Genomic DNA, 72,089 nt, shown 5'->3' on the forward strand with positions numbered 1-72,089 from the left:
AAAACTTATGAGCTGGTGACTAAAAGTACTTTGTATATCCCGGAGGAACTTATTATGCATTTGTGCTATGCACATTTCATAAAAATGGTATCAAAAATTATTGACGACCATTTTCAAGATCCCTGTATAAGAAGTTTTTTTAAAGAAGCTATAGCGCAAGCCGTCTTTATGGAGAATATCAAAGACCTTGAAATTTGGTTTGTTAAATTATCTTTTTTACTAATAGAACCTTTCGAAACCACCAATACCGCCAATGCAAAAAAATATTTTGATGAAACTGATAAATTAATCAATCTGGACGAATTTTTATACATACACCTTGAAATATTTGGCACACCTACTCAATTATTATTTTCAGCAGATAAAAAGCTTTTAAAAAATAATTCTTTTTATAAACATTTTAAACTTCTTCTACCAACATTAACGTGTTCACCGGCGAACGTCACAATTTTAAATTTATCTCCTAATAAATATCAGAATAAACTAATTTTAGATCTTATTTTAAATAAATATATACCATTTTTGCCATTATGGACAAATATTTAAAAAAAAGCAGAAAGAAATAAAGCTTTTACAAATACTTATGCTGAAAATTATTTTGGAAATTTAAAAAACAATATTTTAAATGGAGAAAAAAATATGAAGGCATCAAGATTTTTGAGAAAAAATAGAGAAAACATTTTATTTGTACATAAGGAGATCTGTTTAAATATTCCAAAAAATAAATTAACAAAAATCGTTCGAATAGATCCGACTAATGAAAATTTGACTCAAGAAAAATGGAAGAAAAAAAGAAGAATTGTTAATAAAAAGTTCACTGTAAGACATATACTTAATTTGCCAGCAATATCTTCAAGCACTGCAGTTTCTTCTATAGATACAATTCATCCTACTTATTCGGAATCCACATTGGCATCGTCTAAAACTCCCCTTACCAAAATATCTGTTTCTGTTCGACCTTCCACTTCTGCAATATATGTAACTAGTCCGATAGGTAGTGCTCAGGTAATAATAGATTTAATTCCTTCCGCAAATGTTGTTTGCTCTCCATCACCATCTCAGCCTATAAGTAACAAGAGTAAGTAAAATAAGTGTAACAAGTACTGAGTCGTTTCCAACCGTTTCCATATCATCTAATAATAAGCTATCTTCAATTTTTACATCATATCAAATTTTGCATTCTACCTCACAGATCCCTGTTAAATCACCCCCGCCATTTGATTTAGATCCCGCAAAATTAGTTTTTGATGAAAATATTAGAAACAACAGCAATGAAGTTAAAATGGCTACCTCTCGCGTGCCTTCTCATCAAGAGGCAAATGAATTTTACCTAGAGAGTGATGAGAACTGTGCCTATTGTAATTTAGGTAAATTGGATACTACTGCCGATTGGGTAGCCTGTGACATATGCAAAAGATGGATTCATCAAAGCTGCGATGATACTTCCAGTATTTATAATAGATACGATCTTTTTGAATTTACGTGCAAGTATTGCAAAAAAAGAGAGTTTTTTTTAAATAATTTGGAAAATGACGTAGACCAAAAAACGAGAGGACAAAGAAAAAATCCGGTTTGGTTTCAAGAAAGAAAAAAAAGAATTACCTCTTCAAATTTTGGTAAAATATGCACTGTTGCCGTTACCATTTTTAGGCCGCATTTATACTCACTTTCGTTACAGGCGTTTCGCAACAAGCATGCCACACGCCTTTCGCAGGCGATTTTATGATTTCTTTCAAAATTATGGCTTAAATTATATTTTCAATTTAGGGTGAAACAATTTTAGGATTCGATAAAACCATTTTTTTTATTATCCAAATATTACAATTTTTCTTCGCACCTCTAGCGAATATCTGAAGGGGGTGGAGGGGTTGTTTTTGGTATTAAAATTAAGGGAAAATCTTCCGCTATCACATATCTTTAATTTGTGGTGAAACAATTTTAGGGTTCGATAAAAACATTTTTTTTATTATCAGACTCCAAGTATTACAATTTTTCTTCGTACCTCTAGCGAATATCTGAAGGGGGTGTGTGGGGGTTGTTTTTAGTATTAAAATTAAGGGAAAATCTTCCGCTATCACATATCTTTAATTTGTGGTGAAACAATTTTAGGGTTCGATAAAAACATTTTTTTAATTATCAGACTCCAAGTATTATAATTTTTCTTCGCACCTCTAGCGAATATCTGAAGGGGGTGTGGGGGTTGTATTTGGTATTAAAATTAAGGGAAAATCTTCCGCTATCACATATCTTTAATTTGTGGTGAAACAATTTTAGGGTTCGATAAAAACATTTTTTTTATTATCAGACTCCAAGTATTACAATTTTTCTTCGTACCTCTAGCGAATATCTGAAGGGGGTGTGTGGGGGTTGTTTTTAGTATTAAAATTAAGGGAAAATCTTCCGCTATCACATATCTTTAATTTGTGGTGAAACAATTTTAGGGTTCGATAAAAACATTTTTTTAATTATCAGACTCCAAGTATTATAATTTTTCTTCGCACCTCTAGCGAATATCTGAAGGGGGTGTGGGGGTTGTATTTGGTATTAAAATTAAGGGAAAATCTTCCGCTATCACATATCTTTAATTTGTGGTGAAACAATTTTAGGGTTCGATAAAAACATTTTTTTAATTATTAGAGTCCAAGTATTACAATTTTTCTTCGCACCTCTAGCGAATATCTGAAGGGGGTGTGGGGGTTGTATTTGGTATTAAAATTAAGGGAAAATCTTCCGCTATCACATATCTTTAATTTAGGGTGAAACAATTTTAGGGTTCGATAAAATCATTTTTTTTTATTATTAGAGTCCAAAAATTTCAAATTTTTCAGCTAACTTCTATCGAATATCTGAAGGGGGTGAAAGGGTTGTTTTTGGTATTAAAATTAGGGCAAAATTTTCTGCTATTACATATCTTCAATTTAGGGTGAAACAATTTTAGGATTCAATAAAAAACAACGAAATTCTTAACAATTAAAAATTTAGTAATTTAGAGAAATAAAATTATAAAAAACCCTTGCATAGTCATATATTGTATAGTTGTTATATAGTTATATATTGTATATGCAATTTTATTACTGATATAATATGTATTCCAATTTCTGTGACGTTCTGGTTCCTGTGGTAACTTCAAATGTATATATGTTATTACCACGGTATAAAAAAAAACTGCATTATAAGGGACTTTCAAGAAATATTTTTATCTTTTACTACACCATTTCAGATGTGAAATGGTGTAGTAAAAGATAAACAGAATCTATTTGGATTGTTTGCCATTTTGGTAAATAAATTAAACAAATTTCCTTAAAGCTTTTAATCCCAAAGGCGAAACTTAAAGTAAAAACCCATAAAAACAAATTTGTTTGCTTTAATACTGCTGTACCCGACGCCACGGGACGTTCGGGTGACATCGGCTTTTTTCAGCTAACTTTTTGGTAGCTAACTTCACACCGCTGTAATTACCCACGTCCGAAGCTGTTTTCTAAACGTCAAGTGTCAAGGATATTGAAATAAGTGCGGGAAAAAATAAAAACAAAAAATTTTTTCCTTTTTAAAAATGACACAAAATGTATTATGGCTAATAACTTTTCTTTTTTGATATTTATGTATGAACTAATTACATATAATATTACTGGCGTCTGGGGTATTATTTAAAAACAAACAAAATAATGAGAGTGACAGCTGACAAATTACGAAGTTACTTCAACCAAACACGTCTAACCGGACACGATTGGTTATGTTCTAAGGGACTGTGCAAGGTGAACCAAGGGCTTAACCGCGGTTAAAATTAAAACCGATAGATCGCTTGGAATCGGTTTGTGATCTGTGGATCTATTCTTCTCCGCAGTAGGTGGTGTGGCTAAAAATAAGTGTGAGGCGTGGGCCCCAAAAAAACCCTTCTATAGATCCGGTTCCTGTGTATCGTGTATGGAGATATGGAAGATGGCAACCTAGAAGTGGCTTGCATAGCGCTGGTTGATGAAGACCATAAATAATATATTAATAACTAGAATTAATAATATATTAATAACTAGTTGATGAAGACTAACTATCTTCCTGGCTGAGACCCGGAATCTCAAAGGCAGGAATGGTGAAGGGGGCACATGCAGGAAGGGAGCTATGTATTTGAGAAGTGTAAGTTAAAATATGAATATTTCTGATATAATGTCTGCTCAAAAAAGAAGGGGGAAGCCAGGTGTCACTTACACCCTAATTTTTTTTCGCCCAGTGTGATTCTTAATAATTTTTTAATTTATATTATTTTTTATTTAATTTTTGAGGGTATATTTAGTTTTCTTCTTTCCCTATTCTATGTTAAGTTAATCTACTATGCGTAAGTTGTTGTCTGTTAGACTACAAATAGTTAATTTTGGTGATGTAGCAGCAGAATTAAGTATTGTGCAGTTTGCTCTTATGCTTCACCCTTGCTCCATTATTATTACTTATTTTATTATAAAATTTGAGCAGCAGTATAATTAGTATAAATAGACATGTAGTAGTATTAGCAACTGGATTCCAAAGTATAACCCCTATACCATAAATAATTTTTTGCTATCATTTGCTAAAAGATACTGTATATTTGTATAAAAAATATGTATAGTTTTTTCTAATAATGCAACAAAATTCAGGGCCATGTTCTTTGGAAGAAATCAAGCAAGAAATTTCTTATAAACATATGTGCTAAACAGTAGATTTTACAGGGTGGTAAAGTTGGAAGAAAAGAACTTACAAGAACTTACTTTTTTCAATAAAATTGATACCCTTTTAGATATTTTGCTGAAAATTGGTATGCAGTCTTAAAGCATCCATAGCAGTTTTTCTATACACAATATACATTTTTGATATGCCACTGGTTTTTCTTGTAATAAAAAAATATTTTTGAATTCTTTATTTCTTTCAGAGCATATCTGGTGTCTAGGTAATTTTAAAAAAATTGAAAATTGTAAAAAAATAATAACTATTATTGTGGAAGGCCATAACACTTCAACCTGAATATTTTCAGCAAGTATTACTTTTATAACTCTATGTTCAGCATTTTTTTAAAAGTTTTTCTGGTAAAACATTTGAATATAGGCCTCAAATACATGTATCAAATTTATCAAAAAAAGTAAGTTTCTTTCTTTCAACTTTACCACCATGTAGTGTAAAATTTAAGTTGTTTTGGACATATTATGCTGATTGATGGTCAAAGTGAGAATCCTCTCCCCAACAAACAGAGGAGGACAATGATCCCTAAAGCGTGCGCCAGACAGATATCTCACCTTTTGCTTCTGCAGTACAAAAAGGGATTGTAGGAGTTAAAGGTTTGTGTAACCCCAAAATTGAATTCCATAGCATTGTTGAGACTCCATCAAGGCAAAATAAACATTTTTTGCTATACTTTTGTCGAGTTCACAGTGGATCAATCTAATAGCATAGTAGGCAGAGGCTAATCTCTTTCTCAACATGCAAATATGTGTTTCAAATTTTAATTTTGAATCAGAATCATGAAAAGGCGCAAGAACTTAGGGCAGTTTGTTAACTTATAACTAACCCATACATACTTTGATAGGTACACATTATGATAACATATATATATTCTATTTTTCCTGTGAGCTTAGACTGGATATAAAGTTTGATATTCAAATATATAATTCTCTTTCTCTTTAATAAATTTTTTCCTATTATTTAAAGACTTTATTTGATATGGCAATAAGTTAGAAAATTTTTGACCCAGATATATTATACATCTTTGATTTAATGATCTTTTACTTTGTGGTACTATGATATGCTTCTCCAAATTTATTCTTGTTTGATGGCGATGGTTAATTAGGTTTTGAATGTTATATTTCTTTTTAGTATAAAGACATATTAGCCAATATATAAAGAGTTTTTAAGTTGCAAAGTTCTTTTGAATAAAGTTCAACTGTGGGATATAACCTTGGTTTTTGAAACATAATTTTTACAACTGAATTTTGAATTATTTTTAATAACTCCAAATAGGTGGCACTTGCTTCCCCCCAAACTGAGATTCCATATCGCAATATTGGTTCAATCAGAGATTTATAAAACATCAATAGAAGTTTCTTGGTTAGTATTGTTCTTAAAAGATAAAATTTCCTAATAATGCCCTGGTTTTCGCAGTAAAATATTGAGCATGCAAATCCCAGATTAGGTGTTAGTCCAATATGATACCCAGGTATTTTAAATTTTTTTACGGTATTTATAGGTTCATTCATGGTATTAATCATAATATTTGCATAATTCAGACGATTTACATTCGTTTATGAAAAGGCAATATATTTTGTTTTTTTAATGTTTTTTTAATAGTTATGTGAATCTAAAAAGTGTTTTATTCTTAAAAGTCCATTATATAATTTATTTTTTACTGCATCCCAGGTATCAGCAGTAAATATTGCTGTGGTGTCATCTGAGAAAGAAACAATCACCCCCTATGTCAAGACTAAATAACATGATAACATTTACATATTTTGAACAGAATTGGTCCCAGTAGGTTCCCTGTGGTACACCCATATTGATTATCTTTGGATTACTGTAACACTCAGTATTTTTTGTATATTGAATTCTATTTTCTAGATAATTTTTAAATAAAGAAAGGACTTTACCTCTAATGCCATAGTTTTCTAAGATTTCTATTAATTTAGGATGAGAAAGAGTATCGAATGCTTCAGATAGGTCTAAAAATAAAGGTAGCAATTTTTTGCCTTTATCTATCTTTTTTGTTAAGATGGTAACTACCTCTTGTAAAGCATCTTCACTACTCAATCCTGCAGTAAACCCAAACTGCTTGTTTGACAGAAAATTATTTTTATCCATGTAGTTTATCAGCCGTTCTTTTAGGCTCTTCTCAAATATTTTGCCAAAATTGCTCATACCACTGATAGGTCTGTAATTTCCTATAAGGGATTTGGGCCCTGATTTATGCACTGGACGAACCACTGACATTTTAAATTGGCAAGGTCTTTATGCAACCAGTATTAAAGACTTGTGTTTATAATATGTGTTATATGTATAATGATTTAACAATATATTTGTGTAAAGCTTTTATAGTTTTTGCGCTGATGCCATCTTTATCTGGTGAGCAATTATTTTTTAAAGATGCTATGTACTTGATTACCTCATTTTCAGTTATTGGTTTTAAAAACATAGAGAATGGTATTTGATTTTTTATTTTTTGGTTTACTTGGGTGTTAGGTTGCCCTCTGCCATTTTTTTTCCCATATTAATAAAATATTCGTTAAAAAGGTTAGCCACTTCAATATCATTGTCAATTAAATCATTGTTCTGAGTCGTATTTTAAAATCTTTCATTTGTTTTATTTTTTAAAATATCATGCCAGCAACTTTGGATCAGATTTGGCATCATTACTGTATACCCATATTTTAAAACATTTCAAGAGTAGCATTTCATCAAAAAATGTGTCCACAATAAAACCAAGTAATCAATCTGGACTTCTAGATACTGACTGTGATAGGGATTTTTTTTATAGATAAATACACGGAAGATGAAGCTCACTCACATTCTATAAATAACACTGAAAATAAGCATGCGAAAAGTTTCAGTAGTTTTATTTTAAATATACAGTCTCTAAGAAATAAAATGGACGAGCTTCATCTTTTACTTGATTCATGTGATTTTCCTGATATTGTATTACTAACTGAGCACTGGTTAAAGCCTAACGCATGTTTCTTAATATCTGATTATATTCCTATATCAATTTTTTGTCGGCAACACTCCATACATGGAGGAAGAGCTATTTTAGTTAAACAAACAATTAAAGCTTTTTTCTGTAAAATTAATAAGTATGATAGCTTTCTGTTGGAGAAGGTTTTTGAATTCTCCCTTTGTTTTTGTAAGCGATTTAATTTATATGTTCTTTGTGTTTATAGACCACCCACAGGAGATATTGGTATGTTCCTGGACAAACTTGATTCTCTATTATCCCAATTGTCTCTACACTCCATAGTTATATTGGCTGGTGACTTTAATATTAACTTCACTGATGTAAGCTTGCCATCATATCATACATCCCTTTTAAGTATATTGGAATCTTATGACTTGAAGATGCATGTTCTTTCACCCACAAATATAACATCCTCATCTGCAACTACTATTGATTATTTGTGTACAAATTTAAATGATGTGTCATGTAGAGTACTCTCATCTGGTATTTCTGACCATGAAGCCATTCTCGCTAGGATTCCATGCAACACTGTATTTCCTTCCTCTCATTATATAGGAAGAATTTTCAGCAGAGCAAATTTTAATGCTTTTTCTTCTACTACAGCTTTGGTTAATTGGAATGCAGTTGAAATGGCTCCTGACCCGTTTACTTTGTTATTTCATGTGCTATGTGACAAGATCAATCAGTGTTTTCCTAAAAAGAGGCTTAAAATGAAAAATAGAAAACCATGGGTCACAGCAGGCCTCAGAACTTCAGCTAAAAACCTCCGTTTTTTGGCTAAGCTGTGCAAGTTTACAACTAATGCAAACATTATTCTTTATCATCAGAAATATCGTAATCTATACAGAAAGACGATAAAAGCAGCTAAGATGAAATATTATAGTGACCGCTTGAATATGTCCTCAAATAGGCAGAGAGAATGTTGGTCAATTATAAATGACTTCAGGCATTCTCACAAGAAAGTTTCAGAACCAGAAGTAAGACCAAATAGTTTAAATGATTATTACTGTAATATTCCTCATTTATTGCTCAAGGATGTGAATACTAATATTGATCCTTTGCATTATATTCAACAAGTGTCAGTTCAAAATTCTTTTTTCTTTTATCCTTACTGATGTTAGAGGTGCAATTAAAAGCTTAAAAAACCATATATCCAATATCATCAAAATTACTACTCCTTTTGCCTGACTCAGCATTGAATGCCTTAGCTTCTGCCATAAACAATTCCTTTCATAATGGCATTTTTCCAGCATGTTTGAAGGAGGCAGTGGTTATCCCTCTTTATAAGGGTGGAGATGTGAGTGAGCCTTGTAATTTCCGTCCAATTTCTATATTATCTACCCTCTCCAAGATAGTTGAAAAACTTGCAAAAATCAGAATTTTATCTTTTTTGCAACAAAATTGCATTTTATCTGCAAATCAGTTTGGATTTCAAACGGGAAAAGGGACTCATGACGCTGTTTTCGGCTTTTTGGAGAGTGTCTATGTGTCCTTAAATTCTGGAGAGTCCGCGGCGGCAGTGTTTTGCGATTTATCCAAGGCATTTGATTGTGTAGATCATGGAATACTGCTGTCTAAGCTCAACTCAGCTTACAGTATCTGGATGTTTATCCGATTCCAGATCCCTTAAAACTGGAGTACCTCAGGGTTCAGTGTTAGGACCACTATTATTTTTGCTCTATGTAAATGATTTGGGTTCATTAAAACTGCAGGGCAAAGTGGTTCAGTTTGCTGATGATACCACCATTTTATGGAATCATAGAGATTCTGATAATGTTAGAGCCCAGGTTTTTAAGGATCTTAAGATTTTATCGGAGTGGTGTGCTGCAAACAGGCTTGTATTTAATGTGGGCAAAACCTTTATTATGGGATTTAAGTGTGACGTTCAGGGCCTTATGTTTAGTGAAAACTCCCCCTTGCAAAACAAAGAAAGCTGTAAGTTCCTTGGTATTACCATTGGGATCATATCCTAAATCTTGCATCAAAATTATCCTCTGGATGCTTTGCAGTAAGAATGGCGGGGCATGAGCTGAGAGGGGTAGTTGCACGTTCAGTGTACTTTTCTCTTATTGAGTCCCACCTTCGTTATGGCTTGCCTTTTTGGGGTTTAAGCAACAAGGGATTATTAAACATAATTTTTGTGATTCAAAAAAAGGCAGTTAGATACCTATGTTCCGCTGGGTTAAGAGATTCTTGTAAACCTCTCTTTATATCTCAAAAAATCCTAACTCGTTTTTCTCTTTTTATCTTAGAAACAGCTACTCTTATTCATAAATGTCCTAATATATAATTGTGCTACAATTTCTTTTTCAGACTGAAAAAAAATTTCCTTGCAATCCTGGGTTTTTGTTCCTTTTTGAATGTTGTTTGAAGGTAATTGAATTCCATTGTAATCTTGTCTACTTTATCCAATCTTTATACTTATGGGTCCATCCAATCTTTATAATTATGGTCATCCTTGTCTGTTACTATTTTCAATTGATTGAGTTTTATGCTTAATATTTTGTGTAGTCAGTCTACAGTGTATGTTTTTGTAGATTTTGATTTTCCTCCTTTTTTTGTATATATTTCTCTTTTTTACTGTTCCATTTTTTTTTCTTAATTTTAAGTTTTTTTAGCAACAAATATTTTTTCATAACAGTAGAGCTTATTTTGATTTTGATTTAATCTACATAGATTTTTCAGAAAGAACGTCGGTGACACATTAATTTTTGTGAAAATTACTTTAAATTGTTAATAACTAGGCAACGTCGCATTTTAGGGCAAATCAGTTTAAGAGTTAAAGAGAGAGTCAAATGACTCCTATATCGGAAAAAATATATAGGTGGGTCCATTAAAAAAAAGTTCAAATAATGTACCATGCTTTTTTGTGACAACCAATATCAACCAAACTAATTTTAAAAATTAGCCCCTTTAACTCAATTAACATTACCCTTATTAAAGGTTTTTTCCGTTTCAAGGTTTATCGCCAATCGAGCACCGCAATATTGAATGAACACCCTGTATATCTGAGTTCACCAGTTTATTTAGGTCAGAACTCCGCAATTTGATTGTTCCCTAAGCTTGAGTAAGCAATGTGAGGTTTTGCAAAATACTATGTACAATTTATTATTAAAATTAGGAGTATCTTAAAAAAAAAAAATCTCTAATATTTTTGTTCATCATTAATAGCACTACTTAAAACTGCTGAGGGTGGCACTAGTTCATTTACCAGAACAAGTACATTTTAATGAGTATTGGCACAATTCAATTTTCTTTAGAAGTTTATAATTTCATGATGTATTGTAAAACGCAAAATCCCGTGAAATACCTGCATTGAAATATTCAAATTCAAATTTATTAGTATGCAATACATCTTGTTTACCAATTGAAGGTTAAATCTAAAACTCATTTATACAATATACTAACAGCATTTACCAACACAATATGATTTACCTATTCTAGTTAATTTCTTCTTATATTTAAAATTACATGTTATAATTAATATTTGTACTTTTTTGTATTGAACACGTAAATATTATAAATTAGCAATCAAAACTTACCCTGTTACAGGTTAAAATTGGCATTTTATACTCTTTATTAAAAGCACTGATTACAGTTATATTTTCAAAATAGATATTTTACAAATATTAATGATTGGTACTAGTAATGCCCTCTCTGTAATAGCCTCCCAAGTAACCCATAGTTCTGTTCTCTAGCCATTTCAAATTACAGTATTCTTTTTTTTTAAGGACACATTTAGTTTTGTACATTTCAGCTTCATATTGTACTGGTTGTTAATGAAATTTTATTTATACTCTTATAAAACCCGGTTCTGGACTAAAGAAATATTTTAGAATTTAAATTATATCCCATATTGATTATTCCATACTTTATTTAATTATTTTATAACGAATAATTATTAATTGGGCATGTACAATTATTGTGTATGTTGTACTGTCCATAGTACAATAACTGATTTTGGCTTGACCATACCAGATATGCTGGTTGATTTTACTCCGACTGACCTATCTAATTTTTGTCTCTTTTTATCTAATGTAAATATTAGTTTTCTTGGAAGATAGCAGGAAGTTGCTGGTCTAGGCAAAATCGAAATTGAGTGTCATAGTGACACATATTTTCATTGCCAACTTCCTTGGGCCACAAATTTTGTTATTTATTTTTTATAAAAGGTTTTATGGTACTTATAAAAAAAAGTTAAGTTATTTTGTTATATATTTCGATTGGCAATACACTTTGTGCGTGATTGCTTAAATACGGGTTTGACCTCTGCGGTCGTTCCTTTTTCCAGACCGCGTCATGAAGTGAAGAGTGCTTTAGTTCTTTTTGAAATTCGTGTGAATTTTACCCATATGGGGATATAATTGACTAAATGTGGTGATAGTAAATCAACTTTTTGGGCGTAATGCTGTAATTTGTTGTTTTGTTGAATTTACTGGCCTTTATGGCGATTTAAAACCTAATAATTTTTCACGTTCCCTCGAACATCGGCAAAATAGCGGTTCTGATTGGCATTGGCAGGGGACAATTTAATTAGCAAGTAGGTATTCTTGGATTTATCGTTTATACTGATAGTATAGGTTTTTTCTTTTCTTTTGGCTACTAGAGCTACATAACATGGATTTTGGACGGATTTTTTTTGTACGGACCTGATTTCTTCATGCCACATGGTGCTTTCGTTTTGGGGTTATGTACTCTACTGGCTCTAATCTAGAGGGGATTTTAAACAACTGTGAGCTAACATCTTACCTAGACCACTACCAGAGCTTGGCGTATTGTGAAGTGGAAGAGGTGAGGCTTGAAAGCCTGCAGTTTTTCTTGACTGGGAATTGGATGTCTGGGAGAGTCTCGAATCTGAAGTAGTCTGCTGTGTGTGGAGCTAAGTGACACAACATAACATTTTTTTATTCACCTATTTTATTTTTATTATCACAACTTTTATCTTTTGAGTTGAGATACATACATATATGACTTTACAATCTGAGCAGGGTGAAGCCGAATTGTGGTGGTTAGGGGATGTAATTATTCTTCTCATTCAAAGGCTGGATATATTTATATTACTTTGATAATCCAAAGACCCACCAGGTTCGACTGTACTTTGTCTCAAAAGTTTATTTAAAATTTTATTGACATTATTTAATCTATGCTATTTTATTATTGAATATTACTGATAAGAGTACATATATATGTAACAAGTGACTCCTGTGAGGTAAGACGCAGCCGGCTTCGTAGTACTACGAGTATATACTTGGGTTATTATTTATTTTCAAACTACTCCTAAGATGTCAAATTTTCTCAGATTAGCTAGTAAATATTAGAGTAAACTAATATAAAGGGTAATTTTGATTGGGAAGCTTCAACAGTTAGGGTTGACATTTTTTTTTTTTTGCTTAGGTCAATGTCCGTGGCGGGATATACCGGGCCATGTAAATTATTAGTTTAATTCGAATTGAAGCTTCGTTCCCCAAAAGGTTTGGGTGTAACATAATTTATTTTATTTTGACAACCACACTTTGATTGTGTATTTTTTTTTGTGTGATGTTGTGGTTCCTTATTACCAACTTAAATAATTATTCCTCTTAACGATAAATAACATAACATAATTCTCTGTGATAATCAAGACTTAAATAAATTTTTATTTTCTGTTGTTAATTTGTTTTTCACTTGAGTTGAGTAGGTTGGAATATCATAGGTAATTTGGAAACAATAGTGTATACTGACTTGACTTTGATTTTGTTTTCCAAGTTTCGTTTTGAACTTTCCTAAATAAATTTTGATAAATATTGGGCGTCCTTTGGGATTATATAAAATCCAAAACTTGGTGGCGCCATACTGATTTTGACATTTATTTGGGTAACTCTTGGGTAGTTACTACCTAAGAAATTTTGGTTCATTTGGTTGAGAAAGAAGCTAGAACCCACATCGGCTTGAGCTAGCAGCATTGTGAAGGATTCCTTCTCTGGGCGTTTCAGGTAAGAGGGGTTAAGTTCCTCCGGGCATCAAACAACTTTTGGAGACCCTCTTAAGGCCATAAACCTTTCACTATTTTTAGTACTTCTTTTCTTTTGATTAACTTGGTATTCATTGGTTCACCATCATTCCATTTTATTGCACTTTAGAAAAAAAATATAACAACCCACAAGAAAACAGTCTAAAAATTCAAGCAAAAGCTACTTTCCTACTTTCCAATATGCACTGACCTATTTTGTGTTTGACAACCTTAAATAGTTTATTCCTAATGTAGTCAGGCATTGTAAACCGCGCACTAGTATAACTAATATGCCTCTGAACTGCAGAATTTCTGGAGAATGTCAATTTTAGATTTTAGTTCTTAGCATTACGAGTATTTTGATTATGCATTAGTCTTTGTCTGTAATACTGAGTATTAAGCATAAAGGGTATTACAAACTTATTTATGTATAACTGTTCTAATGTCAAGAGTTTACTCTCTTGAAAGAGTAAGTTCGTGGAAATCCTTTTATTCTTAAACATCATGATCTTTATAATGTATTTTTGAGCTATAAAGAGGTTAGAATTTGTTATTTTACTTGCACTGCCCCATATTATTATTATTCCATAATTTATAATTGATTCAACCAATGAATAATAAATAATTTTTAACATTTTAAGGGTCAAAACATTTCTAAGCTCATAAAATTTATAAATGAGTTTTCTAATCTTTTTTGTAACATAATCGACATGTGTTTTCCAGTGAAAATTTTCATCTAGAAAAATACCTAAATATTTTAAAGACATTACCCTCTCAATTTTGTCAGAACAGGCACACTGCATTACATCTAAACAGCTAGCGGCTGTGAATCCTAATAGTCTGCACACTAGGAAGAGTTCTTGCAGTTAACCCAAATGTGATGAACTTGGTCTTTGTGATGTTAAGTGACAATAGGCTGTGATCTAACCAACACTTAATTTTTGTAACAGCAGCTTCTGCATTCCTTACCACCAGCTTCCCACGACTCGCACTGTTATTGCAGTTCGCCAGCAAAACAAAACACTATGCCCTCACTGTTACTAAGAATAGACAAAATATCATTTATGTAGATATTGAATAAGAGTGGACCCAGCACCACCCCATGTGGAACGCCACAAACCACCACTAGAGACTAACTTACAGTATCTCCAATCTTAAAATGTTGAAGTATCTTTCTATTAATTTATATGCAATAGCTCTAATACCTAATTTATAGTCTCTACCTAATATCTATTATGCAGTAGTACGTGATGCGTCACAGTGTCGGATGCTTTCTTTAGATCCAGAAAAAACCCCAAAACTCTTTTTCCATCATCAAAGCCCCTTAGGATCAACTCTGTGACTGCACTCAATGCATTCTCTGTGCCGGAATTCTTTTTAAATACATATTGATTCCTTTAAAGTAAATTTTTATCATCAAGGAAAGACTGTAGCTTGACTTTTATGCATTTTTCAACTTATTTACTAATCGTATTTATTAAAGTAATTGGTCTTTAATTGGAAAGTAATTCCCTATTACTGCTTTTAAAAACTGGGACTACATTTGCTTCTTTTAGAATCTTTGGAAAAACTGCCGTACCAAGAATGCAATTTAATAACATGCAGTAAAGGTGGAATCAAGTAATTGTGATTCTGTTTTAAGATTTCTGAAGTAATGTGATCCTCACCGCTCTTTACATTATTTCTTAGTTAGTTGATTATGCTGATTAGGTCATTTGCGGTTACTGGTGTAAAATAGCAAGACTTTACATTTCACTTAGTGGCTATATGAACATTTATATCAGGAGGTTTTATTTTTTCTACCAACTCGGGACCTACATTTTTAAAAAAATTGTTAAACTCAGTGGATATTAAGTAAGGATCTTGGATGGTCTCATTTTCTCTGTTTACTATAGTCTTAAGCTAATCTTTGTTTGAAATATCATTAGTCACTTCTTTTATTATGTCCCATATTTTCTTGGGATTATTAATGGTATTGTGCAATTTAATTTTATAAAAATCATATTTTTTTTAGCTTGGACAAAAGCCTTGATAACTTTTATATTTATTTAAAATTTCAATTTTGTTAGGATTCTGAGTACATTGTTTTTTCATAAGATTCCTTTCCCTAATTGAATTTAAGAGACCATCCAAGGATTCAATTTACCTATTACTAGTTTTAACATGCTTAGTGAATTTTTTAATAGCACTACTTAAACAGACAACAAAATTTTCAGTACAAGTTTCAACATCATTCACATTTAGAACACCATCCCATTCTAATTTTGATATAAGATTAGAAAGAGTAGCATAATCAATTTTCTTTTGTGTTTGGTGTGTTTGTGGTGACTTAGTCTTATTCATTAGGTTAAGGAGGATGGATCCGTAAGGTAAAATTTTAGAATTATGAGATCTATTGTATTAAAGCATTTGTCTTAATTAAAGCATTGCACTTGTTTACACTTAATAAAGAGATGATCAATACAAGTTGCAACATTATTTGTTTCCCTTGTTATGTAGTTAACTAAACTAGTAAAACCTAGGATATTCATAACAGTTAAACAGTTATTAACCTATTCATCCAACAGGTTGATGTTTACATCACCTGTAAAAATACAAATTTTACCAAGATCAGATGAAATACTTCCTAAAAAGGTTTGTAAGCTGACTATGAAGCTGTCTATGTTTGTAGAGGGAGACCGATATAAGGCCAATAGATCAATCAAGGTATTGCACTTAACTACAGTGACTTTTAGGCACTTCAGTTCATTATCTTCCAGAATAACACATATACTGAAAAATATCTTCTTTGACATAAATTGCACAGCCATCAAAACTAGTATTTATCCTTTGTCATGGATTGTATGAGTCTCTGATAGTACTATAAGATCAAAACTTTTCTTGAGAGATTCCAGAACACCAAAAGTTCATAAAAATTTGTGTAAATACTACGAATATTAGTATGAATGATCTTCAGATCACAAGAGTTATCACAAAATAAGGGGATTTGGCTAAGGTTATCACATATATTATTTGAAGAATTGAATGTGTATGTGTAGATTTCCTGAATATTATACTGTATTATTTTTAATTTATTGGTTTACTACAAACCTTGTAGGTTTTCCTCTGAAAGTATTCTAACAGTAGTTTTCCCTTCATGTTTCTTAATAAATATTTTGCCATTATAAGTGTAGACTGCCTTGTACCCCTTTTCCCTTTTTAGGTCCCTCACCTTTTTAAATAGCTGTCCTTGAGAGGTTGTCGTATGTTCATTGAAGTATATTTTGTTATTATTCCTTTCCAGTCCACACCTTGCAACAGTTATACCTTTCAGCTCTTTGATTTTTTTTCATAATTTCCTGTTTTTTTCCATTCTTCTAAATTTAACCAAAATTACACCATCATTCTTTTGTTAACTCGAAAACTTTCAAATATGTCACAGTCATCAAGCATTGCAATTTTTTTTCTCAGATCAATATTTTCGGTTCTTAAGGCTTTTATTTCAGAGACAGTCTGTTTTTCTTCTTTCTTTTTCTGTTCTTCAAAAGAGTCAGACATGAACTGCATGGAAGTTTTTAGCTCGCCTAAGTTTTTTTCCATAACCTTTTTAAAGGGTGCTAATAGGTCAATAAGGGTAGTTTTATAACTTGCCTGAGTGCTTTTTCATCCATTTTAGGTGGATTAGAACTATTTGTAAGGTTTAAATACCTGCAACATTTTCTTTTAAACTTGCCTGGATATAGAAATCAAGCTATTAATTACAGTGCAGTTGGTAATCAGACTGATCCAAATTGCATGATTATCTTGTAAGGAAAAATATTGATTAGGCTGTATGGAAAAGGGCTCCTCTTTTCAATTGACCAGGTCAATCGTTTGATACTTGTATGCTTTCTGTATTATGGATCTTTGTCTTTCATGGTTATAAGGATGTTACTTAAAAATCACACATACAAATTTGGGTTTTATCTTTGATGCTACTGAAGTCTTGTTTAGAGTTTGCCTTGGCTCTCTGTGTAGCCTTTGCTATTTTGTTAGGTTTGATTATCAAATTGTGAAATGGTAGAGGCTTGGTATTTGCAGTTGATGGAAAGTTTTTTTTTATAAAGATTAAGGCTGTGTTGCTGCCATTTGACTTCATAAGACTATGATTAGTGTACCCTATTGACAAACACCTCTCAATGTAAAATCAGAGTGGATTAGAAGCAGTTTAGATGTACAATCTAAAAATATTTGTGCTTTCATTATAGTGATAATTTGTGATTTATTTTGTTTGTAAATGGTTTGAAATAAATAAGATCATTAATTTTTACAGCAGTCAACATTTTAATATATTGCCTCTTAATTTGGAGACTAAATCCTATCTAAAAATTAAATATGTATAAAATTAATTTTTTTAAGTTATTAACCAACCTTTAGCAATTGCTTTTTCTTGCATTTGCTAATTTTAATATTGGGTTTTTTTAATTATGATATAATTATTTCTTTATATCCCACTGGAAATTTAATAATACCTAAAGATTTTTCACTAGTAAGTATATAAAGAAAATTAATTAAACAATTTAGTTTTGTAAACAACGTATATAAATATCGATAGGTAAAATAAAAAATAGGCAGTGACCGTTTTTTTAAATTAGAGTACTTTAATTTGATGTCAGAATATTTTATTATAATTTAATGAACAACCGTGATTGAGTAACTAAATTTATTGTAAATACAGTGGCGGACAAAAGTATGACAATTTTTTAATATTTACACAATTATACACAACTTTATTAGCAGTATTTTTTTTACTAAAACTACATGTAATAAAGGATCATATTTTATTTAATAAATCAAAAAAATACCAGTTCTTAAAAAAAACAAAATTAAAATAGAAAATTAATTGGACAAAATATAATTTTTTTAAAAATATATTTTTTCAATATTTTGTGGCATATTCCTTGGCAGTCAATACTGTTTGATATCTTCTAGGTAGAGATCGATGAGGTTCTGGCAAATTTTTACAGAAATCTTCTTCCATTCAAGTTCCCTGTCTAAATGGTCCCAAAGGTTCTCAGTAGGGTTGAGATCTGAAGACTGTGCTGGCTATTCCAAAATATCCACACTATTTTCAGCAAAAATTTTTTTTACTAATTTAGAGGAGTGTTTTGAAATGTTGAGCGTAAGGGCATTTCTTGCTCCGCATAGGGTATTATTCAATTTTTAAGGATATCCCTGTAGACAAAACGATCAATTTTTTCGTCTATTTTCACTATAGGACCAGTACCAGATCAGGAAAAGCATCCCACACCATAATGTTCCCACCACCATGTTTCACTGTTGGAGTATCTATGATATTTAACATCGAATTTTAAAATCTTTGACACTGCACTCTCACTAATTCACAAATTTCTTGCAATAATTTTTTGTTTAAGCCCACTATATTTTAGCTTTAAAACTTTTTGTGTCAGATCTTCCAAAAAAATATAAGTTTTTCCCATCATTTAGAAACTTTTGCCTGCTACAATATGCATAATAAACATACAATAAACTAAATATACACACAGAAAAATTCAAACTAAAAAAAATTCCATTCTTTTGTCCATCCCAAAAAAAATAGGTTGGTGATAAAAAAAGGAATGCACACAACAAATATTTATCTGCAAAAAATATGCACCAACAAAAAGTATTCCATAAAAATTTGTACTTTTATTGGCTTGTACTTTAATAATAAACAAAAAAAAATTCATACTTTTGTCTCCCACTGTAGATTTAAATCAATATAAGTATACAATATAAATATTAATAGGTAACATTTTTTAATTTATAACATTAATTATTTAGAGGAAAATTCATAATTTAAGTATAATTTGGACTAAGCTAATGTGTTGGTACCTTAATGTCCCATAGCGGGTTTTGCACTTGCCTGGGTCATTTAATTGGCCTTGACTAGTGTTAGAATCTGAAAATTGGAATGAGATTTCATTGTGAGATCTGTTGTCCTGTCCATCATTGGATGCTCTTAATTTTTATATCTTTTTATTGTATGTAAAATTGTAAGTGAATTAACTGTCAAACCTAAATATTGATTTTCTTCTTAAGATCTCATTCTTCTTTAAGTTTTATTATGGCTGGTACATACTTAGAGATCTAACAATAAGTACTGTTCCTCGTAGATGCTAAGAATTGTCTACATTTTTGGAAGATTCTGAGGTTGATAAATTACCTATACATGACAAAATCTGGGGAAACCATTTTGACAGATTTTGATTAACAGGTCATTTTTCAAGGAGTGAAAGACTTCAAATAGTTTTGCTAGGTGCAGATTTAAAAAAAAGTTAAACCCTATCTTTGCCAAATTTCTTTTGTTATTAGTGTGTACTAATTTAGCTAAATTGCTGATTTGACAAATAGGCTATAGAGAGTTTGTAGAGTCTCCCGCTTTTTTTAAATTGTTTTTGTGGCAACATATGACAAAATAAACTTCAAGTTCATTTTTCAATATTTTCATTAAATTAACATTTTTTTAATTTTAATTTAATAGAAAATTGAGAATCTGAATGATGTATTAAAACTGCAAAGAACTATTGACATTGTTTTGTCATGGTGCTAGGCTAATGATATGTTTTTGAATGCAGAAAAATGAAAATTTATGAGATATTGTCATAAGTAAGCTGCCAGAAAAATATTCAATCAGTTCTATCTATTCTTGAAGAGGTTAGTGTAATGAAAGTTTTGGGAGTTTATCTGAACATCTCATTGACCTTCCATTCTCACTTTGATGAAATGATTAATAGGGCTAACCATATGTTGGATTCATTAAGAGGACTGCACTTAAACCATTATATTATATCAATTAATTTTAAAAATGCCTTGTTCTACCTCTCTCTTTAGCAAAGGAACCCATATATTATTAAAATCAACCACAAGTAACTAGGCATTTATACCCATTTAACATTATAAATGCACTTTCCTTTAATTTATCTAATTTTAAAATTGGTTCCTTGGTTAAAATGGAGGGAGCAGTCCAGTTTATTCTATGGTTATTGTCGAATGTTTAGAACAGGGCATTCTCAAAATTGAATGACAATTTGAAATATATTTTATTCATATCTTCTATAATTAAATTACATTTGGATCACACCCCTTAATTTTAAAAGAAGTAACCTTTGAATTATTTGTTATCTTTCAACACGGTTTATCAAAGTATTAATCAATCGTCAAATTATAAAAAAAGTATTATAATTATTTTTTAATTAAAAACAAGTTTTAAACAAAGAGGAGACGAAATATTATAAAAGATAAGTACATTTTCCATATATTTAATTTAACTAAATTTTATTTACCTTGATAATGATAGTAGATATAGCTACCAGAAGGTTGGTTCAAATTAGGCCTTTTTATAAAATAAGTAGGTTTTCTCATCATTTTCAATTTTAATATTCATAATAAAGTTAGGTAGGATATTAAAAAGAAGAAACAAGCTCAGAGATCAATAGATTAAACCTTAGCTCCTGGGTATTAAAAAAAAATCTATTTTACCTGAAGTAAATTATTGTATTTAAGACTTATTGAACTTACATTAAATTAAATATAACGAAAGGTATTGTTAAAGATTTAGGTTCATATTAATAGTCTATTTTATTCTTATTTTCAATATTTGAGCGTATGCGTATTTTCTAAATTGATTTGTACTATAAGTGATGTAATACCCAACAAAATAAGTAACACATTATGAATTCGTCATAACAATACAGATTTTTTGTTAGGTCTGTGCTACAGTTTGGAAGTGTGATTTGGTGTCTTTACAATCAAATACATATTGAGAGAATTAATAAGATTCAAAATAAGTTAAATAAATCTTACTAATTTGTTGACAATGTCTTATTGTGGCTTACATTCTTTAACTGATAGAAGTGAATTAAGATGTGTATTTTGCATACAAGATTTTGAATAACTATATTAAAGCTGATTTTCAGTGTGGACTCTTTTGGTTGACAACTTGGACAGGTAAATGTGATGTGTTAGTCCCTCACCACTTAAAAATCATGATCTAAAGAAACAGTCGCTTAAATGCATTGGTTATTAGCAATTGAAGAGTTTATGTTTTCGTTTTTTCTTTTCTGCTTGATTAAAAAATAAAGTCGAATTTTTTGTTCCTCCAGAATTTGAGCCACTCTTTTCTCTCGAATAAGCTGTTGTGCTTTTTAATCTATTTAATGAATCAATACACGGGATCAACCCCATTACAAATAATATAAATATTTCTGAAAACGAAAAAAAGCTAGACTACCACTAATTACTAATTAACTATATCAGACTTAATTTTAATACCAAGGATAATTAAACTGTTTTACAAGTAATAATAATAATCTCTCAAAATCTGAACAATTAACAATGCAAAATTAGCTAAGAAAAAACAAAATATATTATCATTGACAATGATCATGATTATTAATCACGGAGCAAAATTATTTCAAAAAAAAATTTACAAACTCTTAATAAGACTCATAAAATGCAATAAGGAAATTCCAGTAGAGTATATATATATATACTAGCCTCAAGGTTCTTTCGACAGGCGAGTGCATAGCATAGTTGGTACGATGATGAGGCAAAGAAAACAATCGATTTACCCTACAATTATTAGATCTAAAATAAATTATGAATAATGGTCGTGTAAATTTGCTTTCGGGAAGCCATAAACACCTTATTGTCAGAATAACTTTTAAATTTTCTAATTTAACTTTTGTGATTTTTGTAGCTTTTATTATACATTTCTTTACACTGAGCACTATAAAAAGCGAATTGTTGGTAGTCATCTAGAGATTTAGAAAGTTTCCAATTTTTATGCCTAAGTTTCTTATTACGAGTAATAGCAGATTTTTTAGCTCTTAGCATTCTGGAAATTTTTTGGTTTTAGCTCTGAGCTTAGGAACATAAAACTCTATAGCTCTAGAAACAACGTAGTAAACAACATTTAAAATTATAGTATCCATACTATACTCATACAAGGATCTTCATTTTAATTAAGTGAAAAATTAAATATAATCGAAGGATGATATTTATCAAAGGTTGGAGAGAGTTATCACATAAAGTAACCACAATATCAGAGTTATCAGAGAAAACAAGATCGAGCAAAGAGGGAAAATTTTAGGAAATTTTAGGGAAGCATTTTTTATGTAATTTTTTTGAAATAGGTTAAGAAATCCAAAATTGTCAACTAAAGAACAGGCCTGGAGGAGAGCCAATTATCCTACAGTAATAGTACCACAGTTTTCATTGTTCCATGTAATACTGGATAAATTGAAATCTCTACATATAATTATTTTATCATAGTCAGAAACAGCTTCTTCCGAGGAGTTACAGAATGTACTCAAAATGTACTAAATAAGTAAAGAAAATCAATATGTACATCTAATTTTGCAAAGAGTGAAAATTTGATTTTATTGAATTAAATTTACTTACTCAAATATATCACGAAACTGACATCCATGCTCAGCCTCACATGTTGTCTCTATTTTTAGGTCACTACTTTTCTTGTATTCCTGTTTTTGCTGCTTTCACCTCATCTACTCGCATCCATATCCAGTTGCTTGTAACACCTCCCTTGGGACACCACCTGCTGAAAGTTATTGAAGCCTCCACAACTGACTGATCTGCTGCTGGTTCCTATGCCTAGTCTTGTAGGTGTCAAGCACAGAGTCCATTTAGACCAACTTGGTCCTGCTGCCTTGGAAGACTTGGAACAGTCAGGTACTACTTTCAGGCATGGTGACCTCAAGTATTAATATTGTCATGTTGTACATGCAATTTACACATTTTTATGAACCATATTATTTATCCATTGTCATTGATTATTTTTTTAATTTAATTATTTTTTTAAAATCTGCACTGGTGCATCGTCAAGCTGGTCATAGGAAATCCCATATAAATTATGAGATTTTCAAATATTGGCTCCCCTGAATATTCATATTAGTCTCCTTACGTCTAGTCTCCAAGATGTCTGTACGATTGTAAATTTATTTTTTCATTGCCATAGCAATAGTATGAAGTTAGCTGATGATGATAAACGGTGCCAGGGTAAGCACTGATCTTACTGGTCGAGGACGAAGATAACCATCGTACTTTAGGTAGATATTGAAAGTAGACCGTCCGGTTATAATGAGATCTTATTGCTTTTAATCTTTATTATTACAAATACTAGTAACAGGTTTGGTTGCTTAAAAATAAATGAACAAATGTGTCCTTAAAATCTAGCGATTCCCCATTACCAATTTCTATGGTTAAGCACAGGTAGTTATTTGGGAAAATGTATCGGAAAATGCGGCACTCCATTAATGACGCAAAACAGTATGATTTAAGGAACGGGGTTATGATGTTTTTGTACAAGCGGTTACGGATGAGATTCGTGAAGCAAAGCCGGAAACTCAACACCAATCAAGCAAAGCAATCTCAATCAATCGGTCAACATGGACACAACAACAACGGACTCGGTTATTACTTGTCTTTCACCACTTGGAGAAGACAAGTAATAATTAATAAATGCGGCTGTTGCCTGCCTTACAAAACAGGAAGAAAGATAGTGTCCAAGCAGTAGTTTTTATCAATAAAATAATTAAATGGAATTAAATGGTACGGCCGCAGACAGCAGAAAATAAAAAGCCAACAATAAAAATTATCAAGTGAATACAAAATGCATCCGCAGTGGTGTGTGTCCGAGTGTGTGCGATACGAAAGAGATCTTAATACGCGAGCTTGGAAGCGGTCGGTCAACTGTCAACAGGCGGCTCTTACCTAACTCAATTCACACCGTCAACCTCAAGACAAAGTTTAACGTAAATATTGAAAATTTAACGGTATTGAAATATGGAAAAATTACTGGTACTTCGCTCGAAAGGTATGGTACGACCTCACTGCGACGAATGTGTCACCTTGGTGGACCTGGAACCTTTTAATAACCATCACAGGAATTTGGATGCCGACGACTCACGATCATCGTCGGAATCAATTGTGGGATAAAAATGCAATTGGGAAAACTTAATGGAAATAGAGTTTTTCCGTCATGAAAATTGTACGGATTTATAGGCTTTGACCTTATATGGTAAACAAACTTAGTTTCAGCTCTCAAGCTCGGGTATTTCTAGGTGAAAACAGCGGAACAAAAGTTGGTCACATGCGTACAAGAAAAATCGCTTTTCAGGAAAACCGCGGGACACCGAATCATGATTTATATATTTTGCCAAACAAGGCATGACTCTTTATTTAACAGGGCTTCCTAAGGTAGGTGAACCTTGAAACTTGCATAATAAAATATGTAAACAATGCAACAGCATGAAAGGAAAATTCATGAAAATAACTGGAAAACTGGAAGCATAGTGATGAAAACCCTCTCAGTTTTAGGCATTTGTGCTTCTTTACTGTCCTAAGAACAACAATGGGCTGAAAACAATGAAGGCCAGGACTACAACATAGTCAACGGAGAACTTGGTATAACATAAGAAATCGAACCTTTCCCTGGTACTATCCGGCTAGAAACCTCTTTAAGTTGATTTCTTTATGTATATTTACGATTACAAGCCCCTCATGACTCACAGGTAAAGATTGCACTTACCTGTGCACTTGCACCCACCTGGACTTCAAGAGAATGTCAATTATTATTTATTTGCGTTTGCAATAAGACGTAACATAAGCAAAAATTAAAATTATATTAAAACACAAAAACGATTGCCTAATTTAATCTAGTCTTTAAATAAGAATCTAAGGCGCCTAGGTTGTTGTCCAAAGACGTGTAAAACCTTGTCAACAAACTCAATATCTTCCTCTATTCTCTTTCGATGAACGCTCATCAAGCAAAGACCTCTTAGTCTTAACCTGCCGTAATGTGCTAAATGAACGTTCAGTGCTGCAGGTTGCCGCTGGAAGAGTTAGGCCAATCTTAATTGCTTCACGTACTGCTGGATCAAACGGAGTGGCTTCAGAAATTAAATCTGCATATTCTACAGATTCGTTGGATGTAGTTCCTTCTTCGGCTGTCTTAAACATCTCGTACCTCGTAGTAGCCTCGGCAATAAAATTCTGTAAAAAGGCCCCATAAAAATTCTGTAATCTTCCGCTTCCTGTAAAAACGAGGCTTTATCGAGCTTTCTCATATTTCGGGATGTAGCTGCATTAGGGAGAATGATTTTTTATGTGTAGCGGAAAATTGAGTTTTAAGAGACGAAATAAATATGGAATGAAAATAGAGGTTCTAAAAAACTTCTCTACATTTTCAGATGGTTGGTTTGATCGATAGATTTGTTTTGCTACGATTCGAGGACGCTTAAGCTCAACATCCAGTTCCTGGCAGATTTTTTGAGCTCTTTCAAAAATTATGGCGAACTCTATCTCGATGAGATTGAAGCACGGTCGTCAATTTATTAATATGGTCAAGAACTTATTTTGTATTTATATTTACATTGTAATTGATTGCACATAGGTTCGAGTTTGGCACAGTAGCAAGCAATTACTAAGAGCGTAACAATGTGTGTTAAAGTTGTCGCAGTCGTATAAAGCTGATATGCTTTAGTTTTTGTTTTTGAATTTGGTGCAGCAATGGAAAGTTCTTCTAGAGCTTGTACAATCGTAATAAAGTTCTCAGAAAATATCCTTATACTTTTGTATTTTGCTGTCCAACGCGTTTCACAAAAAAAAGGAATATTTGGTATTTTCGTCGCAATGTGCTTTCTCTAAAAAAGTTTATGATATCCTTTGTCGTCTCAGCGGCATTTCTTACTTCACTAACGTCATTGATGTTATTGATTACAAGATTTAATAACACAGAAAAAGTCGAAGTCTGCTCTATTTCCTCAATTCTTTTGCGTCTTAGAACATCACTGCAAATGTCTATTAATTAATTTTGAGTTTGGTGCGATATGTAGGTAGAAAGCATTCTTAGCTCCCGAATCTAAATGACTTTTCAAAATTGACTTTTCCTTGTGATAGGCTGTATTTTAAGATTCATTAATCTCTTTCTATTCATAATCTTTTTAAAATCTTTTGAAAAAGCTAGCGCATCACAATGCCACGCACTTGCTACGTGAGCTTGAGCAACCTCATTAAACTTTTGATACTTCAGGCATGGCGAAATAATAAACTGTCTTTGTATACCACGCCGCACTGGAGGCCGAAATAAAACACATATTCGACAAAGAGGTCCTTTTGCTTTAGCTGAGTAGGCCAGCCATGGGTACATCGAAAACCACTCACATCGAAAGGCCCGTTTAGCACTAGAATTCACTTCATTTTTAAAATTGTAAGTCTGGTTAGGAGTCCAAGGATGTTTAAGTAACTTGAAACGAAACTCGTCATCAATTTTATAATTAACGTCTAAACATAGCCCGATGTCCAATAATGAAGTAAAGTCCAGTGCAATGATATATTAGAATGGTCACCCGTCAAAACACCAGCATTTTACTTCTCAAACAATGTAAATAGAAGGTGGATGACATTGTTTGGCAGGTGGAATGCTGGTATTTTGACGGGTGACCATTCTAATATATCGTTGCACTGGACTTTACTTATGCAGCTGCTTGAACTGCTAGTAGATTCAAACGATGAATTTGGTAGAAGATCCTTACTGGTAGTATCTTCTATTAAGAAGAAAGGTTTTACTTACTCAAACATCACGTGATTACTATTACCTATTACGGTACTAAACACTAAACAAGATCTGAATTTTTGTTTCACGGCCTGGAGCGTACGGCATAGGAAAAACCCTAACTCTAACCTAAAAACAAACTAAATGGAATGGAAGCAATATGTTAGGATTGTTGGGTTGCTTTCCTGCGGTCATGCTCGATAACAATGTAACGATAGATGGTTAGATGGCGCAGTAGTCTGCAATTATTAATCAAGACAGATCTGTTAGGTAGTAGTTGATTTCTTCGTGTTGTTTTTTATTCTATTATTATTTAATTAGTTATTAATTAGTTCGAGCGCTTACGATGTTGGTTGTTTGCTGATGGTTTGGCATGTGTGCAAAGGTCTACACCCACATCACCTTAAAGTTCATTTTTAACTAGTTTTGGACGAAAACTGGGCGTGGCACCTAAAAAATTTTTGTCTGCGGCGCATTCATTTTCTTTTTATAAAACTTACTTATTTCGAATTTAAAATTTATGCACCACCCTTAAGAACATTCTGCCGGCGCCCATGCTCTTTATAAACCTAAAATATAAAGTTAGCTATACTATCTGGTATATAGGGGAAATTATTAGAGACTTAAAAAAAGGACAAAGTTCATAAAAGGTACAAAAAAATATAAATTGCATACTGATTTTATAGCATACTCCAAGCATAGGAAGATTATTAAGGGTAAGATTGATGCTGTCTACGGAACCTACTTAAAAAAAACCGAGTAATCCTACGGCTGGCCATGATAAAATACCCTCTTTTACTCTTCGATATTGCTCACAATGCTTTGCAACTCCTCTCTGTCATATTTTTAAATTCGCAATTGAATCATGTACTTTTCCGGACACACCCTTTACACAAGGGTAGTGTACAAGGGAGTGTGTATAGAGAACTACAGAACAGTGGCCAACTCATGCAACTTTTCAAAGGTCTTTGAACTGTGTGTATATAATGAACTATTTCACTTATTTAGGAATCAAATATATAGGTCTACAGTAATTAATCTTACACGCTTTTTACAAAAGGCACACAAGCCTATTGGAAAGCAGAGACAACTAGATTTTTTATTCTGATTTTTTGAAGCCTTTGACAGATTGGACCATGGTGTGATTATCGAAAAAATGTCTTTGATGGGATTTCATCATGATCTTCTTAAATTCTTTATCTCCTACTTGAATGATAGATCGCAATATGTTGAACTTGGTAGATATTAGTCCATTTCATATCCAGCTCTGAGTAGTGCTCCTTAAGGGAGTAACCTTGCTCCCTTAATTTTTGCAATTTTTGTTAACGACAACACATCCAGTTTTACATCTGATTGTCTTTTATTTGCAGATGACCAAAAATTATGTTGTACTATAGAAAACAACAACCACTGCGTTCAACTGCAAAAAGACATACACACCTTATCATCCTGGTGCTCAATAAATAAACTGCCTCTTAACATTAAAAAGTGCAAAATTATGTCAATCTCCAACCTTCACAATGAATTTAATTTTAACTACAACCTGGGTAATTTTGCTCTTGAACGAGTTAGCTCTATATATTTACTCTCACCAAAGACTTGGGGGTGAAAATTGACGAGAGACTTACATTCATTAAACATATAGATGAAGGTGCAAAAGCATGATTAAAAACTCTCGGTTTTATCATTAGGTCCACAAAAGATTTTCTGAATTTGGAAAGTCTAATTACTTTATATAATAGCTTGATAAAATCTAAATTGTTTTATGCTGCAATGGTACGGTTCCCTAGCTACGAGTACATATTGACAGGCTCGAGTATGTACAACGCTTCAAAACTGGTGGTTTTTACCCCCCAAGAGGCTGTATCATAGCTTGCTTCTTCAGAGATTTAACTTTTTATCCCTTAAACATGGTGTCATACTAAGCAGCCAACATTTTCTATTTAAACTCTGCTGCAATAAAATTGATGCTCTAGACCTTTTGGGTGAATTTAATTTTTTTGTACCTCCTATACACACAAGGCCAATTCAGTTTTATCTTGAGAATACCCGTATCAACTTGACCAGAAATGCTTCTTTATACCGAGCCTGTTCATGGTTTAACACACTAAATAGTGAGAATAACATGGACCTTCTTAATGGCTCTACAACTGCTTTTAAAAAAAATGTGATGCAAGCAACGCCACCACCCCTACGATTATCCGTTCGATCATGTGAGATAAAAGTAAACTTGTCAATACCTATGATGTTTTTATCAAAATTTTGTGCAAGCCACGTTTCAGTCAAACCAACTATATGAAATTCCGTGTTTTGAATAAAATCTTTAAAATCAGTAAAATTTGCCACTAGGGATCGAATATTTAAATGGCATATATTAAATGCCATTGATTAAAATAAGTCATTAATAGTAAAATAAATAAAAATGAATTGACATATAACAAACAGTATTTAAAATAAAACTACTTACACAAAAATACCAACAAAATAATTTAGGACTACCTATCTAAGCCTTTCCTTGACAAGACGTAGAGTTTGTTCTTCCGGACTGCCTAGTATTTCTTGAAACTACCGTCACGGGAGATGATAATGTTTGACTCTTAATTTCAGGTCCCCTGTTCCTTTCTTTGTGCCTCTCGTTTACTACCTCTTTTGAATTTACCTCCTTTCTAGAGGTTTGTTGAGGTATTATCTTCGGTGATGCTACGTCACTTACAGAAATTGTAGAAGAGGTTTTCGTCTGCCTTTCAGGTGTTGCAGGAGCACTGTTGTTAGGAAATACTGTTTTTTATTTATAAAGAAGTCAGTGAACATTTCCCCGGTAGCTTCTTTCAGTTCAGTTATACTAAAAGTGTTTTCGTTCACTAGTAATTTATTTTTTAATATTTTTGCCTCGAAGTTCTTACTTTTGGCTATTTTGAAATATTTATAGAGGATTTTTTGATCTTGCTGCTGCTCAACTGTAAGATCGTTATACTCTATTTCAGAAGTGTGTAGAGCAATAAAACCTCATTAGGTATGCAAAAGTGGTACCTGGGTGGTGATCCACCAATATTTTATGCCACTACCTTAGTTGGGTATTAGTTTCAATGTAAAATTCTTTCTTTTCGTTGATTGCAGGTAGTGCCACCCGGTTTTGGGTCAATTTATGAGTTTTGCCCATTGTTACCCACTGATAAACATTGAAAACGGTTCGCCAAAGGCGTGCAACTGGAACTTGTTTTTTACCTTATAATTAATGTACTTAAATGCTATTTTATTTTAGAAAGTTACTTTTGTTTAAATGGAATAATATATTTTTTTCACAAATTTATTGAACATAATATGTAGAGTAAAACAGTTGAAAATGTCACTTTTGGATCTGGCACTTTTTGAACAGTGTATAACAATTTTAAATTATAATAGAAAAATCTTCTGCAGCATAAATTATTGGTTCTCAATTGAGGTTTACTTTTACAATATTATTAGGTCAAACTTCAGGAGTTCATGTACTATGTACTCCTGAAACTCTTTTGGGTAAATAATGATTTATCTACAGTAATTTATTTTTGTAGGATAACGAGATTTAAAATGTTTGGTTATAATTTTACATTAAAATGGGGTTTAAATTCTGGTGATCATTTAATATTTTTTGCAGTATAAAGTGCTTTTTTGACGCTACATTTTACTATATCTACTAATTATAGGGATTAATTGTTCTATTTTCTTAACCCTGGTTATGTCCAAAACGTAAAAAGAATCATTTGGGTCATCTTGTATAACCTAAATACCAAATTTAAATTACATTTGAATAATACATAACCGTAATAGAGTAAGGATATGAGTATTTTTTTAAAACACAATTCTTCAAAATATTTTTAAAAATCATTGAGGGTTAAACAAATTATATCTAAAAATTAAATTGAAATCAAATCGGAACAATAGCAGCTAATAGTTATCGTTTTTTTTTTATCCTGGTTATGTCCAAAACTTAAAAAGGATCATTTGGGTTATCTTGTATAACCTAAATACCAATTTTTAATTATATTCGAATAATAGATAACCATAATAGAGTGAGATATGACTATTTTTTTAAAACGCAATACATGAAAATATTTTTAAAAATTATGTAGGATTAAACAAATTATATCTAAAAATTAAATTAAAATTAAATCAGAACAATAGCTAACGCTATTAGTTATCGTATTTTCTTAATTCTGGTTATGTTCAAACTGTAAAAAAGATCATTTGGCTATCTTGTATGTGCGAAATACTAAATTTAAATTATATTAGGATAGTAGATAACAGTGATAGAGTGAGACATGACTATTTTTTTTAAAAAACAATACATCAGAAAATTTTTTAAAATAATTTGCAGTACATCAAATGAACGAAAATTAAATTGGAGTCAAATCGGACAATGCTATAGGCCCTAGTAAGTTAAACCTAACCCAAAAAGCATCATTAACTTAATTTGTCATTTAAAATGAAAGATGCGGTTTTCTCATTTTATGTAGGCGGTGCATTTCTAAAGCTAATAGCAAATACAAGGTGTCGCGGCGAGTTTTGCACTTTTATGTATAATTTTTAAGCCTGTTCATATCAAACTCCGTACTTTTTCGCAACGGTAAAGCAATCCTTGGAAATTTATTGTCAGAATTGACAGATGCAATAATGAATCGGTTTGATGCCCAACAATGTGGATTGGTGTTCGTAGTTTTTATTAATTAGTCTATTTCGTTGATGTTCGTAGTCTATTTAAAGGGTTACGCATTTCGCCATATTAGGGCATCATCAGACCTCGTCTAAATACAAAAACTACACACTTACTCTTACTAACGTAAATAAAAATATAAAATGTATGATAATATAAATGTATAGTATGTCTACAATATCGTGTACCGTTATTGACTTACCCTTCTGGACTCCTACGAAATGTGTGCTAGTCAATATATTGACGGTGTTCGTGATGCAGTTGCCGAATAACCACACAGATCAACGCGAAAACATGCTGCAGTTCTCCAGTTATATAAATCTAGGGTTTTGCGCATCTTAAAGAAATACCTGAATCTACATCCTTTTAAAATTTGGATCGTGCAAGAACTAAAGGAAAAATATTATCCTATACGATTGATGATGTTTGCTAACCAAATGTTAGAAGAATTTTATAACTGTGACAGAATTTTTGGTCCCGAATGAGGCACATTTTCATTTGCATGGATATGTCAATAAGCAAAATAGTCGTTATTGGTCGGAAGAAAATCCCCCAGAAAAATATCAATCTCCATTACATAGCCCTAAAGTTAATATTTGGCCAGAGTTTAGAATAACGCCCCAACAAATTTGATTCAGCTTAAAACTCGTATTTAGCAAGAAATTACCCCTGAATTATGCACAAGTGTAATGGAGAATCTAAGGCATCGCTTGGAAGAGTGCCAGCGGCGAAAGGAATGACATCTCGATGATGTTATTTTCCACACATGAATTGCTACTAAATATATTTTATATGTTTAAATAAAGCTTGTTTCTAAAGTTAAATAATAGTTTTAGCAAAAATTGAAAGAAAATTACAAAACTCTCTGAGACACCTTGTACTTAGAGGCATGTAAATAGCTATCACCGTCTCTGTAACATTATGTAATACATATCTAGTGTGATGGTCATTTTATCATGAATTTCTCTTAATCTACTGAATTTTCAAAGAACATTTAATAAAAATCGAAACTAAGAAAAACAAATTTTTAGTTACCATACTTTTGTCACATCATCTTATTTTCAGACACTAAAATGCCGGCGCCTTTGGAAATCCATTAGTTGCCATTTTTGGCAAATCCTAAATTTATAGTGGTATTATCTTTCTTTACCCAAAATAAAATGAAGTGTAGTTTTGACTACTCCTACATTTCTATCGATTTTCTTAATTGATACCTCAGGATTCTCAATAACTATCGACCCTTCTTCGGCCCTAGGCCACCATCAGGGATATGACAAAAACGTATACAAGTTAAAATAATTGAAATTAAAATTTTAGAATGATATAGATTCAAAATAAATACATAGTAAGTATATAATATATATATGGTTAAAAGGACGTGTGGCGGTTATGTTCCACAATAATTTTAGCGCTCTACTGCACGGAGCAGAGACCCTCCTAATTTCTTGAGGGATTTTTATTATATTTCCAATCACTGGTTTGCCCAAGGGTTCGCCTTACTTTGGTAAATAAATCAAGCACCTTTTGGTTTAACACAACTTTATTAAACCCGATTAATTCATAAAATGGTCCAAAATATAGTCTACAAAACTATACGTTGTACAAATCACTACTAAAAACTTAACTAAACATCTAAAAGCTTAGTTAAAACAAACCGGGGAAGTACCGCCGCGAGCTATAAATAGCACATAAAAGATACCGATCGGCTATTGCGCGCCAAAACCGGGAGCAAAGTTCAAGACGGAGACCGACCGTGCGAAGGGCGACCGCGACCTACTTTTTACTTGGTCGAGCGACGACTTCATACTGCATACTCATTGATTGATTTGGGATGGACGACGGACGGCGACGCGCGTTATTAATACGTCACAGTTACATTATTTAAGTCCAAAGTTAGATGGCGTCACTATAATTGTTTTTAAGCATTTTTCTATTATTGTCCTTAAGTTCCTAAACTAAAGTTGTGCTGGTCACAACAGGACGACTCTAAAACAGAGAAAAACTATAAAACACCATTAGACTATTCTTAATGTAACTTACACACCAAGAGATATTTCGCATACTAAGTGTATTAAGATTCTATTATTTTTTTAAAAATTTAAAAAATTGCGCAGGCCAATGGGCTAATGAAGAGATCAGATTTTTCTCCCGTCCGTATTATGCCCCGCAGACGCAGGTATCCTTGCCGGCCTGTAAAAATACATTTCAATACCGCTTATTAGTTATTGATAGGATAAACCAATAAAAGGTTCGTTACTCCTGTATTTTGTGTTTTAATTTTCAAATCCAACCCTTATAGGTTTATTACCCTACCAATTAATCCGAATTCGGGATCGGCTAATGTATTTGGATATATTATGATTTTTGGATATATATATACAATATAATAGGATAGATACATACATATAACAATACATACATATAAATGGTATGACTGATAGTTTTCTACACCGATGCCTAAGATCTTCTTCGAATCAAATTGGATATTATAGAAAATCAAAAGCTCAGAATTACCCAGACATTTCGAAAAAAATATATTTTTATTATACAAACGTTGAAAAATAATTAATGTTATGCTTGTGTCCCTTATGCTTGTCTATCTAAAATAGACACTCTTGAAAATTAAAACAAACTGGAAATAGTGAGCCTGATTTTATCAATAAGGTACAGAGATATTTACTGTTTAAGAGATAATATTATGTTTATTAGTTTATACAATGCCAAAACACCAGCTTTCAAAGTGCCAGAGCCTGAATTGAGTAAGGCATCTGTTCAGAAGCACTTTGTAAGATGTGTTTTAATAATATTCAAAACGTGTGAAAGACTTTCACGATTTCCAGTTTTTCCAGGCCATTGTGGATGTCAAAAACTAAATTTAAAACGTTTGAAATTGAATGCCAATAATCAAATATTTTACATTATTCTGTACCATATTTAAATAAGTATGTACTTTTCCAGATGGTATAAAATAACCAGGAACACCAGCCTTTAAAGTGTAGGGCCTGAATTGAGTAGGGCATCTCTGAAGAAGTAACACTTTGTAGGACGTGTTATAGTATATTTTTTGGTTTATTTCAAAATCTTATAATTTTTCTGTAATAAAATGATAATTTTATATTCTAATCGAATCTGAGCGTAATGGGATATTATACTAAGATTTCTCGATTCCGTTTTAATGTGATCCTCAATTTGTGATATTAAAAGAAACAAAATCTTTTATACACAACCACCTTAGTGGGACTTAAATATAGAGATTAAAGATCTCATCTGCAAAATAATTCTGTATAAAGAATTCACAGAATGATTTACTAACTTTTTTACTCAGTATGACCACTAACTTTCAATACGATAAATTCAATTCGTGTAACTACTTCTCCCAAGTATTGAGCCGCATCTAGATTTAAGTGTATTTCTAAGTTGTTTAAAAAATTAACCCACATAAATGAATGCTTACTAATTTAACCTACCTCAAGATATGTGTTAAAATATAATGTTCATGATAAAGACTTTAACTTCACGACGAACCTGATCAATTCTTATTTAAAAAATTACCCCTCAAGGAAAACTCCAAAATATGGTAACCACATAATTTTCCTTCATTGATCAAATCCTTGTACAGGGTGGCCAAATAAGCGAGGTAAGCGGCTGTATCTCAGGACCTGTACATCTGGCAACAATGGATTTTTTTTTATTATTATAAAAGTGGCCATGAGAAAATTCTGGAAATTATTTTTAACTTCCGTATTTCACCGCAAGAGGGCGCAACTAAAAATTAAATAAAAGAAACGTCTTTTTCTCCGAAAACTTAAATATTAACTTTTTATAAACTTTTCATATTATTTTTAGTAAGCCTAGATAATTTGCTATAATTTTGGTTTATGAATTATTGACGGACCATGTATTTCCAATTGGACGGGTACCCAGCACATTTTTCCCGTTTAGTGCGGCATCATATAAATAATTACTTTCAAGGGCGCTGGATCGGAAGGGGGAGTCTATATCCTTGGCCGGCCAGGTCACCCGACTTAACATGCCTAGACTTTTACTTATGGGGTCGTTTAAAAGATATTGTGTACCAAACTCCACCTACAACAAGACAGGATATGGAAAACAGAATCCGTGGTGCAATAAATGAAATATCAGCTGCTGAAATCGAAACAGCAGTTTTATCCACCCAAAGAAGGTTGGAAGCTTGTTTGGAATATGATGGAAAGCAGTTTGAACACCTATCGAGCCATTAAATACCAAATATGTTTGGGTTTAAAATCGGTTCTTTTCAGAACCATGATTTAAATATAAAACGAAATTCGTTAATAAAATTATTCGCCTTAAGAAAGTCACATAAACTTCCAATCATTCTGTGATACATAGGTATTATTAATTTATAATTTATCAATCAATTATTACTTTCATAATTTATTAATTATGACAACATCATGGTATCCTAGTTGTGGTAATACTAATTAGATTTTTAGGCGACACTAGATGGCGGTACGTCAGTTTAGGCTCGGTGCGTAAAAAACTTTAATTCGCTATAACTTTAAAACGAGCAAAGATATCATCGTGCGATTTTCTTTCACAGTACTTTTGCAAATCTTATTTACTTTTTAAATAGGATGTCAAAAATATACCATTTAATTTGATTTTTGGAGCCAAATGAAAAAAACTGGAATTATTACAAATTGTGCCCTCTGGCGGTTTTATTAGGAACTACAGGGTAGTGATGAGATCAGACTTTTAAAGCAGCTACATTTATCTCGCAAATAAATTTTGAATCGCTTAAATCGAATAAGTGGTTTAGAATTTACACCAATTTTAATGATTCCACTTTAAATAGCTTCCCCCACCCCTACTATCGTTCGTACGTCAATGATTCATAAAATCAAAATTATAGCAAATTATCTAGGCTTACTAAAAATAATATCAAAAGTATAAGTTAATACTTAAGTTTTCGGAGAAAAAGACGTTTCTTTTATATAATTTTTAGTTGCGCCCTCTTGCGGTGAAATACGGAACTTAAAAATAATTTCCAGAATTTTCTCACAGCCACGTTTATAATAATAATAAAAATTCCATTGTTGCCAGATGTACAGGTCCTGAGATACAGCCGCTTACCTCGCTTATTTGGCCACCCTGTACATATAAAAAATTTCAAGTTGGTTGCCATTTTAAGGAGATACACAACTTTTTCCGAATTACATAAGCCTTACTAAGCAAGTGTCGACTAGTGTGTTTCTATGGAAACAAATTTTCGGAGAACCAGATTTGCCTGGAAATAAAAACATTATACAGTGCGAGTCTGTAACTTGGAATAAATTCAATAATAAATAAATGGAAGCGTATTCGGAAAAACGCTCGGACAGGTCAATTGAAATTGTAAGTTGCGCTTGTTTTACAATAGAAAGTTTTTATACAGGGTGTGCCATGTAGGCGGGGCTAATACCAACTTTCTTATTTTAACACCCTATATGTTATTATATTTTTAGATTCTCCACAAAATTCCAAACACTTTCAAGTTCCAAAAACCTTTATTCACCTGTTTTTAAGTTTTTATTTTTTATTTTAAAAATGTTTTAAATTCAAAAAATAAGCGTTTCAGTAAACAGGTTTTTTTGTAATGTATTTTATGAATGTCCTATAAAAATGTAGCATTTCTATAATTTTGGACACTGCTGCAAGATAAGGCACATCTTTTACTGTTGGCTAATCAGATTTAAGTTTCTTTTAATTTTTTTACGAAATGGGCTATTTAAGTGAAAAGCACAAGATTCAAATCTTAATAATGATTGGGTACGGAGATAGAACAAGAACCCAAAATGAAGTTTTGCATTTATTCAGACAGTAGTAGTATCCTGATTTACCACCCATATCTCACAAGTACTATAAGCAAAATTGAAAACAGTTTCGGGAAAATCCAATAGAAGCTGATATGCCGAATAGAAACATCTGGTTTCAGCAAGATGGTGCGCCTCTCCACTTTGCAAGACCTGTTCGAAACTATCTGGATACTATTCTTCCAGGCAGATGGATTGGCACGAGAGGACCTTTTGAATCGCCACCAAGATCGCCCGATTTGACTCTGCTGGATTTTTTCCTATGGGGATGTTTCAAATCCAAAGTTTATGTGACCAAACCGGCAAATATTGAGGAGTTGAAAACTAGAATAAGGCAAGAGAGTCGAAACATTTCTCCAGAATGCATAAGAAACGTTCAAAATGAATTTTTAGTACGTTTAGCGCATTGCCAAATAGAAAATGGTTTACACTCTAAACACTTTTTAAAGAAAAAGATTTAAAAGAACCCTCATTAAGTTTATGAAATACGTTTTCTTTAACCTGTATCTTAAAAACAATCAAATAAAGGTATGGCATGTGATACATCAAAATGTTTAGAATTTTGTGGAAAATCAAAAAATGTACATATGTCCCATTTAAAATAAGAAAGTTGGTATTAGCACCGCATATATGGCACACATTGTATAAAAAAATTTTATTGTAAAAAATGCGCAACTTACAATCTCAATTAACTTGTCCGAGCCTTTTTCTGAACACGCTCTCATTTATTTATTATCGAATTTATTCCAAGTTACAGACTCGCACTGTATCCATCCATGTCTGGATAGATAAATTTAGTATAAAATGTTAACCGTTTTTTTAAATTTCGGACAAGAAAATAACTGTCAATGGAATTGCCATTTCACAAGTAGCTGCAAGTCCCAAATCATTAAGCTTTCAGAAAATTACTTAATTAGAAAACTACTATCAAGATTTTACACTTACGTAATAGAAACACAATGCATAAAAATACGAATTTACTTACCTAAGTAAGTAAAAGAAAAGAAACAAGATAGTTGCTTTTTTACTCGTACGAACAGATCATAAGTTATTACTCTCAGCAGGGATCGTTCCTCAAAATCTAAAAAATATATAAAAATAGGGAACCCAAGACAAAACCGACACTTGAAGAAACTAATTTTTTTTTGCGAAAAACGAAAAAAAAAACGAAGTAGCAGGTAAAATGGACCAAACGTAAAGATATAATGAATATTAACAAAATGGAGGCCTATAGGCACATTTAACATTATAATCTCAATTATAACATTACGCGTAGTTTTAACACACAAAAACAACCCCACTGCCTATATCCTCTCTACCAGGGAACGAACAGTGTGCCAACAACTTACAAACTGAACACTAAATCCAACCTTCTGTGGATTTAGAATAAGAATATTGGTAGTATAATCACAGCGCATCTTTCTTCTCATCAGATGATTTATCAACCGAATCACCAAAAGCGATATTTCTTTTAGCTTCATTTTTAACTTTGAGCTCTTTAGTATGGAGAAGAAGTAATAATAGCTTAACCTTGTTTTTGTGTTTAATTCACGTAGACCTAAAAGAACATGGCTGGGAGCACATCGATAATATTTTCTCCACTGACTAGGACTTTGCGTTTCTTTAATGAATTTGGATCGATTTTCCAGCGGCTTACGGCCATTCAAATCAAAAATAAATAATCTTAGACTTACCTACGTCCCTTGGATAGTGTTAAGTTTTTAGCCTTGTTGATGATTGTTTCTTCAGAGGTCTTATCTTGGTATATTTTTTGTTGAGTTCTAGTATTATATTTAAATTTGTATTGTTATATATCTAGTATTTTGTATTATCTATTATTGTCTTTGTTAACATGCCTTGCCGTATATTGAAATAAATAAATAAATAATGGCGGCCAGCAAACGGAAGATCATCAACACTACCCGTTGACGCCACTAAGTCACCTTTTTTAGAATCTTAATCATATTTTGAACTGTTGATAATGTACGTTTACCAATTTAGGTCAATGGAATTAGTTCATCAGAATCGTCGCTCTCATTTCGAACTAAATATGATAGCGATTGTTGAGGGAGAGACTTAGAGCCATTGAGAGTTGACTTTCTCGGGTTGTAAATTTATTGGTCTGCCAGATAATTGATCGATGTTGGTTGTATCTGCTGCTAAAAAGTTCGCTTCCGTAAGAACATTTGGATCTGGTGGCCATATCCCCGTTGCTCTAAATGCATTGTGGCCACTATGGATAGTGACCCGCATGCTCATCTAGAAGACTGGATTATCTTTGGTAGCTGTTAAAAATTTTACTAACTTGAAACATTTGTTAATACTGTTTTTTGAATCCAATTGATTATGTGGTTCTATTGTTCATTAATTTTGGTTTCAGTCGTTTTCCTGGAAACACAAACATGCGAGGCGTGTAGGGATTCATCCGCTCCAAATCAAAAAACAGTCGTGACTAGCTGGGCTCTTTCTGCGTTTTAGGAACATTCGTTACACCTGTTTCATCCACATTAAATATTCTTCCATTGGCAAGGTAAAAAACTGCTTTACTTGGCGCAGGAATATTAGGCAAATAGAAGCTCAAGACACAAAATGGTTTATAACGAACTTATCTGAAATTTGGTATATTTATTTTAGTTATAATACTGACTCATTATTTAAAAGTCCCCGCCCTTGCCCCGCTTACTTCCTAAGATATTGAAATCCTTCTATTTTCATATCCACAGGGTGTTTATTTTGCAACTTACCTTTTTACATCGTCATCGGCATAAATAATAACAATGTTTTTATTAAAGGTGAGCATTTTTTACAGCAAAATAGGCATTTCATAAACCCTCCACCCCTTTACTTAAACTGAATCCCTCATTTTTTAGGAGATCGGTGAAGTCATTACATTTATTACGCAAAATCCAAAATTTATTAGAAACTAACGTTTATTATTACATTAGATTGTCATCATCATAGGAAAATTCGGATAAATTTTCACAAGACTGTCCAATACAATGCCGTCACATGGCCGAACACGTCAAGCCTGCTTTAAGACACTCACAATTACGCTCGCATCCCTTTTTACAACCGCAGCTAATAAGATATAGGAATTCATCCGGCGCAGAGGGTTACTTCGTTCCTACCGGAATATTTTCGTATCATATTTTTTTAAACTCCATTCACAAGGTGGTAGATCGTTTCCCATCCAGCGCTGTCCTTGTAAATAAACACGATCAGAATGCTGTCTAGTTGCGTTTGTAGTAGGTGGTAAAAATGAGACCTGAAAACTATTCTATAATAATCACTTGGCAACTATTTGTTTGTACAAATAATATCTTAATTCGTGCAGATCAACTTTAAGACCTTCTTTATTGTAGAGATGCAATACAACTGTTTCCTCAGCATGTGCAACAGAATTCCGGTTTGCTCGAGGATCGTCAAATATACACTGCACCGCAAAATTACCGCATAATTTAAAATTTTAAAAGATTGGCCATATAAAGCGGGGAAATATGGCAACATAAATGTCAATCGCTCACATTCTGACCTCCATCGGACCTACTCGCAATACGAACACTGAACCTTAGAGCGTACCGATGTAGGTTTGCGACGTGAAAACTCTCGTTGCCATATTCTCGTCGTCAGAAAGAGTATAATCATAAATGTCCAATGATACGGTATTACGATATTACCCATAGGTGCGGGTAATATGGCATCTAGCTCAGGGTAATATGGCAACATGTTTTCGTTATGTAAAAATTAGGAATTAGGAGTTTTTTTTAATAAAAAATGCTAATGATCCAAAAAAAAAAAAATTATTTCTAATGAAAGAAGTCAAATACAAAACATGAAAACTTATTAATATAATTCCTAGTGGCTACTAGTAGATATCCTCTAATTTAACTGTTTCTTTAAGCAAATTCGGATAATGGCGTACATTCTTCGCAAAATCTGTCAGATTTCGTACATATCTCATGGATCCATTTCATACATGTCACGCACTGAAGCCAGTCGCATCTGGGACCTTTTTTTCGTAAAATGATCCATGACATTGTGCGCAAAACTCTGATTCACCAATATCGACTTCGGATTCGTCGCTTTCCTGCGTTACTACTTCTGTTTTGGTATTTGACGAAGAAGGGCTTGGTAGTTCTTTGGTTTTCTTCTTTGGTATCTTCGCTCGGCTTCGGTTTTCTTCGTTTTCTTAATATTTTGTATTTTTTTCCGTTCTTCTTTTTGTTTTAATTTTCTGTTCTTTTCTTCTTTCTTTGCCCGTTTTGCAGAAATTGTTTCTGGTGAAGTTAGTATCTCGGCATGTTGTTTCCGTTTATAGCCACTTGGTCCTGGTTCGACGCGTGGAGCCGGTAAAATTGCTTCAAAGGGATTCGTATCTTCAGGTTCCTCAACTGCAGTGACATGGTCTGGGATCATTTTCCTCCTCACTGGAAATCTCTTCTGGGTTAAGACTATTTTCAATCGACGGTTCGTCGTTGACCATAAAAGCATAATCGGGAATTTTTTCGGGATTAAAAGGGTAAATCCCACAGGTTCTAAAACCGGAAGTCCCGTTTTGAATTGTTGCAGCCTTACACCAGGCAATATTTTATAGTTGGGCAAATTGCAATCGGCTTAGTTTTCGACCAGGATTGTTATGTACCCAGTTTTGACAAGTTTGAGCCCAATAAGCTTTCAAGGGCTTAAAGAATGAGCGATCAAGCGGTTGGAGCCAATGAGTGGTGAGGCTGGGCAAACAAAACAGGATCACGTCATTCGCTACATCAAAATCTAAGAGTTCGACATTGGTTTGTATTGTTCCATAAGTAAGATGCCAATAAGAGACAAATTTTTTCCTTCTGGAATAAAATGTCTATTTTCTTCCGACTTTTAGTTATTAAATTTCAGTTATTTTTATAGAAAAGACTAGGAAAGTCTTCAAAGTAGTCAATAAATCAATAATAACGAAATTTTTACTACTAGAATTCAAGATATTGGCGGGCCAATAAGAGACAAATTATTTTTTTTCTTACAGGCACTCCTGGAATAAAAAATCCAATTTTTTGACTTTTAGTAAATGAATTTCAAGCGTTTCTTCAGAAAAGACTAAAAAAGTCTTCAGAGTAGTCCATAAATCAATAATTTCAAAATCTTGACTACTAGAACTCAAGATATTATTGTGTCAATAAGGGACAAATTATTTTATTTTTTACAGGCACTCGTGGAATGAAAATTCAATTGTCTTGACATTTAATGAATAAATTCCAATCATTTCTTCAGAAAAGAGATGGCCATAAATCAATAATTGAAAAAATATTGATTTAAAAATATTGGGGTGCCAATAAGGGACAAATGTTTTTTTTCGCACGGGCACTCCTGGGATGAAATTTCAATGTTCTGGGCTTTTAGCAAGCGGATTTTAGTCATTTCTTTAAAAAAGACTAAAAAAATCTTCAGAGTAATCCATAAATCAATAATTGCAAAATTTACCTTCTTGAAAAAATTACTGTGGTTATTATTAAGTAAGAAAAAAATGTAACTTTTGTTGTAAATTTCTTCGTCAAAAAAAATTCCTAGACAAACACGAAATTTGATCCTCAACTGCGACAACAGAAGGAAGTAAGCTGTAAAAAACAAAATTTCAGACTTATTTTCTTAATAAAAACAGTGTTTTTCTTACTATAGCAAAAAAGGGTTTTTCCCAGAGAATGGTGGAAGAAGTAGTCTTTATTGTGTCACTGAAGGGCAAACAGGGGCAGTTATAATACTAAAACAAATCCACAAACACAAATAAAAAAACACACTTCCTCACAGTAAAAACTGAAAAAAATTTAGACGAATACAGGCCAAATTCTAAATTCACCAATTTCATAAAAGGGGAAAAAGGAAAACCAGCAAAATCCATCAAATAATAATGACCTCACCTGACCTCCCTCCCAACTATTAAATGTGATAGACCCATCCTTAAAGATTTCTTCAAAAACACGTCAAAAGTAATACAAAAACAGCCCATAAATTTATCTGGGTACGGCCCCGTAATTCTCAAAACCAGTGGGATAGAGAGAGATACACAATTACTTGCACAGCCTAAAGTAGGAATCGCCAGAACGCAGATGTTTTATCTTTGTTTAATAGACTGGCTAAAAAGAGGTGACAAGTCTGTGAGTGCTGGGAGTGTTTAAAATATTTTGTAAGATGCTTGGATTTTAGTCCGCGGTCAATTTTTTGATATTATTTTCTTGTGATATTATTTTCTTTCTAAAAATGGACATTTTCGAAAGAAAAATAAAAAATAGTATAAAACATGCGGTTTTACGTATATTTAAAATGATTTCATAGATAAACTATATAAAATCTTACCATTTAAACATGTATATCATGCGACAATAAATACGACATAGGCGCACGGACTAGTTAGTGCGGCCTCTGCGACACATCAAAGATTCTAATAGATCTCTGAATTGGACTTTACCATTCCCGCCACGTGTGGGCGTGCATTATCGTGCATAAATAAAAAAATCCTGCCCAACAAAGAGGCGTATGGTGCTACATGCTGTTCTAAAATGTGTCTAATGTATCGATCAGCTGTCAGACGACCTCTATCAATTATGAATAATTCCGTGTGGGCTTCTAAACTAATGCCACCTCATAGCATGACAGATCCTCCACCATAACTAGTGGTTCCAACTTTGTTACACTGGGTATATCGCTGGCTAGGGTATCGATATACTCTTCTTCGGCGGTCCTCACTAAAAAGACAAAATCTTGGCTCATCACAATACAAGACATTGCTCTATTCACGCCCTCCCCAGTTTAAATGATCTCGGGAAAAGTAAAAAGGCTGCCTTCGATGGGCTGCGGTTAGAAGGGGACCAGTTGCAGCACGATAGGGAGTACTTTCGCTTTCTGCCAACCTTCTTAGCACTGTATCTTGATCAATATGGAAATTATATCTATGGAAAAATGCCTGCTGGAGTGAAGTGCTTGTAACAAATCAAGTTTGTAAGCCTGCAATCGCAAAAATCGGTCTTGATTATCGGTTGTCAAACGATTACGACCCTGTCCAGGTCTTCTTTGGTTAGTGTTAGTCTCCCGATATCGTGCCAGTGCTCTGGATACCGTAGATTAAGCCACTCCGAGTCGAAACGCTACTTGAACTTGCGACAAGCCTTCTTCCACAAGCGCTATGGCAACAGCACATTCCTCAGCTGATAAATTTCTATTTTCACAAATGTTTTGGGTCATTATAGACTGCAAGAATATGTAAAACAGTTTACTGTTTTCAGTACTACGTGCAACTGAAACTACACACATATAAATGGCGAAAATGCGCTTTACCGAAATTAGTGTTAATTATTTAATGCGTACCTAAAAATGTTTCAAAATTTATAAAACGATGTAAAGAAATATTTTAAAGGCATTGGTGTAGATTTTAAAAAAATCAGTCGTTTTAAAATTATGCGGTAATTTTGCGTTGCAGTGTAGATACTGTTTTTCGAAACTCTACATTGTCTAAACATTGAAAGATTTTTATCTTTCCCCTTCTAAAAAAAGCAGACGTTGTGTTGGCCAGACATTCCATGTGCAAAAACCACCAGATCTTTTAGGTCTTCTCGGTTGTTTTTGAATTTCTGCAATAGAGGAAAGTTGCCTATTATCGGATACTTTTTTCTTTTAATTAACAAAAAATACCTACATACCACATAAATTAATTGCATGTTAAAAACGGTTAGGATGATATATGTTCTTTCATTATGTGACACGAAATAGCTCTAACTGGCTCTAACTTTCACAAAAGGTAAAAAAAACATAACAGTGCATAAATTATTATTTTGAAATTGGGTTCCTTATATCGGATAGTAGGTGTTCCTAGTATCGCATATATCCGACATTCGGAACTTAAACGTTTAAAATAAAAAGCATAGGTATTTGTTTAGATTTTTATTAATATTAAATTGAAAATACGTTCAAAAACTTAATGAAAAACCTTAAAGTTAATCTAAGCACATCTCACAAATAAACCATAGATTTTTGTCAGTTCCTGCACATTCTTCATGGCACCAACGAAAGCGTTGATTGCATCTGATCCACTTTTCCCCTGCTCTGTCCTCTGAATAAAAATTATTGTAATAGAGACACTCGGCGTCTTCGGCATCTCTGTCCACATCATCGTCACTGTCTACTAACTACAATTCAGTATCAGTGTCATCATCACTGGATTAGGTGAGAGGTTTTTTAGCTTTTCCCTTCCCTTTACCATTTTTTTTTGGTTTAGCTTTTGTGTTTTAGGTTTTGACCCCTAAGGTTCAGTGTTAATCGGAACTGTTTTTAATTTTTTTTTGTTTAAAGCTTCTTCCAGTTCTGATTTATAAGGCGATCCAGTTATTAATGCAGTAGTGCCACGTCTTCCTCGCTTATTCGTAGATCCGGACGTGTACGAGCAACTAGGTATAGGGCTGATATCTGTCGGTTTCACCAACTTTCTGTTTGTAGAAGGAGTGGTGAAGCTATTTATTAAGGGTTTTGTGGGGATAGCATAGGTGTTTTAATCCTGTCCCTCATAGAAGATAGAGGTATTTCATCTTCGCTTTCTATTTCCTCCGATTCTGGCCTGTTCTCATCAAGTTGTTTGGGTGGTGGCGGGGGGTTCTTTCACGTTGGGAATGAATAGCAAAATCATCGTCTAGGAATATATGCCTGTTGAGCGGAAAAATTCCACATTTTCTAAAACCATTTACGGCCACTTCAACGCTTGCAGCACGTAGGTATGCTCTCCCTAGCAGCTCAGCGACCTGATAGTGAGTTACTACCCTTCCTGGGTTATTTTTGAGCCATGATTCAATCTCCAATGCATAATATGTTTTAAATGGAGACATAAAAGCTACGTCTAGGGGTTGTATCTTATGTATCGAATGAGGAGGCAGACATAAAATATGCATATAGTTTTCCCTTGCTAAATCAATTAAAGGGATGTTGCGCGTATGAGAGTAGTGCGCGTCTAATATTAAAACCATTGGATCGCCCTTTGCTGGTTTAACATGCTTTATAAAATGTGTTAACCAAGCTGTAAACAGATCATGCTGAATCCAACCGGAAGGATGACATCTGGCGATCGTTCCTGGCGGTGCTCCATTTAGAAGTTCAGGCGTCATATTTTTTCTAGGAAATACTAGCATAGGTGGCACATATATTCCGGTAGCGCTCATACAAGTCACTACAGTAACAAGAGCTCCCCTTTCGGATGTCGTCAAGGCCCCATCTTGCCTTTTACCTCGTAAGCTGAGAACCCTTGAATGTTTGTGTTGAACAGTTGTAATGCCTGTTTCATCTACATTAAATAATCTGGCTGGATTTAATTTGATTTCTGCTAAGGCTGGCTCTAACAGATCAAAAAAGGCCGCGCAATTTTCTTGAGTAAACCCTTTTATGCGAGCTGCAGATACACCCTGTGGCTTTCTAAAACTTAGTTCAGGATGTCTCTTTAAAAACCCTTTATGCCACTTTTTTCCTGCCCTTGATTTCGTCATAGAAAAAGGGTGTTATAGCCCGTTCTGGATAGCTAGCTGAAACGCTAGCCTTCTAATATCGGAAGCTCTTAGTCCATAAAACCGTTTCTCCATATCTAAACAATATGTAACTAACAGATTTTCAATTTCGTTGCTTAGCGCAGGTCTTCTTCCTAATTTCGTAGCTGTTAATACTTCTATTGGCTTGTCTGATTTTACGTAATCAACAAGGGTACTTCTTGGAACTTTATATATTTTTGACGCTTTTAAATATCCCATTTCTTTGCTTCTAACAGCATTTACCGCAAGCTCCATGGCTCTTGCATCCCATGTTTTACGACCTTTCTCTTGTTTTCCGTTCATCTAGAAAAAAAAAGCAAAAAACCGCCTTAATCAAGGTTAAAAGCATAATAATATGGTATATGAAATTTATTCTCATTTATTATTAAAAAAAAGATAGTAAAACGCAAGTATCTATGACAGAAAATCAGTTGATTCATTTAAAAGCAGCTCCAGAAAACTGGTTCCAAATATCGGATACTATACGATATTAGGAAACCAAAAGTATCCGATATTACGGTACATAACCTCACTAAATTTACCGTTTTTTTTTAAATTTAAAAAATAGTTCACAGAAGCAATTTATACATTAAAAGGTATCTTCTGCAATCTACTTAATGATATGGTATGTAACAAACAAATAATTTAACCTACCTTTTCCAGAAATAACGCCAAAAATTATACACTGTTAAAATCTATGCACATCGAAAACCGTTACAGTAGCAAAATGACGTTTTATAAACAATGATAGGATTCTGTAATTCTTGTAGGAAATGATCTGCGCAATAGTTCTCTTGATTACTATGGAAGTTACGAGATGGCGCTGTGATATTACAGATTTAGAGTAATGTCCGATATTAGGAACCTATGCAGTATTAAGCCGGCTGCACACGGTGTGCGATAATATAATATATATTATAACATAAAAGAAAATACTGGATAAGTAATCATATCAAATTTAGAAAATCACGCGGTGAATTTTCGCTATTTAATGATTTGGATGATGAAAAATTTACAAATTATTTTCGAATGGACAGAAATAAGTTTTTCCAACTTCATGAGTTAATAAAAGATGACATAAAGAAGACAAACACAAATATTAGAGAAAGTATTAGTTCATTAGAGCGATTAGCAGTTACTTTAAGGTAAGTCATAGAACTGACATTATGAATACAAACACTTTATAAGGAATTACTTTATTCATATAACATACGAGTAGTAGAACAAAAAATAAGAACTACATATCGCGATATGTTGCATCATTACTTAAGTAACTTCGTAGGTCGTCATTTTCATGTTCATGTGGGTCTGGAGAGGTAACGTTGTTTTGGGGCCATTGGGCGTTTGATGAGGAAGGACGCGATAGAGTCGATGGTAAAGTATTTGGGGAGTGCACGTCAGAATATGAAACAGAAGAGTCTGTCGTAAGTGAAGAACATGGAAGAGGCACAAGATGTCGTGTATATTGTTGCTCATTTGAAAAGACTTGATCTTGACATGGACGTTTATTGTGAAGTTGTTCTTTACGGGCCTCCATAACACTATTAAATATCTGCCCCTGAACCTTTACTTGCAAATAGTCGGAAAGCTTGTTAGTTTCGTCATAAATGTATCAAAAAACTTTTTTAGGGCTGTATCTTCCTTTGGTTTTAAATTATTTTCAAGTAATTTTCTTCTAAACAAGTCTCTGTCAATGGATCTGAGTTCCCGTCGTTTTTGCTCTTGCTCAAGATAGGCAGTAATTTTGTCGGTTTTTCTGTTAGCTCGCGGTGTCTTATGGGTTTGCTGTGATGGCTGATTTGTTGTATTCTGTTGTGATGCCTGTAATTCAGAGTTTCCTTCAATATTTTCAGCAGTTTCAGTGGCATCTTGTGTCTCAGTGACGTTGGTTACCGCATCGTTGGTTACAATGACGTTGGTTACAACAGCGTTGGTACTTCTTTGACGATTCGTGAGATGCGGAAGTAGAAAATTCATTTGATATTCATATTTCCAGGGCCTGGTGTCACTATTTGCAGCTTGCCCTGTCGTTGTTTTTCGTTTATTTAGTGCTTGCCTATGGCCATCTCGCAGTTTCTTCCACACGAGCTTTGCTTCTTTCACTGAAACAAAATTTTTTTTCAGATTTCTAGCTGCTGGAGACACGTTTAGATCAATTGCTTATAGTTACAGGATGGGGGAAAGAACGGTGTCGAAGATTGTAGAAGAAGTATGTCAAGCATTGTGGGAGCGCTTGCAATCCCAGGTACTCGAAGAGCCAAACACTAATGACTGGAAAGAAATCGCAAAAGGTTTTAAGGATAATTGTCAGTTTGATCATTGCGTCGGTGCAATTGACGGCAAACATGTAACCATAAAAGCGCCGCCTAACTCGGGCTCAAGTTTTTTTAATTACAAAAAAACATTTTCCATTGTTTTGTTAGCAGTTGTGGATTCCAACAGAAAATTTATTTATATAGACGTAGGATCTATGGGGAGATTTAGCGACAGTGGAATCTTAAACGATAGTACCTTTGGAAGAAAATTAAGAACTGGGGGATTAAATTTACCATCTGATGAGCCGTTATATCCAGGGGGAGTAGAAATACCATATGTTTTTGTGGGCGATGAAGCGTTTCCGCTGATGACTAATTTAATGCGTGCATATCCACAATCGAACTTATCGGACTCTAAAAGAATATATAACTACCGTCTCTGCAGAGCACGCAGGGTAGTGGAAAATGCCTTTGAGATTTTAGCGGCTCGATTTAGGATATTTAGAACACCATTGACGACGTGCGCTTTACACAATTATTTAATTAAACATAATTTTTATGACATGCGAGATGATATTGAAGCCCTCGATGATAGGCAACTAACGCCATTAGCCCATTGTGGATTTCGGTGTTCCAATGACAGTTTTTTTGTAAGGGAAGAATTCTGTCAATATTTTAATGGCATAGGAGCAGTTCCTTGGCAAAGTACACGGGTTTCAAATATACTATTGTAGATATTAATTAATATCTAAAATGTCCTTATAATGTCCTTTTTTAATTTGTTATACCTACTTAATACATAATATGTATATCCATAGAATAATAATTAAAAAGAAAAAATAAGTAAATTTAAGTATTTGTTTAACCACTGAAATCAAGATACATATAAAAGCAAATTATGGTTTGTATCTACAACAAAGGTAATTGTTCAAATTCCGTGGCATTCAAAGTAGAGCAAATTCTAAAGAACTTTTGTAAACTTCATTTTGGTTATAAAGGTTTGCTCTGTTTACTTTATATTCACTGATAATGTAAGGTAAAGCATTGTACAAGGTGGCCCGTTTATTATGGGCCTATGTCTTTTCTCGGAATCTACAGGGTGTACAAAAAAGTTTTAATACAAAAGTTTTATATTACCAAGTATATTTTACAAGCTTTTATTTAACTTGCCGTGTATGTGTGTATGTGTGAATGTGTGTTAATCCTATATATTATTACATTTTTGGATTCTATGCAAAATTTCAAAAACTTTAATGTATCACACGTCATATTTTCTTCAAATGTTTTTAAAATACAGGGTCCTAAAATTTGCACTTGCCATGTATCTCACAAGATGGGTAATAAAAAGTTAAGATAGGAAAGTAAGCTCCGTTTTTCTCTATCTTTAATAGAATTAACTTTAGAACCTTTTAAAGTCATAAAAAGTGCAATTTTTAACACCCTGTATTTTAAAAACTGTTGAATAAAATATTACATGTGATACATTAAAGTTTTTAGAAAGTTGCATAAAATCCAAAAATTTAATAATATATAAGGTGTCCCATTTAAGATTTTTATGTTAAAGTCAGTACGGCATTTTTTGAACACCCTGTATTATTAAAACCCAAATATTTAAAAAATATACTTGGAACTATAAAACTTTTGTATTTAAACTTTTTTTGTACACCCTGTAGATTCCGAGAAAAGACATAGGCCCATAATAAACGGGCCACCTTGTACATGAACTATGTATTTAAAAAAAGTCTATATTTTAAAAAACGAAATATGAGGTAAGTAAGTGAATAATTACCGCACTCTACCTAAATTAAAATAATATTAAATAAATAGGCACCTACCATCAGTTATACCGCATTCGGCAACAACTTTTCTCCAAGCAGCTTCTTTAATTTCATTGTTTTTATAGTCTTCTGTATCCACTTTCCATAAACATGGGTATTTTCTCACACTTTCAATTAATTGTTCCATTATAAGCACAGTTTTCTAAACCAAAAAAACAAACACATTCCAAACAAATAAACAAACTTTGGATAACAAGTGTAGACTAGTCGGCACTCGGCAGCAGCGAATTGCGGCCTCTGCGGGCGACGGGACGCAAGGGGATGGTCAGATATGACCAGATATATTATGAAAATATCGCTCGGCAAGCATATTCGTACAGAGATATAATATATCGCCTGGATATAGATATTTATTATAGCGTCAATGAGCGGCGGTGTGTGCTTACTAATCATAAGCGATATTTTTGTAACATATGAGCTATAATGTATCTTATATTATCGCACACCGTGTGCAGCCGGCTTTAGGCTACTTTCCTCTATTATAATACTTCCTTTACTTATTATAATACTTAGCAGCCTTTCTGCTTTCAGCTTTTAAGATGAAAACTTTTGAAGACTGCTTATTACTTCTTGCAATTAATATTATCAATATATCTATCGGTAGCGACAACTGTAATAGAACAACCACTAAAAGACAAATCTATTGCTGTTTCAGCAAATACGTACAGTGGCCCAGAAAAGTCATGGTACAATAGAGAATTACAATACAAATTTTATTTATAATTTTTTTATGAAATAAAAATCAATTTTTACTTTTATGTATTTATTTTTTCTAATGCCCTACATCATAACATAAACCTATTTCCATAATATATCTAACATACAATAAATAAAAAAATAAAATAAAATTTCTTACAAAAATTTAATCCACAAAAGTCAAGGTACATTTCAGACTATGGGCTAATAAAGTTCTGTCAATAACGCGTGGGAAAACCCTTCAGTTTAATAACCTCTTTTAAGCGATTTGGCATTGAATGAACTAGTTTTTTCGTCACATCGTTGGATATTTTTGGCCACTCTTCTAAAATTACCTGTTTTAAGTCTGATTTATTATGAATCACATGTTGCCGAATTTTTCTCCCCAAAACATCCCATAAATGTTCTATAGGATTAAGATCGGGACTTTGGGGAGGAGTTTCCAGCAGATGGGGAGTATTAAAAACCAACCACTGACGTACTGTATAAGCTTTGTGCTTAGGGTCGTTATCCTGTTGAAAGTAATAGTTCTCATGCAACCCTAATTTTTCAGCACTGGCACGTAAATTTTCTTTTAAAATATTTAAGTATACTTTTTGATCCATTGTTTCGTCGATAAAAACAATATTTCCTACACCTGAAGTTGCATGCAACCCCAAACCATTACTCCACCTCCTCCATGTTTCACTGTTTTGATTGTATTTTTCGGATTAAGAGCTTCACCGGGTTTCCTCCACACTTGACACGACCATCGGACCCAAAAATGTTAAATTTACTTTCATCTGACCAGATAACTTTATCCCAGAAATCAAGTTCAATAGACTTGTACTTTTCAGCGAATTCCAGTCTCTTTTTTCTATTAATATCGCTAACATGGGGCTTCTTACGTGCACTACAGGATTTGTATCCACCCTGGTTAAGTTTCCGGCGAACAGTTTCTTCATGAACAGATACTCCAAACATTTCTCTTAACTCTGATGATATTTGTATGGCACTTTTCTTTGGGTCCTTCTTAATTTCATTTAATATGTACCGGGATTCGCGCTCTGACAGCTTCCGAGGACGTCCTGTTCGCGTTTTATTTTCAATTCTGTTTTCATTTTGAAAACGATTTAATACTTTTTGTATAGTGGACCTGCTTCTTTTAATCACTTCTGCAATTTTGGTGTATGATTTTCCCTCTCTATGAAAATTAATAATAATTTTCCGCTCACTGACACTTAATTCGGTTCTTCCCATGATTATCACTGTATTTACCAGTCAAAGTTAAGAAGAAATATTCTAGTGAATACTGAAAACGAATGCCAGAATAGTATTAGAGGAATGTTCTTATTAGCAAATAACAAAATAACAATAAATTTAAAAGATACTTGCATATTTTGATTTACACAAGTTAAGAGTACCTTGACTTCTGTGGATTAAATTTTTATAGAAAATTTTATTTTATTTTTTTGTTTATTGTGTGTTAGATATATTATGCAAATAGGTTTATGTTATGATGTTGGGCATTGGAAAAAATAAATACATAAAAGTAAAAATTGATTTTTATTTCATATAAAAATTATAAATAAAATTTATATATAAATTGTCTATTGTACCATCACTTTTGTGGTCCACTGTATATGCGTCTGCCTCAGCTTGGTGTACCACCATTTTGTTGTCTAAAAGTTTTTCTTATAAAATAGCTACCAGAGTAAAGAAATGCATCCTTTGTAGTAACAATTGGTAAATGATTTTCCACATTTAAGCCTGCACACCGACGCTTTTATTCCTCAATTTTCGTACGTATCCAACACCACCGAAATAAAGAAGGCCGCGGGGCTTCGCTGTGACGTCATCACAAGAAGGCAAATGCTTTGCACACGTTTATGCATATCGGTAGCGATAAGGACGTGTATTTAGGATAATATCGGCCGTTATATTTAAAGTAGAATGTTTTTTAACGAGTATGGGTGTTAAGACTTGTAAAAACCTAATTTAGGCAAATAATTGTGTCTCTATCTGTCTGTGGAATAACCTCATAAACTAATTGTAGGTATTACCAAAGTATATAGATTTCATCACAAGTAGAATCACTTCTTTGATCCCCTCAAAATGCCGCCTTTTTTTATAAGCGGTCGTAAATAACTTGTAAACTACGCCAGCACCCCTCGCATGACAGGATACAAGTCCGTCCACAAAGTTCACATTAGAAATGCGTTTGCGGGGGGCAATAAGGAAAGTATTAAGTTTAATAATATTATTGGGTAAAATCAAGGTTTTTTTATTTTAAAATATTTTGATGAGTTTTGACGCTTATTCATTGTGACACATTAAATAAAGAACAACTAGGTAATAGGTAATATATTTATGTATGCATCCAGTCGCCATTTTTTCTTTGCTTTTATTTCTTTTTATAATGCTAATAAAACGCTTAAATTTGAGTCAAAACCTTAGGAATGTTGTTAAGAAAACTAGAATCCCCTAAAAACCCTTTAATCTTAATAAAGGTGTACCTAATATAAAGGGTGTAAACCTAAATGTATACCTTAATTGCCGACTAGTTAAGCTGAATTTATACAGACAAATAGAATAAAATAAGGCCTTATTTGACATTTATGCATTTAAACAGCAAAATAAAATAAAATAAGGAATTACCAATCACATGCCAGGTATATTTCAAGAAATTGACCAATTACATACCAGGTAAATTTTATCTCTTTGTCTTTCAATGGGTTTTCTGACCAAAACGCCGTGCGTACTTTCGTTTTCAAATAAAAATAAAATATTAGTTGCATTTTGGTCAACTTCTTATTTTATTTTGATGTATAAATGCCTTATGGGGGTTTGTGGAAATTGAACTCTTAATTTAGTCTTATTTTATTTCTTATTTTATTCAATCCAGCATTATTATTCTCAATAAAAACGTAGGGTTGTACCGATTATCTTTATTTTTTGATTGACCTGGTTACTTAAGAGGAATCATTTGGTTCAGACACTTAATTTAGACACCCTTTATTTAATCCTTTACTTGTTTGGGGATTTTCCCAAAATCCACTTTACCTACTATGTAGGTATGTAGAAACCTGGAGACCTGGACGTTTATTAGAATGACGTTTATTCCTAGACTTTCATTTCTAACTGGATGTTTACTACCATTTATTATTAAATGGAATATTAATTTGTTGAATCACAGTTGGCTGATCAAAACACATGTAATTAGTGGGAAACTGCAAAAAGAAAAATAATTAAAAAAAAAACACTTGATTTATATGTAGGTATATGTATATATTTCTTATTTGTTATTAATCGTAATTGCATTACAATGCACACTTACTATTCTATTTCACAGTAAAAAATATTAAATTATAAACAATACATATTTATTTAGAGGAACTATGTACGAGTATAATTTTAAGTCTTATTCTAATCCAAAAAACATTTGTACAATAATTATAAATTTTGCAGTATTTTCAGCTTCGGGTTTTCCTTCTTATTTCCTATTCTAGTTTTAGTTATTTCTCTATTTGCAAACTTTAGTGTATAATAGATTCTTACACTTGTAAATAAAGCTAACATATAACTAAACATATAGTCCAAAGGAAAACTCGAACAAGTGTGTGAAAATGGTATTTTTGCACATTCTTCTTTTAAATAAATGCCTGCATTATCATTTACACAAATATTATTAAATTTTTTCCTAAAAACATCCTCTAGTAAGATTATGTATTCGTTGAAGCTCTTTGGGGGTACAGTTAATCCCCCAAATCGGCCCTGACTACCCTCGTGGGCTTTTTTTCACAAAAAATTGTAGTTTTATCATGCACATCATCACCTCTGCAAAAATTAATACAAATATCACAACTATGTTTAAAACTACATTTTCGTAATAAATATCCACCAACATACACTAGTGCGTTGCCTTCTTCTATATGTAAATTTTGATAATCTTTGCTGTCGATATTTAAAATTGGTGTATAATTTTTTGTTGGATTTAAAACCGATACCCGTTTTACTAAATCTGGAGTTATGGTGAGTAATATATCACTTACATCCGCTAAACAATTGGAACCTTCCTTTTAATCACTAAATGACAGAATATTAAATTCACAAAAACAAAAAATATTGGCACACTCGGTAAACGTCGAAAATAAACTGAACCGAGTCAACCCCATAACCACATTTCGTCGACGAACCGGTATGCGGGGGATCGATAAACTCCGATAGGCGAGAGGGGCGGCGTCGGCAGGTGCGGATGGTCAGTCGAAAAGGGTTGAGTGACTTAACTGTGTTAGACAGTGGTATTACCCTCGGTATTACCTATCTTAACTAGTATGTTCATATTTCATCTTTTTTTTTTTTTGTTTTTTTGTTTTTTTTTGTATTTTTATTTTTTTTTTAACAGATTTGAAAAAGAAATTAAACTTCAAAAATTCATGTCATAAATTGGCGGGGATATTATTTAAGCAAATTTAAGAAGTTAGTGTATCTAATTTCCTTTTACTGCCTTTCCCAAGTCGATCATTTTTTTGCCACAGTAATTTTTTAAAAGAGTATTGGTAACAGAATTAATAATAATTTTTACATTAGTTTTACTACTATGAATATGACATTTTGGAAAGCTGTCTAGAAAATTATTGTTCTTAAGATATTCCAATGTGGTCATTGCTAAAAACTTTTTTTTATTATGAATCGCTAGGAAGTCTTCTTCAGAGTTTTGTAAAATTTGATTAAAAATAATATATTCATATAAAACGATGTTACTTATACAGGGTGAGTTTTTTAAAGTGTTACAATGCGATATGTCAAAAACGGCTGCACATTTTTTTTTGACATTTTGGTGACATTTCAAGTATACCGGGGGGCACTTTTTGTGATATTTTTGACATTTGTCCCTTCACCCCCCTAAGAGGGGGGGAGGGACACTTCCTTATTTTAAATGGAATGACGTGTTTTTTATTCTTAAATACGAATCTAAAATATGAAGTCTGTTTACAAAAAAATTTTTAAATTGCTCTGCTGGTTACGGAATTATGATCAATTATGATAAAATTGACACACAAGGGTAAAATGTTTTGGTTTGTCTTCAAACTTTATATATTTCCTTTTTTTGGGTATTAAGATTTATTTTTACTTGGTGGTGATTATTATAAATTATTATTATAATGGGGATTTTGGCTGCCATATTCAATGTCCTTTATTATTGTTTTTTTTTAATTAATACATATTATGATATATTATTATAATAATATACTTATGAAAACCCCCATCTCTTTTTTTAGTACCAACTTCTTTTGATAAAAAGTAATTATGTAGTCAGAAAAGTGGAAGTATATTTTTTAAAATAAACTTTTACATTAAAAATCATTTTGCTGTCTATATCTTATGCGTGTAAAAGACACAAGTTTTACTTTTTACATCCTGAATGTAATATTTATTAATTTGTTTGCCTCATATTTAGTTATTGTGCATATTAGGAGAGATTAGATGAAAATTAACTAAAATAAATGCTTATACTAAAAACTAAAAATCTTATACAAAACACTACATTTACAAGTATACTGGATCCTAAAACTACAGTGAGGATACTAAATACTTTTATTAATTTAGGTTGGTTTATTAATTAAGGTTGAGACAGAAATGTTTGTCCCTTGCCGATAAGGTGTTCTTAATCCTCTCTATGGTCAGAACCTCATTGTTTTTGTATGTAGAATACACAGCTTTCCTTAGCAATTTGGCAATATCCATGTCAAGTTCCTTTGATTGTCCTGCATCTTTCCTTTTTATTCTGTCTTTAATCCCTTTTTTTACAGGCATATTGTACTATAGAGAACCCCTGTTAAAACCGTTTTTTGCAAAGCACTACAATCATTTGTGAACTGAGGATCATTCCTTAGATTGTTATTGACAATTAGATAAATTTGTTTGGCGTCTGTATTTAAACAATTACGTTTTAAAACTGCTTGATTTTCCCCTGTAGCTTCTACTTCCCTTGCTTCTTTTTGCTTCTTCAACACTAGAAAATGAACTATCAGAACTACGTAAATCTAAATCACTGTCACAAATAAAAAAACACTTCCTCACAGTAAAAACTGCAAAAAATTTAAACGAATACAGGCCAAATTCTAAATTCTCCACATTCATAAACGTGTAAAAAGCAAAACCCGCAAAACTCATCAAATAATAATACCCTCACATGACCCCCCCACCCAACTATTAAAGGTTTCCCTTCTTTAAATATCTCTTTAAAAACACGACGAAAGTAATACAAAAACAGCCCAAAAATTTATTTGGGCACGGCCCCGTAATCTTCAAAATCAGTGGGATAGAGAGAGATACAAAATCACTTGCACAGCCTGAAGTAGGAATCGCCAGAACGCAGATGTTTTATCTTTGTTTAATAGACTGGCTAAAAAGAGGTGACAAGTCTGTGAGTGCAGGAAGTGTTTAAAATATTTTGTAAGATGCTTGGATTTTAGTCCGCGGTCAATTTTTTTATATTATTTTCTTGTGATATTTTCTTTCTAAAAATGGACATTTTCAAAAGAAAAATAAAAAATACTATAAAACATGGAGTTTTACATACATTTAAAATGATTTCATAGATAAACAATATTACATTTTGCCATTTAAACATGTATATCATGAGACAATAAATACGACATAGGCGCACGGACTAGTTACTGCAGCATCTGCGACAACAAGAGTCTACGTATAGCCCGGGAGCCAGTGACAGATTTTTGTCAACCATCGCAACCCTAGCCAAACTTTGTGGAGTGTTAGATTTAGTTGTCCTCTAAAGCAAAATGACCGTCAGCTGGTCCACTAGCGGTGGGTGGGCCAATGGGAGGGCCGAAAACACGTAAAAAAAATTTCAACTTTCAGTCATTTCAACCCTGCCGAAATTTTTGTAGATGGTAGTTTATATAATTATTTAAATAAAAAAAATCGTCAGCCGGCTGTATGTTGGTGGAAAGCCCGTCAGCTGACCATGAAAACATGTAAAAAAATTTTTTAATTTCAGTCATTTCAACCCTGCTGAAATTTATAGAGATGATTGTTTATATAATTATTTAAATAAAAAAATCGTCAGCCGATTGTATGTCGGTGGAAAAGGCGTCAGCTAGCGCTGTGAAAGGTGTAGCGCGTAAATCACATATGCCACCCACCCGCGTTGTTAAGTGTATCAGCTGACGGGCTTTCCACCGACATGCAGCCGGCTGACGATTTTTTTTATTTAAATAATTACATAAACTACCATCTATAAAAATTTCAGCAGGGTTAAAATGATTTACATTATTATTATAATATTATTTGACGTGCATTTTACATGATACGTACAAACCTGTTAGTGATACATATATTTCATGCATTGTAGCAGATATTTCTCATTATAAATTGTTATAAATTTTAATTAATTGAATTTTTTTTATGAAATTAATGAAATTTATATATAATTTACAGTTTAAAAAAAAAATTATTAAAAAATACATTTTGTAGTGAAAAAGGCAAGTTTTTGTCAAAATAAAGGCTATTCACTGTTCATCATCAATTTCATCTTCACTGTGACTGGTACAACTATCGTTATCTTGATCATCGCATTCAGACTTACTATCAGAGCTTGCCTGTGATATTAGGTCATCATCATCACTAATGTTATCTATAAAAAAAAATAATATGTAAGCATTTACGCACCGTATCAAACGAAATATAATAAAAGTATAGAGTAAATTAAAAAAATTTCACCTTCTTCAGGCTGCATAGTGATGTCATCGACAGAAACTGGTAACTGTCTTCCAGTAAACCAGATGTACCTAAAAGTATCATTGACTTGTGTCCATCCATATTCCGATGGATCATTTCCATTGGGCACTTTTAGGTGTGCATGTGCCCATGTTTCGGATATGTAACATGCTCTTGAAAATTGATTGACTAATTCAGCTTGGCACGGCGGTAGACTTGACCCATCAATATTTGTTTTCGGCAACTCAAAGACGTCATTTCTACTAATTTTGTAATTTTTATAGGATGTCTAGATTAATCCATTAACTAACAATTTTATAAAAAAATAATATTAAAAAAGCGCTAGTTTCTTAGATCTCATCTATCCAGAAAAGGCTTTCAACGCAGTTTTTACCGGCTAAATTCTAATATCGTTGAGTGATTGCTAATCGATATCGTTGATTGATAATCCATCGTAGTCATCCGTGAACGTCACCCCTTCTGTACTATTTTTGAAATTTTCTTGGCTGAATTGGATTACGCTCTTAAGGCCGCTGCACAATTCATAACCGGAAAAAATCTTGTTCAGATACCTATAGGTATATAGAATCAACGTAAACAACAGGCAATATAATAGTAATTTTTATGTTATTTAGGATTTTTTTTGGATCAACTTTCGTTTTCTTTTTGGTTTACTCAACAATCATTCCAACCTAAAATTATGACAACGTCAAAGTCAAAAAATAGATGCAAAAATAAATAATACTTACTTTGAATAAAAAATAAAAAATACTTTAAAAAATGCAAAAATAAAAAACACTTTTTTTCGATATTTTAAGTTGAAATGAATTCGAGTTCAAACATAATTTTGACTGTCCCACTTAATTTTCTTATTAGGATTTGTTACACACATTATAGTTTTGCACTGTATAGGGAATAAAAATAATATAATTTTTATTTAAATAATAAGGGCTTTTAAGGAAAAATGCGATATGCCTTAGTGCGAGAAAAAAAAGTACTTACCTATCTATTATTTTTTTTCCTAAAGGGGATGATATACGCTCATCAGTAGGAATTCCTATTAATGAAATATAGGTATAGGCCCCCAAAAGACGCTCCTAAAAACATTTTTTAAAAGACAAAATACTGTCCCAAAGAGTATGAAAGTAAATACCACACTCTCGAAACAGACTCTAGACTTTAAAAAAAATTGAAACCCCTTATAAGGTAGGCATGTAGTAATAAAACAAAACATATTTTATTACTACCAGATATATCCGTAAAATAACTCAATAACGTGTCACCAGTATAATTAAATCTATCAAAATCAAAACAACCATTCCGTTCGGCTTCAAAAACCTAATATATAAATACAATCAATACAGGGTAATAATATAAAGTGCAAGTAGATATTTAAATGAATCGACGGGGCCACGGGGCGATCAGGCGACGGGGCGAAACAGTGCGCTCCATCGGAAAAGTTGTTACGTAGACACTTGTTCTGCGACACATCAAATATTCTAATAAGCTCCCTAGTTTGACTCGAAGGCCGGCCTGCGCAGGTTTGCACACGAGCAAGTTCGAATTGGCCACACATTGTCACAGAATAAAAGAATTTCATTCAGTTTAGTTCTGTGAATCTGTGCTTCTGGTTCGGTTGTTTGTCTATGTATATTAACATTTTTTGACACCATGTCGGTAACTAGTGACGACTTGTGCCTAATGGCTGTTATAAGTATTATTTGCGTGAAAAAGAATAAAAAAAAGATCAAGTTCTAAAGAAGAAGACTATTCGTTCTAAATGGGTTAAGTCTTGGCTAGTGAAACGGTCAAATTATTCTCACATCAATTTACTTGAAGAATTAAAACTTAGCCCTGATGACTTCCGAAATTATTTGCGTATGGATGAAGATACCTATGTAGAACTACTAACTATGGTGACGCCTTTAATTAAAAAACAAGATTCTCGTATCAAGACTTTCTGCGACTTTAAGGTTTTTGGCCACTGGACGAAGCTTTGAAGATCTAAAATATACGGCGCTCATATCACCTCAAGTTTTGGGAAAAATTATCCCGGAAACGTGTAAAGCCATTTGTAGTGTAAGTCCTGCATATACAGTACACAAAGGTAATAAATAATTCTTGTAAAATAAAAATTGTTATATTACTTAATTACTTAATTTTGTTTTAGTTTCCAAATTCAGAAAAGGAATGGTTGGCAATTGCTGATGAGTTTTTTACTAAATGGAATTTTCCTTGCTGTCTAGGAGCTGTCGATGGCAAGCACGTTAAGATAAATTGCCCACCAAAAAGTGGTTCATTCTTTTATAATTATAAAGGATATTTCAGTATAGTGTTAATGGCAATTGTTAATGCTAATTATGAATTCATACTTGTTGATATTGGGACAAATGGGCGCGTGTCAGATGGAGGAGTTATTGAAAATACTAGGTTTTATGAAAAATTAAAAACTAATGCCTTAAAAATACCTTCACCCATTAAATCTTTTAATAATTCCGAAGAGCTACCTTTTGTGTTTATTGGCGACGAAGCTTTTGCTCTTCTACCTAATTTTATGAAGCCTTTTAACATTAAAGTTCTAGATAATGAGAAAAAAGTATTCAACTACCGTTTGTCTAGGGCACGAAATGTCGTTGAAAACGCTTTCGGAATATTAGCAAGCCGTTTTCGTATTTTCCACACAGAAATAAACCTACAACTACATAACATAGAAGCAGCTGTTCTTGCAACCGTCTCTTTGCATAATTTTTTACGAATAAAGCTAAAAGATCGATACGTGTGCCGAGATGTTAATAGCCTTGATGATACAATACAAAATGAAAAAGAAAGAGTAGATGCATTCGGAAATTTGCAACGTGGGCCTAATCGAAATGCATGTGAAGAAGCAAAATCAATTCGTGAAAAGTTTTGTTCATATTTTAACAAAGAAGGTCAAGTAACTTGGCAACAAAATCGTATATCCTAGAAAAGATTATTAGATGTTAACGTAGTTAACTTTGTGAACTATTTATATTTTATCAAAATACATAGCAACAAAATAAAGTACATAAGTTTACAAAGAATTAAACGTCTTTTCTTTTTAACATAACAAAACTAAGTACCTTGAACACAAACCATAACTTCTGTTTTCTTACATCCTAATTATTATAAGGAAATTGTGAGTAATAATCACGAACATTTTGACTTTGATTCATATTTTGAAGATTGGTTTATTCCTGTGAATCATGCGGCGAACTTTGCTGCTGCAGGTTATGTGTATAAAGTGGACCTGAGGGTAGCTGAGTATTGTATAAGGCAATAGATTGCCTATTTTGAGGTGAAATATTCAGACAAGATTCTCTTCTTAGTGTGCCTAATTGGGCTTCAAACAAAACCTCATTAATAAGTCTTTCGGCATAAATTTTCATTGTGGACTCAATCCTCCGCAGTTTTTCAGCAACGTTTTTTCCTATGATATCAAATTCATCCTCATTCCTTGAAGATTGCAGTCTTTCACCCACCATAGCTAGAATTTCATCACTTTTGTCCTCATTGCAACTTTTTTTATGTAGCTTTCGCTTATTTTTTGTAGACACACTAGAACTAGAGCTTGCTTCAGAAAATGATGGAGTCAGTGGGCTTAATAATTCATCTTGATTATTGTTGCCTCTGTCGCCATCACTATTATCATTCTCAATCTGAAACAAAAGAAAAAGGTATTATACATAAAGTGGGAAAAAATCTCTTAAGTATTTATTTTATTTATAATTTTTTTATTTTTGTGGCCTTACCTCATGTAAATAGTTTTCGGTGTCATCAGTTCCTAAACTAGGTCTTGGTATCTCTGAATCCTTCAAAAATAGAAGCAGCGAATAATACCAGAGACTTGGCTTATAAATGTCGTCGATCCACTTTTGGTCGAAGCTGAAACTTTTTTGAATTCCTTCCGAAAACAGCTTCTTAAAGAATTAATTTTTTTCACCACATCGTCTTTCTTAATTTCCGGACTTAACTGTTTCATATGATCCACGAAAACTGTATAAGCTTCCTCCTTCTTAAATTTATCTGAATATTCTTTCGATTTGACCCTCCATAAACAAGGGTAATTTCTGTACAAGTCAATAAACTCCGTCAAAATTTCCCTCTCCGTTTTTCTAGTTATTTTTTCTTCTTGGTCTTCCATCTTACGCTTTTATTCTACAAATATTAATTGACAATAAACAAAACTTGAATGAATATTGAATATAGGGAGCTAAAGATCTCTGAACTGGACTTTACATGTTATAGGTTCTTGATAAATATCATTAAGCCGCTTCCCTTTATATGGCGTTTTAACATTAACTATTTTCCACCAGGTTAAAATTATGTTAAGAAAAGTGGCAGGTCCTTTGAGTGCTTAATCTTTGCTCCAAAAGTTGAAAGTACTTGAATTACAAAAGGATTAACAATTTTTAAAGCTAATGTTACGTTTTGTTTTTCAAAATTTGTAGGAAACAGAGATTTCAGAGTTAAGCTATAACCATGTTTTAATAACTTCTTATTCTCAGTATTATGGAGCTCAATTAAAGCTTGGAACGAGGCATATCTTAAACCAAAAGTGTCAAAATCGGGAAATATTAATATTTTATTAGGTTTAATGTTCATCCAGTTATTTTTTATACATTTAAGTAAATGTACCGGGTGTTTCAAATTCGAGCCACATCATTGGGATTTCGGAAACGGTAAGAGATACAGGGTCGGTTAAATTGGGGCAAAGTTGCGTATTCTTATGCTTAACAAAATGCCGTTTTAAAATTTAAAAAATTCCGACTACGTACGAAGTTATTTGGAAAATACCGAAATTTTGGAAAATCGTTTTTATTTTTTTGTGAGGTTATTTGAAAACATATTTTAAAATAATTGACACTTTATTATTGTCACTTTTTCTCCTCTACCAGATGGCGTCGTCAAATTTAAAATCCGACGTTTCGTCTTTTGGCAACCATCATCAACTTTATTTTTTAAAATACGGCCCTGGAATTTTTTTTACTCATTTTAATTCCCCTTTTTATTCTTAGAGAAATGACACATCACATAGTTTAATTTTCCAATATTTTGATGTCAAAAATTTACTTTTATTAAAAAAAAGTTAATACTGTCTTGTTTGAAATAAAAAGTAATAATTTATCTTAACACTATCATTTATTGAATAAATCAATGTTTTTGACGAAATTTTTTAATTATTAACATGGTAAAAATAGTATAAATTTGATATATTATACTAAATTTTAACAATAACAATAGTAACAACTATAATTTATTACTAATTTGTATGTTTAACAACACAAATTAAAAATAATAGAACTTAATGCGAAAAAATGCAATATTTTAAGTTTAAAGTAAATATTCAAATAGTTGACCCTTCACCTCAATACATTTCTGTATCGTTCTACGTAAATTTCCAGACACTGCCCGCTGGATAGTCCTGGCTCGTATACCCCTTAATTCTGTCAATAAATTTGCACGTAAAATGTTTATATCATTTGGGGTGTTCTTAAATAGTCTGTTCTTTAAATAGCCCCAAAGAAAATAATCCAACGGGGAAAGATCGGGACTTCTAGCTGGCCAGCGCACCACCCCTTGATTTCCAATCCACTGATTAGGAAAATTATGATTTAAAAATCGTGTGACATTCCTTCCATTATGGGGTGGTGCACCATCCTGCTGCCACCACAAATCGCGGATAATATGAAGAGGTTCATTTTCAAGAACATCGAATATATTTGGCAGAATTAAATCTAAATAGCGCTCAGCAGTTAAATTACCGTCGTATATAATAGGTCCCAAAATTCGATTCCTGTAAAGACTCACCCAAACATTGAAAGAATTATGCCCCTGTCTTCTTACTTCGCGGTTTTGTCTCGGATTTTCGACTGAATAAAAATGTTCATTATTCCGATTAAATAGCCCGTTGGTCGAAAAGTTACATTCATCTGTCCAAATTATTTTGTTTAAAAAGTCTTCATCATCTTGCAGTTTTTCGTTCAACCAATTGCAAAACTGAAGCCTTCTATCGGTATCTCCATGCCTAAGTTCTTGACTGATATGAAGTTTATAGGGGCGATAGCGATTTTTTCTCAATACTCTGTGGATACGGGTACTTGGCATATTCAATTCACGGGAAAATTGTCTGCTTGAACCTTGCGGATTTTGGGTAACCTTTAACGAAAGCTATCTGATAAAAAGTTATTGTGAAAGTATATCGCTGTAAAACTTACAGCATTAATAATCGCCTGCTCGGTTTCAGGATGCACTCGAGTCCCATACATATTTCGAGGTTTAGTGAAACTTCCATAGAGGCTAAGGTTCCTGTCCAAAGCTCCGAAATACGTATAATTAGGTTGGGGGCGCTCTGGATATTGCTCCAGATATTGTTGGCAGGAGCGTTGCGAATTTCTATTCAAAGAATAGTAAATTTGAACCATATCACGTTGTTCGCTACTGGAGAATACCATTTTTGATTTCACAAAATATCGAAAAAGCCAAATGTCAAACAGATATAAACAATTAATGACAGATGGTCGTCCATTTTTTTCTAATTCAAAGCCATCTTTGCTAATAAGAATTTTCAAGTTATTCAGCCGGAGACTTAGACATCAGGCCTGCAGAAAAATTTGTGAAAATATAATATAATATAACATATTAGCAATATTTTTACCATGTTATTGATTGAAAAACAACATCAAGACAATTTTTATTTCAAACAACAGGACAGTATTAACTATTTTTTAATAAAAGTAAATTTTTGACATCAAAATATTGGAAAATTAAACTATGTGATATGTCATTTCTCTAAGAATAAAAAGGGGAATTAAAATGAGTAAAAAAAATTCCAGGGCCGTAATTAAAAAAATAAAGTTGATGATGGTTGCCAAAAGACGAAACGTCGGATTTTAAATTTGACGACGCCATCTGGTAGAGGAGAAAAAGTGAATAATAAAGTGTCAATTATTTTAAAATATGTTTTCAAATAACCTCACAAAAAAATAAAAACGATTTTCCAAAATTTCGGTATTTTCCGAATAACTTCGTACGTAGTCGGAATTTTTTAAATTTTAAAACGGCATTTTGTTAAGCATAAGAATACGCAACTTTGCCCCAATTTAACCGACCCTGTATCTCTTACCGTTTCCGAAATCCCAATGATGTGGCTCGAATTTGAAACACCCTGTACAGAGTCAAATAAATAAAAAAGTGGTCTTTTGTCCTCTACAGGATGAGGATATACAATGCTTAATTGTTTTTTTGTGCAAAAATTACTCATAGCTTTACTATTAATAGCATTATTGTCACTTATAACACAAAAAAAATTATAGCCGTCTTCTAGCCCAACAATTGAAGCGTTCGGACGAATAACGGTCTATGTTACAACTTGATATTTTCGAGAAAAGGCGAGTTTTAACATTTTGTTGCATTTCTTGAAATTTTATGAGTGAAAATGTACATTAGACTGTTATTCCACAAATAAAAGTACAAATCGTTTTTTGAAAAAATTTAATAAACAAAAATGATTACATGTTATTTTAATTGTGTAAGTTAAAGTATTTTTTAAATAAACAAAAGAACAGATTTCAATAATGAAAAACAAACAGAAATCAGTGCTCTGGTAGTGCTCTATAAGGCCCAGCGCCCACAGAAGTGGTATTGGCTTATGGCGTGGCAGTGGTGTGGCACCGACGTGGCAGCGGCCTGGCGTTTTGACGCCTACTAAAGTGGCACAGAAGCAGCACACAAAATGCAAATTTAGTCATTACTACAATGTCGTCTTCAGAGGACGAAGATGTTCTTGCTTTAGTGCATTTAAATAATATTCAAAGAAGACGATATTGGGTACATCCTTTATGGAAAAAGAAAAACAAAAAATATGGCAGCTTTAATGTATTTAAAGAGCTAAATCAGTATCCAGAACGGTTTCAGTCTTTTTATTGAATGTCTAAAGACTGTTTTACTCGGCTACTAAACATAATAAAACCAAAAATAACTAAAAAGAATACAAACTGGAGAAATTGTGTTAGTGCAGAAGAGCGATTATTAATAACTCTTAGGTAAGTAATTAAATAATAACTGTAGAATACACTAAAAAAACATTATAAAATTCATGAATAAATTTTATTATGAAATTTATGAATATGAACACATAAAGACAAACATAAAAACTAGTCATATGAATACCCTTGAGGCTGCTGATTCGAAAAACTAGTAGTATATTCAAAATCGGTTCCATGTAATGTTTGTAGTGTATGGTATGTTCGACTTCTATTTTCGTTTGCTGGTTGATTTGACGTTGTGATATTAACCGGAGAATAAACTTGTATATTGGAAGGGTTTGAGGAAGATTCGCTAAGCGGTGAAATCATTTGCTGAACATTAGAATTTGATGTCTGATTTTCTTCTAAAATTTCTCCAGCCAAGTTCAAAATGCCAATTTTAAATTTTCTTTTTTGAAAATCAGTCATTTTTTTCATGTCCGGTAGCATACTTATCAGGAATGCCCTATCTGGATCCTCAGTTTTTTCAGGACATTCTTGTAATTTTGTTTGTTTCTTTTGAAAATATTCAAAAGCACTTGAATTGACTTCTTGCAAAGTAGGGTATTTTTTTGTTTCTTTCTTCTTTTTTGGTACGTGCACAGCTTCTGAACTACTTTTTTCCCCATATTCATTGGTGTCACTTAAAGGCGCCTCTAATTCACTGTCAGACTTGCTCGAATCAATTTCATTTGCGATACTTTCTTCTTGAATCATTTTAGTATTCCCCAATGATTTTCTTGATTTTGTGAATGGTTGTAAAAAATGTAAATTTTCAGCTAAATATCAGGGTTTGATTGGTTTTGCTGAGGATCCCGACGGAACTTTTTAATTTAAATATTTTGTAAAACTTCCCCGGATATTTTTCCATCTATCCTTGCAATCATTTACTAAAACAAAAAAAAAGTTTTATATGCTGCTGGTTTATGTAAAAAAAAAGTCAAAAACATATTCTGAAAACTTTTTTTTAACAGTTTTTCCTTTGTGTCGTTTCAGATACTTTGCCACGGGCTCATCTTTCAAGTCCTTACAATTTTATTTTTTAAGGGGACATACAACAATACGAAAAATTGTTTATCACACAGCTAAGATGTTATGGAAAACTCTACAGCCACAGTTTTTACCAAAACCGACTAGTGAAAAATGGTTGGATATCGCTGAACGCTTTTATAGTCTATGGAATTTACCTAATTGTATTGGGAGCATTGACGGCAAGCACATTAGGATAAAAGCACCCCCAAATTCAGGATCTGCATTCCACAACTATAAAGGTTTTTTTTCTATAGTGCTGTTAGCTGTTGTCGACGCAGATGGCTTAATTATTTCTGTAAATGTGGGTGAATATGGCCGCAACAGCGATGGGCGTGCGTTAAAAGATAGAAGATAGAAAGAAGTAAATTTGGAAAATGTCTGGTTCGAGGAGAACTTAATATACCAGATCCAACTCCTCTACCTGGTGAAGATGTAAATATTGGTTTTCCCTACTACTTTGTAGGTGACGAAGCATTTCCGCTCAGAAGTGATCTTATGAAACCATTTGCCCGCAATCAACTTACCAATGAAAGAAGAATGTATAATTACAGAATTTCTCGGGGACGCAAATCAGTGGAATGCTGCTTTGGTATGTTAAGTACTAAATTTGGAATATTGCAAACGCCCATCTGTATGAAAACGAAAAGGATTGATATAATAATCCTAGCAATATGTGCTTTACATAATTTTATTCGTATTTACGATGGAATTTTTTCCACACCTAAACAACCAAACAATATTCAGCACATACCTGTTCAGGATTTGCAAATACAAAGAAACACTCCACAAAATTTAAGAAATCGGCTTTGTAACTACTTTTGTAACATTTATCCCATTCCAAACCAAGGATATTACAATTTTTAATAACTATTTTTTATTAGGTATTATAATACCATGTTACCTCTACTACATTTTTTGAGTTGTAACTATAACCTTACTTATTATAATAAATTATTGGATTAAAAATTACCTGTTTCCTTAATTGTTTTCGAGATTTCATTCCAGGCAGCATCTTGTGCAGTTCTGTTGCAATAATCAGGTCGATTATAATCATATAAACATGGTTTTGATTCAACTAATTCGACAAAGCGAACATTAAATTCAAAATCATCCCGCATTTTCATGTCAAAACTATGAAAACATTCAAAACAACGAACGAGATCGGACTGGCATGCCGCTTTCCATGCACCACTAGTGGTTACAATATGGCGTGCCATTTCTGCACCGCTACCACGCCATCTCAGTGTGCGTTGCTTAATTCATTTACATTATCTTTCTATTGCCACTCGCCAGAACCACGCCGCTGCCAGACTTCCGCCACTTCTGTGGGCGCTGGGCCTAAAAGTCTGCATATTGACTATTCATATATGGAATCATTTTTATTAAATCTTTTTTTATTTTTCGTAATGGGCAATGGTGCATTGTACACTGGTTGTAAATCTGCAGGCTTTGTTATAGCTTCCCAATTTTCTTTAAAAATCTGAAATGACTCTCAGGGTCTTATGACGTTATGACTTGCTCGACCGTAAATAGTGTGCCGTCCAGAGGTACTTTGTCACTTGTAATTTTGAGGAACTTCTATTTTTTGGTAGGTGTTCTTCAATAGAGGTTAGGTCTTTAAAATCATTTTGGCTCATTTCTATAATATCAAAAGGTTCATTCACTTTAGCGTCAGGAATAATATATTTCCACTCAGAGGGTACATAATAATATACCTTTGCACTTTTCTTTGCTTTCTCGATTATGGCAAAATCTCGATCACAAGGCAGAAAACTGTGACCCGAGGAGAGAAACTTTTGGTTAATCTCGGTAAAGTATCCACATTTTGCAAGATAGCAGTAGGTGTTTAATATCCTCCAGTTATTATTTTGCCCTACGCAATGATCAGACCAAACAATTAACTTGCGTTCTTCTCCACCTATTAACTGGCTATAGTTCATTGTAACATACTTGATTATGGAAGATGCTATTTCTGTAGAGCCTCTTCCTGCGATGCACTCGTACCATAAGTGCATTGCCACTTTGCTAGTTCCCATATTATGTATAGCAAAGTTATAGCAGCGAAGTTGCCTTTGGTAGAATATATCTGAGTGGGATAATGTCGGACAAAATAGAACCTGCTGCATATCAAAACAAAGGACGATAGTAGATGAGTTTTTTACTTTAGATTTAACTATGTCCGCTTTAAGTTCTTGATATCCCATAGAGGCTCTACTTTGATGTAAGTTACTCTCCTGCTGTATTTTCTTCCTTTCATCCTCTGATTTTGCAGAAGCTAGTTGTATATAGAATTCATCGCATATTTTACACGTATCTGATCTAGGAGCACCAAAACGCAAATTCATTTGCTTAAAAACTGTGCCATAATACGTTTTACTTACAGCAATATTAGGGTATTCAGTTTGGAAACATCTATACATTTTTGACAAATTTAGATCAGGACTCAAGTATTCTTTCTGTGTTTTACCACGAGAATAGTGTGACTCTTGTCTTGAAAATTTGTTAATATGTTCCATAACCAAGTTCCTACTCTCGTGTAGAATCGCCTTTGGTCAATTATGATCCTTGCCTCTCTGATCTAAAGGAATATGAACACCGAGTTTGAGTTTATTTTGTAAAGTTTGGATTCGTCTATGAGTGATTTTGAACACGTCGAGTAACGTAGTTTTGCATACTTTCTTGTTATTTATGAAGTACGTGAAAGTGCACAACTTTAACGATGTAGCATCTGTTTTTCTAGCTCTTCTTCTTTTTGGCTCTTCCATTCTGATACATTTTGTTAAAAACGCCGACTGCTCATCATACGAATGTGAATAGAAGAACTTGAAGAGATCTTTTCTTATATCAAGGGTGAAATGTGAGGACATTTGCTTACACGATTTGCTGCATATGTTTACCTTAAAAAAATAACATAAATAGTAAATCTATACATATACAGTGTGAATCTTTGCTTGTGTTCCATGGAAAAAAACATGTAATGAAAAAAGTTGAGTCATTCAAAATGTTCCTTAGAAAAATATAATATTATAATACCGACAATATAACACCTGACACAAACAATATGGTTTTTCATAAGGTAATGTCATTGTCAGGTGATAAACACAAAGTTTTTGATAAATGTCAAAACAAATCAAAAATATTTCACGTTTAAAATATATTTAATAGACG

At 32.7% G+C, this 72,089-nt stretch overlaps 1 protein-coding gene, 1 long non-coding RNA gene and 1 pseudogene across 3 annotated transcripts; 1 reads left to right on the plus strand and 2 right to left on the minus strand.

Annotated features, from left to right (window-relative positions):
* Positions 1–3,714: 3,714 nt before the first annotated feature.
* LOC126744117 (putative nuclease HARBI1) lies at positions 3,715–50,781 on the plus strand. 2 transcript variants are annotated; one of them, XR_007663060.1, is made up of 3 exons: positions 3,715–4,131; positions 23,153–23,381; positions 49,458–50,781. XR_007663060.1 is itself a non-coding variant. In XM_050451466.1 (2 exons), the coding sequence occupies exons 1-2, from the start codon at positions 48,363–48,365 to the stop codon at positions 50,320–50,322; spliced, it is 981 nt and encodes a 326-aa protein (XP_050307423.1). In that variant the 5' UTR covers positions 46,332–48,362; the 3' UTR covers positions 50,323–50,781. The 2 variants fall into 2 exon arrangements, 1 of the variants encoding a protein (XP_050307423.1); XM_050451466.1 differs by lacking the exons at positions 3,715–4,131; positions 23,153–23,381 and adding an exon at positions 46,332–48,478.
* Positions 19,318–19,897, minus strand: LOC126744123 (uncharacterized). Its single transcript, XR_007663065.1, has 2 exons — positions 19,707–19,897; positions 19,318–19,590 (listed from the first exon to the last, which is right to left on the minus strand). It is a non-coding gene; the product is annotated as an uncharacterized LOC126744123 (long non-coding RNA).
* Positions 50,782–63,053: 12,272 nt separating the features above from the next.
* Positions 63,054–64,006, minus strand: LOC126744201 (uncharacterized; annotated as a pseudogene).
* Between the last annotated feature and the right edge of the window lie 8,083 nt (positions 64,007–72,089).

The sequence above is a fragment of the Anthonomus grandis genome, chromosome 13, assembly GCF_022605725.1.
Source record: "Anthonomus grandis grandis chromosome 13, icAntGran1.3, whole genome shotgun sequence".
NCBI classification, from domain to species: Eukaryota; Metazoa; Arthropoda; class Insecta; order Coleoptera; family Curculionidae; genus Anthonomus; species Anthonomus grandis.

What these genes read in the sequence shown, in the direction of transcription:
- LOC126744117 (XM_050451466.1), top strand. Translation starts at nt 48,363, where the DNA reads ATGGACAGAAATAAGTTTTTCCAACTTCATGAGTTAATAAAAGATGAC. An exon ending in CGATTAGCAGTTACTTTAAG is followed by an intron (nt 48,479 to 49,457) that starts GTAAGTCATAGA and finishes ATTTTTTTTCAG; the next exon opens with ATTTCTAGCTGCTGGAGACA.